General features: G+C 38.4%; 2 protein-coding genes and 1 long non-coding RNA gene across 3 annotated transcripts; all 3 read right to left on the bottom strand.

Annotated features, from left to right (window-relative positions):
* Nucleotides 1–44,588: 44,588 nt before the first annotated feature.
* LOC145057971 (uncharacterized) lies at nt 44,589–45,169 on the bottom strand. The gene is made up of 4 exons (XM_079005885.1): nt 45,069–45,169; nt 44,916–44,988; nt 44,770–44,833; nt 44,589–44,680 (listed from the first exon to the last, which is right to left on the bottom strand). The coding sequence occupies exons 1-4, from the start codon at nt 45,167–45,169 to the stop codon at nt 44,589–44,591; spliced, it is 330 nt and encodes a 109-aa protein (XP_078862011.1).
* Nucleotides 44,915–45,763, bottom strand: LOC145069770 (uncharacterized). Its single transcript, XM_079016718.1, has 3 exons — nt 45,501–45,763; nt 45,069–45,287; nt 44,915–44,988 (listed from the first exon to the last, which is right to left on the bottom strand). Exons 1-2 carry the CDS (start codon nt 45,756–45,758, stop codon nt 45,183–45,185), a joined length of 363 nt encoding a protein of 120 aa, XP_078872844.1. The 5' UTR covers nt 45,759–45,763; the 3' UTR covers nt 44,915–44,988; nt 45,069–45,182.
* On the bottom strand, nt 45,764–46,407 carry LOC145069781 (uncharacterized). The gene is made up of 3 exons (XR_013689679.1): nt 46,288–46,407; nt 46,110–46,185; nt 45,764–45,826 (listed from the first exon to the last, which is right to left on the bottom strand). It is a non-coding gene; the product is annotated as an uncharacterized LOC145069781 (long non-coding RNA).
* Between the last annotated feature and the right edge of the window lie 25,682 nt (nt 46,408–72,089).

Raw genomic sequence — 72,089 nt, 5'->3', positions numbered from 1 at the left:
ATACTGTAACGCCCCATTTCTGATATGTGATTTAAATAAAGTAAGTTTCAATTCTAGAGGGGTACTCGACGAGTCTGTAGCCCAACTCGTCGAGTAGAGACGGGTTTTGTCTGTGTTTTAAGCTGGCTACTCGACGAGTCCATATTTTGGACTCGGTGAGTCTGCCAGTCTGGATGAAACCCTAATTTCAAGGGTTTGCACCCTATTAAACATCATTTTGCACCCCAAACCAGCCTACATAACCCTCAGAACGTCCCTTACTAAAACCTAGCCTCCCTTTAAGCATTCTTGGAGTATTTCTCATTTTGTGGAGGATTTTGGTGCATTTTGAAGTTAGAAGAAGAAGAGAGAAGTGGGGTTCTCAAGAGAAGCAAAGAAGATCTGAGTTTATTGTGTCATTCCAGCTTCCATTAAGGTATAAAGCTCGAATCTTTGCTTGTCATTATGTAGATCTCCTTAAAAGCTTGCTAGGGTTATTTTTGAGCCTTTTCTAGACTTTGAGGTCGATTTATGTGTGGTAAAGATGAATGGGTTTCAGATCTAAGCATTTCAGGACTCGTTAAGCTCAAGGTTGCTACCTTTATTGAGCTAAGCACCCATTCCAAATCTAGATCTCATCTTTTAGCTCCTTATTGGGCATTTTAGCTTATTATGAGCATGCATGAACGTAAAGTTAGAAACTTTACGTTTGAAATCAGTCCTAGGAACCCAGATCTATGAGTTGGATGCATTGGAATCGAGAAAGATCGACTGTATAGTAATGGCATGCTTCAGACTCGGCGAGTCGAGTCGCGAGTCCTCGGTTTTTCCCCGATTTGAGAGTTTAGGGTGAATCAGTAAGTAGAGTAAGGATTCAGTGAGTTAAGACTTGGATCTGGAAGCAGTCAAACTCGACTATTTGTTCATACGATTCGGCGAGTCAAAGACTGGGTGTGTTCTTCTGCTGAAAGGGAACTTGACAAGTTGTTCATACAACTCGGCGCGTCGGATGAAGATTAGACTTGATGATAGTGTCGAAGAAGAACCCGTCAAGTCCTTGCCAAACTCGATGAGTAGAAGCGAGTAGAGGATTAGAATGGATTATGGGGACTCGGCGAGTTTACGGTCCAACTCGACGAGTCTGGTCAACTGAAAGTTGACTTTGACCTGGAAGTTGACTTTTCTGGGGGTAAATAGTCATTTTACCCTGAGATTAGTTATCGGTATTTGATTTAGTGTTTATGGGATTTGTAGTCGGGGAGTTCCAGAGCAGCAGTCAGACAGTTTCAGATCTTGCATCTCAGCAGCCAGAGTTGCGAGGTGAGTTTTTCCTTCCAATAGGAATGGGTCTACGGCCACAATGCCGGCCCGTCTAGTTGGCAGTAGTTCGGTGTGCTTGACATCTTTGTGATTCAAGCATGTCCTTTGTGTTATGGGTTCCGGACTTCAGTCCGATGCAGTATGTAGCATGTGTATTCATGTTAGTTGATATGTTTATGCTATACTATGTTCAGTAAGTTTCTGGACTTCGGTCCGATGCAGGGGACGGGGTCCTAGTAAGTTCCGGAATTCGGTCCAATGCAGTTTCCGGACTTCGGTCCGATGCAGAGGGCAAGGACCTGGGTAGTTCTGGACTTCGGTCCGATGTAGTTTCCGGACTTTGGTCCAATGCAGTGGGCAAGGCCCAATAGTTGTTTATATGTTATTGCATGGTATGTGGTAGTTTGGGGGAGCTTACTTAGCTTCGTGCTTACAATTTCAGTTTTGGTTTCAAGTACTTCCGCTAGCAAAGGGAAGAGCTCGGGTTGATGGCATCGCACACACCACAACTTCAGTTTTATCATGGGAGTTTTATTCAGATATTTTGATATGATTGATACAGTTTTGTTGTGACACAGTTACTGTGACTTTTGAGTTACTCATTCCATGGTTCTTATTATATATGACACTCGATGTTGTGATTTTTAGTAATATTAAAAACGAAAATTTTTTGGGTCGTATTTTTGGGATGTTACAGATACAAATAAGCTTGAGTGGGTTAGGTTGGAAAACCTGGTGAACACATAGGGATTTTAATCCCACAATGTTATATCATATATATATATATATATATATATATATATATATATATATATATATATATATATAATTTAGAACTCACAAAATATACAATTTCCTCATATTTATAATCAACTCTTACCCCACCCCGTCAATCCTCACAACGAGACTATCCATACTCTCGTACCTTAAATTTTACCTCTTACTCCTAGATCTAATCCATGTTCTCAGATCAATAATTGTGCACATTCCATACTCTCGGATTAGGTACAAGTGTCTACGTCTAAATCCATACTCTCGGATTAATGACAGATAACTATGTCCTGTCCATACTCCCAGACTAAGGACAACTGACTATCTCTTAATCCATACTCCCGGATTAATGAAATTTGACTATCTCCAATCCATACTCTCGGACTAGGGACAATGATTATGTCTAATCCATGCTCCCGAATCAATGACATATATTAAAGTTCTATGCTGTGAGTATAACTCACTCGTACTCATAAGAAGATACAACCCAATATTCCTCATAATTAATTTAGGTTTATCTTTATCCTAAATCATCATATATAATCAGGTATGTTCTTTAACACATATTTCAGGCAACATCAAATAACTCGCACATAAACATATATTTAATACTTCAATCAATACTTGTATTAAAATCATGTTCATGAAAGGGAGTATGCGTTCACTTGATAAGGCGGTGACTCGACACTTGGACAGTACTTCGTTACAGTTAAAACAATTTCCCTCAGACAAAACCTAGTATCATTACCACTAGAGTTTAGTCTAATGTTAATACTATTATATAAGCGTTAAACAATACTCTTCACCCACTATGTATAGACAGGGGCCAAGCATGGAACAATGGAGGGCAAGATCATTATGGTATATAGCACTTCTGAATCTAGCAACCCAAGCGGCCCTCCAAACTAGATCCCTCGTACCGCGAGTGGTTAAAAATATATTATAACGACACTTATATAACTCATAATAATAGCCCGAATACTAATTATAAGGTCCTACTAACATTACTATATTGAAACATAAGATATACTAACGATAGGGTCGGCGTAGCTTACTTACAGCGGGTTTTCTCGAAAACTGGCCTTCACTGGAGTAGCGTTTCCAAGCCGAAAGGCTAGAGCCTCAGGGCTTCCTTCGGGTTCTAGGGGGTTTACCTATACTTTAGGGGGGCTTAAGGGGAGCTAGAGAGAGGCTCTAGTGAGAGAAAGTGAAGTTGGAATGTTATGAAGAATGAGGAAACCCGACACTTCTATTTATAGGCTGGAAATCTGATGGACTTGCCGATTTGGGTCCCTGACTCACCGAGTCAGTTCCATGTGTCATCATTTGATGGCTTTCCTTGGAGAGAAAGCAATGGCTGTGATCGTGCCACGTCACCTAAACTCGTACAACACCCTCCCGACTTAGAAACATCGTAACTCTCGCATACGAGCTTTGTTTTCGACGTTCTTTATATCCACGCATAGGTGAAAACAAGATCTACAACTTTCATTTAGACTCCGTCAGCTAATTCTCGACCGTCTTAAATTTAACAGTAGGAGGAGATTATACTGTTAAATGTCCGTGTAAAATTCATAACTCCTACATACAGATTGCGTTTTCGTCTGTCTTTTTATCGTTGAGTTCCTATTAATGAGATCTTCAACTATCATTTAGGTCGCGTAGGCCAAAAAATGCTCGAACTACAATCCAAGTTTTGGGTCGTATACTGCAATGCCAAATCTTAGAAAATTCATAACTTCCTCATACGCAGGGTCGGCCTTATTGTTTTAGTAGTTAAGATAGGGCTTAGGGCCCCCAATTGTAAGGGCCCTAATTTCTTTCGATCCAAGCTTGTTAGTTTCCAAAAAATCACACGTATCGCATTCTTCAAGTGACGACTAGCGATTAAACTTCCAAAAAATCACGCGCTGTTCTTCACGATCTTCTTCCTTCTTCAATCTTCATTCTTAGTTAAGGTTTCTCAATTGCTAAAAAATTACTGATCTTGATGATCTGATGCAGTAATGTTATTCTGCTGTCATTGAAAAGGTATGCTTGTATTTTCACTTTTCAATTTTGATTCTTCTGTTATCTCTAATTATCTAGTTGGGGTTAATAGCCAATTGAATGAATTGATTAGGGTTAATGATACAATCACGGATGTCATTTGTTAAAGGACTGATTCATATATAATGGATAATATCTTCTGGTTCATGGACTGGTTTATGTTTGAAAATACTGGTTCATGGATTGTTATGCTATTTGATTTCGAGTATCTCATATCAATTAAATTGCCTTGTAAAATTAGGTATTCATCTTTAAGTCAACATAGTAAAGTTTGGAACCATATAATTAAAACACATACTTGTATTAGTTTTTTTTGTTACAACGCTTTTACCCAATAGAAAGAACGAAACAAAAGGGTGCATGATAATTCTCCATGACGTCCCCGTAGTTTGAAGAGAAACTCTTTTAAACCCTTCAACTTCTAGTAAGCTTCACAAACTAACTCCCATCAGCTTTATTAACTTTTTTTGAATGATTTTTTTTCATAATAAATTAACTTTTTTTACAATCTAATGAATGATTTTTTTCATAATAAACTAACATTTGAAAGTATTGGTCTATTTGACAATGTTTTGTTCGCTATTAATGACAGAATAATGTGGAATTGCATGTGAAATTTCAATTAGACTGTATATAATTGGTTTTATTAGAAATATAGCATCTAAAATAGAAAAAGTTTTTAATTTATATTTTTGGTGTCACATAACGGTTTACTTGATTACCTAAAAAAGGCTAGAAAAATTAACTTTATGTCATAAAATATATTCACAAAAAACATAAACATAAAAAAAAAAAATTAACTCCGCCATTTGTAAACTTTTCGGTTTATTATTGTCGGTCTCAAGCCCGGATAAAGGAGCAGGGTTTATAATATTAAGTATAGTAAATGTCAAAGGCCCCCAAATTTTTTGGTTCGCTTAGAGCCCTCAAACTGGTTGAGCCGGCCCTGCTCATACGAAGTCAAATTTGGGCGTTCTTTTTATGGACGCTCTCGGTTTAACGTATACTACAAATTTTGTTTAGATTACTAAGGATAAAAAGTACTTTATCAAAAATTCACTATTTACGTCTCCCGGTGCCGTGCTGGTTTTGCCGTAAAACTTCGACGGGCCATAACTTCTTCGTTATAACTTGGATCTCGGCATTCTTTATATATACGAAACCCTTGAGACATATTCTACAACTTGGTTAAGATTATTTCTTCTAAATAATCTTTTGTCGAAGATTCATTTTCGACCCCTATTATCTCTAAATTGACTAGCCCGGATCTACGAGCGTTACAACGTTGGGCATACCAGAGGGTATGTTGGGCGTACTAGGCACAGGATGAAAAACCTAAATGAAGGGTGTTCCTTTTTTAAACAGCATGATGGCCTCATTTTTGGCCACCATTTCCAGCCTTCAACCCTCTCAAAACCCTAATTTTCGTTCCTTTAGCGTGAGTGTCTATTTGTGAGCTTCTAAGTGTTCTTTTGGTACCCTTGGAGTGAAGAAGGAGCATTGAATAGAATGGAGCTGGAGTCCAGGCGTTGGATATGAGCTTTTCTGTGGTTGGAGCATCATTTGAAGGTATAAAGCTCAAAGCTTTCTCATCCTTTTTTATTTGAGCATATTATGGTCTATTTTAGGGTTTTTGGTCCCAAAGCTTGAAGCTTTATGAGTTCTTGAACTCCAAAGCCTAATATTTGTCCTTTTAAGTGTTTCTAGTGGAGAGGATTCATAAAAATGAGGTCTTGGACGTTAAAACCACCCCATGCATGAGATATAAGCATTTTTTGGAGTAAAGAGTGAGTGTATTTGGGTTTGGGACTTTATCAGCCATGCTAAGGCTTAAATTCATGAACTTTTTGGAGTATGAGCATTTAAGGAGTCCATATCTGAGAGTATAGCTATGGTCTTAACGAGTTAAGACCAAGAGAGTGGGAAAAAGCAAGTCTGGACGTACGCCGAGCGTAAATCTAGTACGCCCTACGTACTGATCAAGTGTCCCCGATCAAGGTTCGTGTGTACGCTGAGCGTACCAAGGGAGGTACGCCTCGCGTAATCTCGTTGTGGTCTTTTGGGCTAAATCTCATATTGGGCTTTAAGTAATGGGCCTGAATTTTTGGGCTTGTTGTACTGGAGTTTTTGATTAGAGAAATATTGTATATGTCTTGGGCTTTTGTGTTGGGCTTGCCATTTAGACTTAGGTTTAAGAGTTAGGCCTTGGGAGAGCCCATTTAGTATTGGGCCTTGGTGGGTCCAATGGGCTTGAGTTATTTGTGGGCCGGGTAGTGGACTATCTTTAGACCTAATGAGCGAGGTTTGGTCTTAGATCATAATTGGGTTAATTATGGGTTTTGGTTAAGTGTTGGAGGCCGGTGTGCAGCAGCAACATCGATAGGAGTTGTTCATCATCTGAGGTGAGTCTTCTCACTATACTTACCTTGAGTGGTAACTTTGTGTGACCGGAGGGTATTGTATGTTATATTGAGTATTGTGATATCCAGCATTATGCCTTTGTGATTTATGATGTGTATTATTCTGAGCTTTATTGAGTTAGGACCGGAGGGTCCACCCGAGTTGTGGGACCGGAGGGTTCCACTGAGACACATTGACCGAAGGGTCATATTTGAGATATAGCCATGAGAGGATAGTGAGATATGTGTGGTATTTTGGGGAACTCAGTAAGCTTCGTGCTTACTGTGTTATATGATATGTGTTTCAGGTACTTCTCAGGATCGCGGGAAGGCACCGACGTGATTGTACACACGAGATGGAGTTATGTTTGAGGATCCTGGATTTTTATTCAACCATTATGGATATGTGTTTTGATAAATTAATACTTTGGGGTTTTTGTGAAATGTGTTAATGAGAATTATGTGATTTAAAAATTAAAACAAATTTGTTTGAAAATTTACGGTGTTACAAGTTGGTATCAGAGCCTTGGTTTGAGGGATTCTGATGTATCTTCAGGTGTGTCTGGACTCAAACTGAGGATTTGAGAAAAAATTGCAAAAGAAATGGTTTTTTTAAATGAGAAAGAGTTTTAAGAGAAAAGCGAGTTGGAGCAGCGTGTACAGTCAGCCAGAGCCCGAACATTGACTTCCCAAAATACCCTTACTTAGTTGTGTTATGATATATTCATGAGATATTAGGGATGCATGCTAGAGGATAGGCTAAGTATTTCATATCTTAGGGCCAGAGTTGCATGTTTTCTGATGCCTTAGCCTAGGGAATGCTATTGATTGATATTATCTGCTATTGCTCTGTGTATGTGCTGAGTAAGAGTACCTAGCAGTAATCTTTTAGAGAGAGCTTTGAGTAGAGGAGTAATCTAGGAGAGATACCTAGATGTGAATTTGAGGAATCTACTGAGAGAGTAGTGAGATACCCACGAGAGGTAGGGTTGCTTGAGTTCGGTAATGCCTTTTAGAGTTATGGATAGAGTGAGTGGAGTTGTATGCTAGAGTGGTTTTATGTGTTGGTGGAGGTGATTCGATGCCCGAATGTTGCTTGCTTTGTGCTTTGTGCTTTGTGGAACTCTTGATGATGGGAGACAACTACTAAGTGAATATGATGATATTCAGGAGGTAGATGTCTGGCATCATGAGGAGTTCTTCAACAGCTGATGGCAGAGAAGTGTGAGAACCTAGGAAGAGCCTAGGGGTGAATTTAGTCAGATGAGTACGCTGATAGAGGAGAGTATTCGCTAGAGAGAGAACATGTGTAATGGTATTGGTGATCGAGAAGGTTGAGCAGCTACTTAGGAAATCTGTGACGATCCGTGTAGAAAGTATGGGTAGATGTGGCAGGTAGTATGGGTCCGTACTACTGAAAGAAGAGGACCCATACTCGAAACAGGGAGAATTCCATAGGTTCTAAATAGCAGGTTAATAGGAGATAACATGGTTTGGGTACCATGATTCGTAGCAGAGTGTGTTTCCATCTTACCAGTTATCCAGCAATAGGTATTCAGACTGAGAAAGGATATGGTAAACTGTGGGGCCAGAGAGCCATGTCGTTTGAGCTTTGAAAAAGTGTACCTTGCAAGGAAAATTGAATTTAGATTTCAATGAGTTTGACTGGTGAGCTGCCAGTGGAGTCGCAGGACTTGAGGAAAAGTGGATATGATGTGTTGTGGAGGATTGCAATCTGGGTTAAGTGATCGGCCGATGATCGAAATGTCACTTTCTGTGATGAGAATTTCACTAGTTCTGCTTCTTGTGTGGAGTGAAAGTGATAACGAGCTTCGGGTTCCATAGTTTGGAGGTAACCCCGAGGAGTACCATATGATTGCGATATTTTCACCAAGATATATTGTTGCAAGTTATTTCTAATACCGTGAGAGAGTCATCATTGGGGACTGAGATGGATAAGCACAAGGAGATGCCTTAGTTGAGTAAGGCATACTTTTAGCAGTAGTTCCAGGTGATCAAGAGGAGTACACCGAGGCGGCGACCCTCATTGCCTACGTTGTGTATCAACTGTGAGAGTAAGGTCTCTTGCTCTTATGATAATTTCCGCAATGGAATATTGGTTGAGGAATCAGAGACCAAGTGTGTGATAGTGCATTATTTCCAGATTGAGAGTCATGACTAATTCAGGACGATTGGGATATATGGCGGTGTGTCGGTATGGGATTTCGTGATGACTAGAGGTAGTCACGTTGGGAGGATTCCGAGGTTTGCATTTGAGATATGGGATACTTAGACTTATGTGGTCACTATCTGGAAGATCATCGAGTGATGCGTAGTATATTCCATGATTCGGAAATGGTACATCTGGCGAGCGAGTTTGTAGTGTGGTCTGTTTGGTATGTCAATGGGCGATGGTTCGAACCCTAAGTGGGGGACAACTGGGTATTCTATGGGGGAGGATCCTCACTCTAATGTTGAACAAAAGTTTAGGTTATGAGGATTTGCAGTGCGAGTATGTAAGAGGAGATTTATGTGGTAGTCAAGGCAGTGTACAACGCAAGATGATGCATGTCACATATTGTCAGGAGAAAATGAGTGACTTCATGGCAGGTGGCTGATAGATAGGAATCTGATTATGGTTTGTGTTCTTTGGGTGTACCAATGTATGAGTTTCAAGATGGTTGGGTTGCCAAGGTCAAGATTCAATTTCGGAGAGACTAATAGTTTGATGTATGAGTTATTATTTGTACTTCGGGAGGGACAACAGTTGATTTGTCAATCAACTATAGGGTCGATATGAGTAGTCCGCATGGGCTTGATCAGTAGCAGATGGGGCTTTGGATTGTTGTCAACATGTTCTCAGTCATGACGATTCCTACGTGCTTCCAATTGTGAGTTGGATTACTTCAAGGTTTCGAGTTGTGTGAGTGGAAGACTAGTGGTCGTGGCAAGACATTGTGAGATTATGTAAGGGTGTATCGAGGTATCCGAGTATGATGCCCTAGGTTGTTGGATTATTATGAGACTTGGGTGTGTCCGATGGCAGGTGGACCATCAAGCGGCTATATTTTCAAATTTGAGATCATCAGCTAATGGTCGCCAGGCGGGAATTATTCAAGAGTGTGACTGTACTGAGGGAAGTGCCCTGTCTATGAGAACTTAAGCCAAGTGTAGTGATGCATAAACTGGGTAGGTGTGAGCACCTAACTATGTTGTACCGTGGAGTATTCGATAGTGAATTCATGGGGTGATTAGAGAGTGAACATGATGGGTTATGAGCAATACCTCAATTCCATGGTGTACATGCAAACCCTAAAGCTTTGGATCTAGGTTTATCTATTGTACATGAAAATTATCCAAAGCTTAAAAACCCTAGATCTAGCATACAAAATCCGAAAATAACAAATAAAACAAGTTTATATGATTACCTTGATTGTTGCTTGAAGATCTTTAGCTTATGAGAACCTAGCACCTCAAATGTGATGCCTCTAATGGATCATAAACACCAAAGCAAGTTGAATGATCTAGCAGAGAGAGGATGAGAGGCTCAAAATCGGCTCTAAGACTTCTTAGGGTTTCTGGGTGCCGATTTCTGAAGCCCTAGGGGTCCTTATATAGTGGAGCTGTTAGGGTTTCAGTCAAAACCCTAATTGGATAGCTTAGGCCTTAAGCAGTCCAATGGAACCTTCTAGAATAAGGCCCTGGATGATTTCAAGGTAGGCTTCCACCTTAATTTCGTCCACCCCTTTATCCATATGATCCACCGCCCAAAATCCAATTATCTTATAATTGCAATTCCAGTCCCCTAACTTTAATTAATATCTTTTTATCACAAAATTAATTCTTGACCAATATTAATTAATCAATATGATTTCTCTTTTAATAAATTATTCATATAATATATTAATAAACCATAATATCCTCTTTCTCCACTAATCATCCAGTCAAATTCCTTCAGTGAAGGCAACTCAAAAGGACCATGATACAATCGGGTTAAGTACATACCAAATATAGTTATGGACTTAGACACTAATGCAACAGTCTCCCACTTGGATAAGTCTGATAACTATAGATGTATGTATGACTTCAAAATCCGATTAGCAATCGTAGCTCTTAAAAGCCGCTGTTGAACTCTGACTTATCCTTTAGATAAGGGATCGTATAGTCCTCCGTTCTCAAGATATCATGCGAACAATTACATGGAATATAATCATACTTGTTGTCCAACAGTTTGTTTCTCGATCTCTAATTTGTCTGACATAGAACTTAATTGAACACATCAACTCAGTCCTGACCGGGACCGACACATAAGTCAAACCAAATCATCAAGGGGCCCAAGATATCACTTTTACCCTCTTAGGATAAAAGGAATGGATAAACTTCGAATTATGCATTTACTATTCACTCATCAAATCATACACAACAATGCATTTTATAACATCAAGTTACTGATGTGTTTACGCATTATCAATGCTCAACCAAATCGCAAAAAATAGACCATATATCTAGGCTTAAAGACTATATGATATTATCTTCTTACGAGTACTCGTGATAAATTCCATGAAGTGATACCAGTGAGCGTGGGTTTAATCCAATACTCAAATATTATTTCATAAGTACTCATGAACGTTGCAACAAACTTTTTATATGTCTAATACACTTTAAACAATCTACAAGCCAATTCATGACAGTCTTCTTTCATACCTACTTCCAAAGTATGAACGACTGTGGATTGTTCGAATAATCTTATTTTTTAGGAAGTGAAAACATGCAAAGTGAAACAATAGGTAAATAATTAACACAAGACAATAACTTCATTTATAAATAATACTCATTTATTTAATCATCAAATGTTAATTACCATTTATCTATTACACGTTTCAAAACTATCTAATCACTAAAACTTATATCGTCCTTCAACCCATTGCTCCTAGCGTGCTGCCAGTGCTTAACCCTACTCAGTCCCTTCGTAAGCGGATGTGTTGGGTTATCCTATGACGATACCCTCTTTACTATGAGGAGTCCCTCTTCTACCCGATGTCTAATAAAGTGATATTTCCTGTCGATATGCCTAGATCTGCCATGATCCCTCGATTCCTTGGTTAAGGCAACCGCACCTTCATTGTCGCAGAAAATCTCCATAGGCTCCTTTATGGCTGGCACAACTCCAAGGTCTCCGATGAAGTTCTTCAACCATATTGCCTCCTTTGACACGTCGCTCGCCACTATGTACTCTGATTCGCACGTTGAATCAGCTACGGTCTCTTGCTTGGAACTTTTCCAAGTCACTGCTCCTCCTATTAAGGTAAAGACCCAACCCGACTGAGAGCGGAAGTTGTCTCTGTCGGTCTGAAAAGTGGCGTCACTATACCCTCATACCCTTAAGTCATCACTCCCACCGAGGATAAGAAACCATTCCTTGGTCCTCCGAAGGTACTTAAGAATATTCTTGACTGCGGTCCAACATGCTCTACCATGGTTCCCTTTATATCTGCTAACCATGCTTAAAGCGAAGGCCACATCAGGGAGAGTACAAGTCATAGCATACATGATTAAGCCAACTGCAGAAGCATAAGGTACTCAACTCATCTCTTCTATCTCGGCTTTGGTACTCGGGCTTTGAGTCTTACTCAATTTGGCATTGATTTGGATCGATAACTCCCCTTTCTTGGAATTCTCCATACTAAACGTTTTAGTACCGTATCCAAGTAAGTATTTTGACTAAGTCCTGTTAGCCTTTTACTCCTGTTTCTCACTATCCTTATTCTCAGAATATAGGCAGCTTCTCCGAGGTCCTTCATAGCGAAGCACTTCCCAAGCCAGGACTTAACTTCCTGCATGGTTGGGATGCCGTTTCCTATGAGCAGTATGCCATCGACATATTATACAAGGAAGCTAACTATACTCCCACTGGCGTTGACATATACATAGGACTCATCCTCGCTACGTGGGAAGCCAAACTCTTTGACTTTCTCATCGAAACAAAGATTCCATCTGCGAGATGCTTGTTTCAATCCATAAATGGATTTCTCAAGCTTATACACTATATTAGGATGCTTTGCATCGACAAAACCCTCTGGCTGACTCATGTAAACATCCTCAGCCAACTTCCCATTAAGGAAAGCGGTTTTGACATCCATCTGCCATATTTTATAATCATGAAACACAACTATGGCTAGCATGATAATCCTAATAGAATTTATCTTCGCAACTGGCAAGAAAGGTCTCATCATAGTCAACTCTGGGAGTTTGAGTAAAGCCCTTCGCAACCAGTCATGCCTTATAAGTGTGTACCTTCCCATCCATGTCGGTCTTCTTCTTGAAGATCCATTTGCACCCAACTATCTTACGACCTGGCACATTGTCAACCAAATTAAAAACTTGGTTGTCATACATGGACTGAATCTCGCTATCCATAGCCTCTTTCCATTTCGCTGATTCCAGGCCTGTCATGGCTTCCTTGTAGTTGTTAGGTTCATCCAAATTTACTAGTGTCCTATCACTAATAAACGTATCACCTTCAGTAGTAATATGAAAAACCATAGAACTCCAGTGGAACACTAACTCTACTAGAACTTCTATGAGTTGGGGACTCATCAACAGGTTCAACATGAGTTTCCTCCTCAAGTTGAACGTCAGTTTAGAGGTTCCTTCATCGTTCGATTCTTGAAGCTCTTCAAGATCGATTTGCCTCCCACTGTCCCCTTGGCTTATGAGTTCTCGTTCTCAGAAAACCCCTCTCCTTGTAACGAATACAACATTGTCACTCGGTCTATAGAAGATATATCCAAAGGACTTTTGCGGGTAGCCGATGAAAATGCACCGCTCACTATGAGGTTCGAGCGTTTCGTGAGTCTGTCATTTTACAAAAGCCTCGCAACCCCAAACCTTGATGTGTGGCAACGAGGGAGCTTTACCTATCCACATCTCGTGAGGTGTTTTGGCAACCTTCTTTGTAGGGACTAGGTTAAGGATATGGGCGAAAGTCTCTAAGGTATACCCCAGAATGAGATAGGTAACGAAGCACAACTCATCATAGAACGAACCATGTCCAACAAGGTTTGATTAAGCCTCTCAGCCACACCATTCAACTGTGGTGTCCTAGGTGGCGTCAATTGCGAAATGATTCCGCATTCCTTGAGGTAGTTGTGGAAGTCAAGACTAAGGTACTCACCAACTCGATCGGATCAGAGCATCTTAATTTTCCTGCCCAGCTGATTCTCCACTTCCTGCTTAAACTCTTTGAATTTTTCAAAGGTTTCTAACTTGTGCTTGACTAAGTAGATATACCCGTATCTGCTATAATCATCGGTGAAAGTCACATAGAAGCAGCTTGCATCCCTGTGGTGGATCTAAAGGGCCCACACACATCGGTGTGTATGAGATCCAATAAACCCTCACCCCTTTCACAAGTACTAGTGAAGGGTGACTTGGTCATCTTTCGATGTAAACAAGACTCGCACACATCATTGTGCCTAAGGTCGAATGAATCCAACACTCCATCCTTTTGGAGTTGGGCTATGCGTTTCTTATTGACGTGTCCAAGACGACAATGCCACAAACATGCTTTATCCAAATCATTGGAAGAATCGACATACAACACATCATTTCCTAAGTTGTTTACAACCATCACAGTTTCATATATGCCATTACAAGGCAATGCTTCAAAATAGAAAACACCATTAAAGAAAGCATTAATAGAACCCTTTTCATTATCAAACGAAAATATAAAACCTTGTTTATATAAACCATGAAAAGAAATGATGTTTCTTGCCATTTCTGATGAATAGCAACAATTATTCAAATCTAGTCCTAACCTACTACTAAGCACTAAAGAGTAAACTCCAATCTTGGTGACAGGCAACGCTCTTCTGTTCCGCATGATCAAGTTTATCTTCCCATGCTCCACATCCATACTTCTTCTTAGGCCCTGCAAATCAGATGAAATGTGAAAACCACATCCTGTATCGAGAACCCAAGAAATAGCATGTGATGAGTTATTATATTAAATTTTATAAGTATCTGCGAAGGATGGTTTTATCTTTCCATCCTTGATATCCTGTAAATACTTCGGGCAGCTTCGTTTCCAATGCCCTTTCTCATGGCAGTTGCAGCACTCTGCATCCTTCGGGTTGGAGGAGGGTGCAGCGGGACCAACCTTGGTTCCACTAGAAGAGGTGCCATCTTGGGACTTTCCCTTATGGTAGCTCTTGGAAGGAGTCTTCCTCTCCTTACCATTCCCCTGCCCAATAGCCAAGACGGGGGTAGCAGTAGGAGTTAATGCAACAGATTTGCCCTTGAGGTTGCTCTCAGCAGGCCTTGTAGCTTGCTCAAAGTGACCTCCTCCTTGTTCATGTGGTAGGTCATGTGGAACCGGTTGTAACAAGGAGGTAAGGAGTGAAGAATGATATTAATCGTCAGCTCTTCATCGACGTTAACATTTAACTTCAGCAAGCGTTCGACATATCTCTACATTTTCTGCAGATGGGCCGTGATGGACTCTCCATCCTTCATTTTGGTAGTGATCATCGAGGTGATGATCTTGTACCTCTCCTGCCTGACACTTTGGTGGTACCTGTCCAGTAAATCCTGATGCATCTCATAGGGTTAGTAGTCATCGTAGGACTTTTGGTGTTCGGCAGTCATAGTCACGAGCATGATGCAATGGACTTTCGTAGCATCGCGCTCATGAGCCTCAAAGGCAACGATCTCCTTGGGAGTGGCAATGTTGACGTTTACTTCTTTCAGCTCCTTGTCGAGGACATAATCCTTGTCCTCGTAGTGGGTAACCATTCGAATGTTGCGGATCCAATCATTGAAATTGGACCCATCGAAAATCACCCTCCCATGAGTGAGAATGAGCTGGAAGAGTTCGAGCCAAACGCGTTGTTTTTGTTTGAGGTAGACATCTGAAAAAGAAGAGAGACAAAGTTTGATTAGATAAGAATCCCCGATTAAACACCCAAATGAGAAATTATGGTTAGGATCCAAGAACATTATTCACAATTTAGAAGAGGGATGCCATAATCTAAATCGAAAATAATTTGAAGGTAAGTAAATGACGATTCACTAATTTCCACCATGAAAAACAAAAAAAAATTAAGTTTTAAATGTATCGAAACTCCTAGATCTTTTGAGATTCATTGAACTTTTTGTTAGAACAATGTTCTATCAGGATTGATAGATTCTAAGCAATCTAATGATTAAGAACGTAATAAAGAACACGAGTATGGCTTTGAATATGTTGTATGATTAATGCTTCAACACCTCAGAAGAGCTCAATTAAGAACTTCAACTGTAGAGGTGTTTTAGGGTTACAAAATAATGAATCTGATAATCAACTCCATATAATGCATACATGCATGCATATATGTATAGAATAACCCTACTAGCTAATCTAGATAATCATGGATGGACATGCCCAATCCGGATGCAAAACGTAAGGCCCAAGACGCAACACAAACAGACTCAACAATCTCCCCCTTTGCGTCTTTGGAGCCGAAACCTCAATTCTGTTTAGCAATAGAAGACTTCTTCACTATCTTAAACACCCTCGATATGATGGCCAAAAGATGATAGCGAAATGTAATGTACCACCGAAGCATGAATTTAAAATTCTTCTTGTCCACCTCTGAATTCTGCTTGCACCGATGTATTATGTTGATGATGTGCTTCAAGCAATCAGTAGAAAATAAGTGCTTATCTACCAGAGCAAACAAAAATCTGTGAGCTTCACCTTTAGTAAACATCACAATGAGATGTGTTGAATCTATTTGGCCCATCTTCATCTTGTTCACATCCCTAGCTTTGGTGTAGGCTTGACTGTTGGCTTCTTGTTCATAACCTTTGCTATCTCCTGATCCATAGTTGCAACTTCATAGATGTAGGAGGCTAACATTCTCTTTAAGTGTTCTAGAATCGGCTCATATTCCATCAGATTAGTGAACAGAATGTTGTATAGAAAAATCCAATCATGGGGATTGAGATTAGGAAGGTCTGCAAGAGAGATAGTCGACACTGTGTTTGTTGTACCGCGAGTGATCTTGAAATTGACATTGATAAATCTCCCAGTAGGTGAGGGTTTGAGAACCTTGACTGTAATGATCTTCTGTGCACTCCAAGTCAAGTACTGCGGTTGGCCATACTTCAGATAGAAGTCAATCAGCTCTCGGTCAACCTTTGGATGAGGAAAAGGAACCTCAGCAGTTGAATCAAAACAATGGAATGTGAACGCCTTCCTTGTAACTGGCATGTCAAACTGCGAGTCCTTTGAATTATCACAGTCAAACGAAGCAACAGGTTCCAACCAATAGACTGATGGAAACTCTATAGCTTGATTGATAAGTGCTTCTTTCGTCCATAAGGGAAACAAGGCCTTTTTACAGTTCAAGGCTTCTTCTTCTTCATTGTTTCTCCGTTCCCTCTCCTCTGCTTCCTTCACAACTTTCAAATTTTCATTCTGCTCTCGTTCTCTCCTCTTTCTTTGGAGAGCCTCAACAATTGTTTCACCAACATCACTATCACTATCATCAGCAGTCTCCTTTTTCATTTCATGTAGACCAGAACCTGAAGCTACATTATCCTTCAGTTCGGTTGTGACTTGGACTTCTGGGTGTATAGTTTTTGTTTTTGTTTTCACAGTCACTCTTGGTTGAGCACTTTCGGTGGATCAACACAAGCACCTTCTCCCCCTTTGTTTCGGAGGCATGAACCTCTCAGAAACACCCTTCATTTCATGGAGCATTGCAAGGGCAGGAAGCAGTTTGGTGGTAAGATGATTTATGATGGTGAGAGTTAGGATGGGATCATGAGCACCAACGAGATTGGTCATCATGTCCTTTACATCGCCTGCATAGCTTCAAAATAAATCCCGTTCTATCTTTAATAAAGAAATTTCTTTCTCTGCTTGGGCTAACTGCACCTTCTGGACTTCAATAGTAGATGCTTGTTTGGTAAGATCTGCCTTCAGAGCACTTTCGGTTTCCAGGTTAGCTTGAAGAGAGGCAAAACGAGAATTCACTTAACTTAAAAAGGAAGTGTTCTCGGTTTGGATAGATGAACGCATAGCTTTAAACATGGTGCTTTCTTCCTAAAGGGACTTAGAAAATGATCCACAGAGGCTTTTACTTTCGTTGCACTTGTATCAGCATGACTTTTTAATGAGCCAAGAAAAATCTGAGTTGTATGAACAATCTCAGTACAAGAAGAAGTAGACTCATCAATAGCTTTAGTAGATTTTTCAATTGATGTTGTCTATTGTTCTATGGCAGTCTCCATAAAAGCTTTAAGAACCACACCATTATAAGCCTTGCTGTCTTCAAGCAAATGATCCAGCTTTTCATGAATGCTCTGTAAATGTTGGCTGTTGACAGGAGCACCATTGTCTTCATCAGATGGAAGCCGATATGGACCGAAGTATCTAGAGTCATACTCATCATTCTCTCCACCAAGAGTGGCACCGGAATCGGTTGAGTTGGCAGGTGAAAGAGGTTTAGTGATTACTGGAGTTTCGGTTGTAGTAGTTGCCCCCGTATCAGATACGTTGACTTCCACTGTTGGGTCAGGAATAGTAGTGATGGTTGATTGCACTACTAGAAAAATAGCCTTTTACGACGCGCGAACCATGACACGCAGTGATTTATGATACGCAAAGGTGAGTATCTAAAAAATAATGTCATCTCTTCCAAAATTTAAAGGATTTCAGACGCGCATTTTTGCGTGCCCTAAAATTAGTGTCTAAACAAAAAAAAAAAAAAAACACGGAAGGCACCTGCGTGTCGTCTACGACTGTCGCTTTATAAATTTTAATAGAACGCGCGCGTTCCATCCGGGGAAAATGAAATCCCAAAAACTTAAAATCCCCGCCTTACTAATTTTTTTCTCCCTCCACTTTAATTTCCCTAGTAGCTAGGGCTTTTTTCAAGAACTTGCCCCGATTATGCCCTCCTGTACTGCTCGTTCTCTCTTCAACTTCCCTTTCTCTCCTTCTCACTTTGACAAACCCTTTCTCTTCTTCTCAGTTCTCGACGTCGACAGCTTCTCCCACCTCCGACGTTTCTCTTGGTGTTGGCGCCTCGCACCTCTAACCTCCGTCTAGCCCCGCCCCACCGTCCATGATCCAACATCCTCCGCTTCATAACCTCCTCCAGAAGATTCCAATCTTCCAATGAGATCTGAACGCGTTGAATCTTTCCACTGTTTTTCAATCGAGATGGATCTACGACAACGCCATTTTTACTCGTTAGAGGTGGAGATCGAGCAGGAACTTATTTCAGAACCTTGTCTCTGAATCTCACGAGGCTTATTAAACGATGAAGCCAGATGATTAACTCAAGTATGTATCGATCCATCTTCTATTTACCAGCGTGATAAAGTGTTTGAAGTCGAATAACATTATTGCTCTGTGTTGTCTTCTTCCCAAACTCATTGTTGTTGAAAAAACGAGTCTAATTAGGTCAATTATCAATGAACCACTATATCTACAAGTGACGTATCACAGGCATCAGAATCTTAATTAGGTTTTAATTCTTATGTTTATACCCCTTTTTTATTTGCCTGTTTCAATTCCGTTTGTCATAGTATGTTACAAGGTATTTTTATTCTCTAATCTTGGTGATTTTTATTTAAAATATAAAAGGAAATTTTACCAAATCATTTTGTTGCATTAGGTTGAAAGAAGAAAATTTTCTTTCTTCTCCAAAGTTGGTCAGTACATGTTAGAAATGCTGAGTCATGCTGTTTCAGTGATTGAAAAACGTTCCAGTGATATTTTTATTTAAAATATAAAAGGAAATTTTACCAAATCATTTACTTTATATTCTTTATTATTGCTTGCAGTGAATGTGTTGGAATTGGAATTGGCTAGCATATTTGGCGGATTGTTGGTGATTAGTCATAATGTAAGTAATTAGTTGCATAGTAGTGTATATGTATGTATTTTGCTTTGTTGTTGTTTGTTTACAATTACAGCTTTGGGACCTGAGTAACCTTAACCTCCATCCATTCCTCATACATGTTTGAATTAAAATCTTCCCAAATATTGGCCTTGTTATCTTTCTCAGTTGACAAAATCAAGTGACAGTGCTTCACAGAGAACCAAATTGTAGAAACCCCCTTTGTATGCCCCTTTCCAGTGAGTTGTATCGGATTCACAGCAGATGAACATTCACCACCACTTGCAATCAGATCAAAATTCCTGTTTACATAAACACATTCTATCATTCCAACCCCTCTCCTTGAAGGAGGAAAATAGCTTTCTAGATCCTCAGTAACCACAATTAGTCTATCCACTATATCCTTCACACGATTCAGAACTTGAGGACTTGAACCAACCCAAATACACCCTTGAGCCTGCAAATAAGTCATGTATGGATTCCCAATTCTCAGCTCTCTATAATTCTCAATTGGATCTGCAATTATCCGTCTTTCAAACCGTTGACATAAAACTATCTAGGAATTACCACATGTAAGAATGTTTTCTTTTGCTCGGTGTACAGCTCTATATTCTTTAGTTGTCAGGTCTGATTGGTCAAGGAGAGCTCCCAACTGATGGATGCTTAATTCCTCAAACCCATGACATAAGTTTGGAGGGTCAACTATTAACATTACACAATTTCCACTTGATTCAATGTAATAAGTTCCAAAAAAATATATATATGCAAGAACCTTGCCATCAATCTTGAATGGTGTTCCCGGGATCTCAAAATTCATCACGAATTCTCTATATTTTTCGGTTAATTCATCCCCTGATCTGGTATCTTCGACCTTGTAGCTTACACAAATGAGTTTATCCAAAACACAACTTACCTCAAAGGCACCAATCCATTCTGGTGACCCTATAAATGAAGTGTTTTTATCTTCTATCTCCATCACAAGTGATGCTTGTTTTTTCCGGCTGGTTGTGAGCTTTTCTTTGAGTTTTGCTATTTTAAGATTCAATGGTAACAGTAGAACCTTTTCGTGTGGGGTAAACTGATCAGCAAGGTTTGTTTCGATCTGACTAGCAATTCCCTTCCGCTTGTTCCCAACCATTGCTAATATCACTTGATCAAAATGATCACAAGGATGAACCCTGGTAGTATAACCCATTTTCACCATGTGAGCACTAGTCACGAGTGGTGGAGTGGTCCATTTAGCTAACTTGTTAACATTATTCTTTATGTCTGTGAAAACTGCGCCCCTTTGAGTGTTTATCTTCCTTGTTCTCAGGTTCAGAAATTTTGAGAAATCGATGGTTCCATTACCTGCTGCTTTGAATTCATTGATCATATCCTGAAGTTCAACTTCAGTTCTATTTTTCCCAAGTAATCTCATAAGTGTTCCCAGTTCAATTGCTGTGATGCAACCGTATCCATCCTTGAATAGGTTGAAGGCTTCCTTGATACCTCCCAGCTTGTAGCTCAAGTGATCGGTGGTTGTAGACTTGCTGGAGTCGACATGTCCGATAATGTCAATGCTAGTGTGAATAATTTCCTTACCCTTCTTTAATGCATTATCTGTAGATGAGCTTTCTCGATAGAGTGAGGAAGATGAAGAATTGTGACACGACGGTAAGGACGAGGCGATGGTATGATTAGGTGATATCAATGCTGACTCGGTTGCTAGGCTCCCCCTTAATGGTTTTCTTCTCATTGTTGATTGTTGGTCGACTTTTGGCTATGGCACTCAAAATCTCCTCAAACTTTTGATCCATCTCCTCAAACTTTGGATCCATCTTCAACTAAAGAGAGGCTATGGATTCAGCGTTCTGTTGTATCTGATGTCCTTGATTCTCCATTCGAGCATACAAATGTCCTAATTCTGTCTCAAGCAACTCAACCCTCTTGAGTTGAGCTCCTCCAGCATCCTTGCCTCCTTTATCTCCAACCCTTATCCCAGATGAATGCTCTGATACCATTTGTTATAGACTGGACTTATAAGAACAGATTCAATAACATAAAACAATCAAAAGATTCTAATAACGATTGAGAAACACTCTATAATACCAAATGATTACAAGTTTGAAGATAGGATAGCTGATTCGAGATAGCTACTCTCCAAGGAATAATTTCCAGTTTTCACTCCAAAGATAGATGCCTCACTCCCTGCCCACTACCCTCTACTTATACTATCTGACATAACAAACTAAATAATATAAAATACCTAAACTGCCCCTAATGTCCTTTTATTTGTTGAATTTCTCATATTGCCCTTATCTATCATATATTGCAGAAGTTGATGCATAACATAGGTATTCCATATTAATTTTTTTTAACAATCAACCTAGAATAAGACATCACTGCCCTTTTGAGTCTCAAGAAAATGCAAAACCCTGCAGTGACACTGTTACCTTTTGGTTTACCAATCCAATCTACATGTCACATTTCTTAGTAACTGATTCACTAGGATCCATCAAAGGCTCTATCTTTCTGCTGAAGAGAACCGTCCCCTTTGATTACTGATAAATTGATGGTCATTCATATTTTCTTTATCTATCCCCTCAAAATGAAATGTATCTCAATTATTGCAGTTTCAAACTGAGAAGAAGCATTCAGATTGTCTGGATGTCTTAAGCGAGACACATAACAGAGCCTCAGATCAAAAGATCCAGATTGGTGCTGATCCGGGTGATGGTTACACAAAGCACATTTTTAGAGGCTACATGCAAGTAGTCTCTCTCTTTCTCTATCTCCTTTTTTTTAAATAAATTTGGTTCTCATTGTTGGCTTCCGAATAGCTTTTATTAATCCTTGTAATTATATTTTTATCTTTTTTCTATCAGATGTGTATCCTCAGTTCAGTCGTTGATAAGTGCCTAAGGCTGCTTGGTTTTGAGTTGGCAGCACCTTGTGATACCTCTTGCAAACTCAGGTATGTAGCTTTATTATTCCGAATAGCTCTTGTTTTCTAGTATTAGAAGATCATATGTCTTGATTTCATGCATAACAATAGAGAGATATTGTAGCATCTTTAATAGAGCTATGTAGCATTATAATCCTTCAAATGTGATGGAAACATATGAGGTGCAACGAATAAGCAAAGAAAACTCTTAATCCCAATGATGTCAATAATCTTCCAGAAACTAAAAATCTTCATTGTTTGTACGATGCATGATATATTTGCATCCCATGCTATATTATTTAGATGCTTTAACTTTCATTAATTGGTTTGAATGTTGGTGTCTAGTAATTAAACTCAATCTATTCCTCTTTTTATTAACAAATTTTATTTATTCATGATCTTCAGCTATCTTCTGCTTGTGGGCGGCTTGTAATTGCAACTTGTTATGAGATGGTATTACCACATTTTTCATACTAATACTAATTACTAAGGCAGATTTCATTTGAAGTGTCTCTTGGATTAATAATAGCACAATGTTTATCAGGCCAAAACCATTGCATTTTGCAATAGTTGATGAACTTGATTATGTCCTAATTGATGAGGGAAGAAACCCATTGCTGATAAGGGGTGAGGTATGTCTTCTTAGTTTGAGTGCTGTACGGATAAATGATGTTTAAAAAATATTTGGGAAAGTAAACAAAAGGAACTAGTTACTTAACAACTTTGATATTTTGATCCGCATCTCATTCTCAGGCTAGCAAGGATGGTGCACGTAACACAGTTGCTGCTAAAGTAGCTGAGCTTCTCATGCGTGGCCTCGTATTTTACTTTTTTGCCCTTCTTTTTCCTTTTTTATGTCTTGTTATCCATCTCCATTGTATGCGTATCTCATTGTTTGTTCCACTACACATCATGTAAATTTATATATTGTAACAAATAGAATTGTAAGACATTAAATTTTATGAAATGAATTATATTTTTTGTATATGATATTTTATTTTATATTGTGAGGCATTAAATGCAAATTTAATTTGAAAATTAGTAAATCTATAAAAAAATATATTTTTTTTAACATTTAAAATTATGATACGCAAACATGCGTGTCATCTTCATTTATGACATGGCCTTTCTTGACAGAGGCTTTCTTGATACGCATTGCGTGTCATTAACACGCGCGTCGTAAGGTTACGACACGCGAATGCGTATCGTCTTCCTTTATGACAGGGCCTTCCTTGATACGCATTGCGTGTCGTAACCGCGTGTCGTAAATGCGCGTCGTAAATGCGCGTCGTTTATAGACGACACGCAAAAGCGCGTCGTCTCTCTTTATGACAGGGCCTTCCTTGACACGCATTTGCGCGTCGTCTGAGCGTTTTACGACGCGCAATGAGCGTCGTAAAAGGCCTTTTTTCTAGTAGTGTTGTGAAATTATAGGAGGTGGTAATGGAGATGTAGAAATTGGAATAGTAGTAACTAATGGAGTTGGTGGTAAAGAAGTCGTTGGTTGTGAAGTAGTGGGTGGAGGACCGATAGGAACCGAAACTATAATTGTTTGTTTCGGTGATGGAGGTGGGGTAGGAATTTTGTCATGAATGGGTTCGGTTGGAGTTGGGGATATGGGAGGTGTATTGCCTCTCGGTGATTCATGATGACCCTCCTCTTCTTCATATTCCTTGTCATTTTCTCAGCCAGCAGGAGTGGGACTCTTGGATCTCCTTTCCCTCTCCTCTTCTTCCTTCACAACTTTCAAATTTTCATTTAGCTCTCGTTCTCTCTTCTTTCTTTGGAGAGCCTCAGCAATTGTTTCACCAACATCACTATCACTATCCTCAGCAGTCTCCTTTTGCTTTTCATGTGGACCAGAACCTGAAGCTACATTATCCTTCAGTTCGGTTGTGACTTTGACTTCTGGGTGTATAGTTTTTGTTTCTGTTTTCACAGTCACTCTCGGTTGAGCACTTTCGGTTTTTACAATCACTTTCGATGGAACAACATAAGCACCTTCTCCCCCTTGTTTCGGAGGCATGAACCTCTCAGAAACACCCTTCATTTCATGGAGCATTGCAAGGGAAGAAAGTAGTTTGGTGGTAAGATGATTTATGATGGTGAGAGTTAGGATGGGATCATGAGCACCAAGGAGATTGGTCAACATGTCCTTTACATCGCCTGCACAACTTCAAAATAAAGCCCGTTCTGTCTTTAATAAAGAAATTTCTTTCTTTGCTTGGGCTAATTGTACCTTCTGGACTTCAATAGTAGATGCTTGTTTGGCAAGATCTACCTTCAGAGCACTTTCAGCTTCCAGGTCAGCTTGAAGAGAGGCAAAACGAGAATTTACTAAACTTAAAAAGGACGTGTTCTCGGTTTGGATAGATCAATGCACAACTTCAAACTTGGTGCTTTTTTCCCGAAGGGACTTAGAAAATGAATCCACAGAGGTTTGTACTTTCGCTGCACTTGTATCAGCATGACTTTTTAATGAGTCAAGAAAAATCTGAGTTGTATGAACAATCTCAGTAACATCATTATTTACCTTTTTACAAGAAGAAGTAGACTCATCAATAGATTTAGTAGATTTTTCAATTGATGTTGTGTATTGTTCTATGGCAGTCTCCAGAAAAGCTTTAAGAACCACACCACTATAAGCCTTGTTGTCTTCAAGCAAACGATCCAGCTTTTCATGAATGCTCTGTAAATGTTAGCTGTTGAAAGGAGCATCATTGTCTTCATCAGATGGAAACTGATATGGATTGAAGTATGTAGAGTCATACTCATCATTCTTTCCACCGAGAGTGGCATCGGAATCAGTTGAGTTGGTAGGTGAAAGAGGTTTAGTGATGATTGAAGTTTCGGTTGTAGTAGTTGCCCTCGTATCAGATACGTTGACTTCCACTGTTGGGTCAGGAATAGTAGTGGTGGTTGATTGTGAAATTATAAGAGGTGGTAATGGAGATGTAGAAATGAGAATAGTAGTAACTGGTGGAGCTGGTGTTAAAGAAGTCGTTGGTTGTGAAGTAGTGGGTGGAGGATCGATAGGCACCGAAACTGTAATTGTTTGTTTCGGTGATGGAGGTGGGGTAGGAATTTTTTCATGAATGGGTTCGGTTGGAGTTGGGGATCTGGGAGGTGTATTGCCTCTCGGTGATTCATGATGACCCTCCTCTTCTTCATATTCCTTATCATTTTCTGAGCCAGGAGGAGTGGGACTCTTGGATCTTCTTGCCATTTTCTTAAGCTTCTTGGGCTTGGAAGAATCTCCTTTATGAGACTTTCGTTTTTGAGTCTTAGAAGCTTTAGTCTTATCCTCTTTTGTGGAGTCCTTCTTTGTGGTAGTGCATTTCCCTCGGTTGCCAGGCTTGTCTACAGCTTCCAGGGCAGCCTGCTGTTCTGGAGTAAGGACTCTCGGTCCCTTAGGAGGAAGTGTTCTGTATTCCGCCATGACTTGACTTTCAGCTGAGACACAGCGATACATGGATTTAGGAATGGAGCCCTTGTGATGGAAATTTGTTGGATCAGAGATGATGATCTCCTTAGTGTGAAACGTAGCAATGGACGCGACTAGGGCATCCTTCATCACAGGAATGTCCAAAGTGTTAATCGCCCTTCTTGTAATAAGCGTCCAGAAGCACCCACATGATATCTCTGAATGCCTCGTAGATGTATTGAGACTCTGCACCACTTGAGACCAAATAATTGTCCCATAATCAAGGTTGATGCCATTGTAGAGACTGTATAAAAGGGTAAGAAAATCCTTACTAGAGCCATCTGATCCACCACTCCTTTCTGCCAAACTCTTGATGAGAAGAGTTAACAAACCATTCCATTGAGAAGGTAAACAAGACTTCTTAAATTTTGTGACTGTGGTTAGCACATCTGTATATCCCATCTCGTAAAGCATTGAGAACAACTATGTAGTCGTGATAAAGTCTGGTGAGATTACTGAGGAATCAACAACAAGATTCATCAACGAGCAAAATCTCCCATTTGAAATAGAAGCCTTCTTGTTATGTATTTGAAAGAAAATACGTTCTTTGTTCTTGTCATATGAGGCCGTGGAGTAGACCTGTGATAATAGTGACATCGGAACGGCTTCAACTTGAGTTAGGGCTACAACCAGTGGAGAATACTTCAAACACTCAACAACTTGAAGCATATACGAATCATACAAAAACGGGTTAAGTTCGATGATCATATTCTGATTTGGCTTGATTGAAAGCAATGTAGACGAAGTAGTCTGATCGTGAACGGATGAAGAAGTCGCCATTGGTGAATGAAGAAGGAAGATAAATAGTTGGAACTTGCGTTGTAATCTTGAGAGAATTTGTTGGTGGTAAAAGACAAATAAAGGAAAATCTCTTTATATACCGTTGCCAGGAGAGAGAATGTAGATGATGATAATGACGTGATCACTAAAATGTCGCCTGGAAAAGCGCGATGTGACAGGTTGGGTACTCCCAGGTAAACGTCAGCACGCGTGGGTATAGAGACTGTTCAAACTCACGCGCCCAAATTCTTATCCTCAATCGTCGTTTGAAATTCAGTGTGACTTCAAGAACATGATTGCCCCTGTTTAAACAAAACTCGAACCAACAGCAACTAGAGTTTTGGAAAATAAATTTTTTGTGCAATAGAGTGACAATCGATAAAGAAATAAAGCAAGTGTGTTTGGGATGTGAGTGATGTCTCATTATAAGACAGAAAGCAGGTGATCCCGGGCAAGAATCGCTTCCTTCAGAGTCAAAAGAGACTTGAAGTGTTTGTGTGGTTTCCCGAAAAATACGATCAAGTGTTTGTTGAGAAACAATGAAAAGCTTCTTTTAATTGTTAGGCTTTAGGAAGCTTATCTTCAACCGAACTTCGGGTCTTAACATAAGACTGAACGTTGGAAGAAGTACTTGTGAGACCGATGTAGTATGTTGAACAAGTAGGTGAGATATAAGTTGGAGTGACAAATGAAGTAATAGAAATCTCAAAAAAAAAATAAACTAGATCTTTTTGGGAAGAAATGCCTTGGTTTTAGACAATTTCATAAAGCCCATGCAAAAATAAAAAGAGATTTCATTGGGTAACCAGTAAGTTCTTGAATTTGATAATTCACCATCAATTCATTATAAGTGTTGGATTTTGGGTTTCACTCAGCACGTGGTATATGTATCTAAGATCAAAAACACAGACTTTGTGCAACCATAAACCTCAGTGGTAAGAACCGATAGTCTCAAGGGTTACATTGGTGAACCGAAAGTAGATGGAGAATATAAGGAAGGTGGCTAAAGAACTGAAAGTACCTTCTACTGTAAAGACATGACAAAGCAGACAAACTCTTAACTCATATGAGAAGAGTAAGGTAGCTCTAGACCGAGTTGATGTTAATAGCCTAATTGGGAAGAAACGATAGGTATAGATCGAATCATTAAGGCCTACTCTAAGTCGTAGAGGCTTTGGTCAACATGTAACAACATGCTTCTAGGGACCCTTAACTAGTTGTTATGGAAATAATTGTACCTGCCTTAGCTCCAAATTTTGTTGTACCGGTACTCTTGTGACCTAATTAAAGTAAAAACAAACAAACACACCACACAAACAAAACAAACAAAACGAAAAATATTTTTGAAGATTTGAGTTTTCTGAAAAATAATAAAAATAGAAAGAGAAAATATTTTTGGATTTTTGAAGTTTTCTGAAAAAGAAAAATAATAAAAAAAGAAAAATTAAATAAGCATAAACCATATTAAAGACGAGAGAAAGGAATGTACATAGTATACAACCGAAACCTTATCTTCATTGAGTGAAGCGAAATAGACCGAGCGGTCGGTTCATTTCGGTTCTTAAAATTTTAGAGTCGAAATAGACCGAGCGGTCGGTTCATTTCGGTTCCTTAAAATTTTAGAGCTGAAATAGACCGAGCGGTCGGTTCATTAAAATTCTAGAGCCGAAATAGACCGAGCGTTCTCTCCATTTCGCTTGTCTAATTTTTAGTGAGAGATTTGAGGATTCGGTACCGACTGTACTTCCATCATACCCAAGCCTTGTAAGATTTTGTTAAAGAGTGCTTCAGGTAATGCTTTAGTGAATATGTCAGCCAATTGATCAGTAGATCGAACAAAGCACACTTCCACTTGCTTGATGAATGTCTTCAACTTGGGAGTTGCATCTGATTTCTGCTTAAGAAAGAAAACCCAGATGAAGCGTGAAAAGTCATCTACAATTACAAGAATGTACTTACTACTAGCGAAGCTTTTATAGCAGAAGGTCCACATAAGTCGATGTGCAAGAGTTCAAGAGCTTCAATTATCTTTGTATTGATTCGTGTAGGGTGGCTCTTTCTGCTTTGTTTTCCCATTTCACATGTTGCACACAGATGTTCCTTGTCGAACTTAAGAAGAGGAAGTCCTCTAACGTGATCACCAAGCACAAACTTATTAATGTATTTGAAGTTTAGGTGCAATAATCGTCGATGCCATAACCAGCTTTCATCTGTATTTGCCCTTGACAACAAACATATTGCTAGTTTTCCTCATATAGGGTTGAGATTTAAAGGGTACATCTCTCCCTTACGTTCATATTTCAACAGAACCTTCTTGGATTGTTTCTCAATTATCTCAGAGCCCTCATCATAAAATGATACTTTTAGACCTGTGCCCACGACTAATTGTGGCACTCTAATGAGGTTATGCTGCAATCCTTCCACATATGCCACTTTTTGAATCTATAAATCTCCATTTGTTATCTTATCGTATCCCTTGATTGTTCCATAGGAGTTATTTCCATATTTTACACACCCACCATCTTTCAGGGACCGAAACTCCATTAGCTCTTCCTTCCTTCCTGTCATGTGACGCGAGCAGCCACTGTCTATATACCATTCATCATCGAACTGCTCGTCACTGATTACCTGCAAATTCAAGCAGATTTAGGAACCCAAAGTCACTTGGGTCCTTGTGAGTTTTTCACAGAAAACAGAATTGCAGTGGAAATATCAACCAAACATGTTCTTTTTACTAGAGTAGTTTGATCTTTTCTTTTAATTGTATACACTTTGATTTTAGTTTTATCTTGTTTAAACTTAAGTGCATTGGTTGGTTTGTTAGATGACATTTGCTTTTAATTTTTCTTTTGACTCCTAGTGTTAGTTGATGATTTCTTATTATGGAACTTAGATTCTGAAGTTATCTTTCCCTTTCCTTTGTTGTCCTTCAAAGAATTTGCTTTGCATTGGGACTTGGATGGACCGGAACTGGTTTTAGGACCGAAACTGGGTTTAGGACCGAAACTAGACTGTGGACCGAAAGTTGACTTTCGGTTCTGAGACTTGGAATAGTAGGAACTTGGACTGAAGTTTTCCTTTCCTTTATCCGATGATGCTCTCTTAGGAGGAACATGATTTGGATTTTGAGATTGCCAGTAACTTTTTCGCTCATTCAGATTCTTTGCATATCTTTGATTTCTTAAGCGTTTCTATTCAGCTAGCTCCTTTTGTGATTTGTGGATGTTGAATCTGACCTTTGGCTTCTCCTTTTGAGTTTCGGTTGTTTTAACTAGAACTTTCTGTTCTTCCTTTGGTTCTTCAGGGATTTCTTTAATTCCACTTGTGCTTGGTTTGTCAAAACTCGAAGGTTTGTTTATGGGTTCAGCAACATATCTTCCTTTAACCCTCCAAGAAGTCTGTTCACACAAGCCTACATTTTCGTCTGCATTATCAATAGGAGTTGACCAGAAGTAGTCGTCACACCCTTCAGCATTATCATTGTCGACCATGATTCTTAATTCTGATGTCTGCTTTGGAGTGACCCCTGTAACTGCATAAACCTGATTTGGCATAGTTTGAACATTTTGATAAACCATAGCCTTTTCTTTGAGTTTATTTTCCTTATCTTTTGACAGTCGAGAGAATTCAACTGAATTTTATGAGATTAGGGATTTCTCATTCTTGGTTTTGCTCTTTATAAACTCAAAGCAATCAACCACATCTTCTACTGATATCTCACTCATCTCACTTTCCTCATCAAATTCAGACGTATTTTCTAGGTCCATTTTATTATTAGAAGCTAATTTGGCATTGGATTGGTCAAATGAGTGAATAGTGTCTGACTTAATTTTCAACCTATCATTTTCATCTAAAATATCTTTTAGCATACATTTGTGTTCCTTGGAATCAATGAAGGTTTCTATTTTGTCCAGTCCAATTTTGTAGGACATGGATGTCTCTTCTGATGACACTTCTGATTCACATTCTGCTATGACCTCGTCTTCTTTAAATTCAAGAAATGGCAAAATCATCTTATGAATTTTCTTTCCTATCTCACAACTTAAATGCAATTGAGTTATATTAGTATAAAAACACTTAGCAATTAAACAAAAAACATTCCTTTGTTTTAAAAACTTTAGATTGTCTCTTTGCAAATAAATACTTTCATCCCTAGCCCTAACTAACTCCTGCTCCTTCAGCTCTATCCACATTCTTCTCTCCTCACTCTTCGTTGTCACCATGCTGATTTGGTCAGTTAGGTTAGAATTTTTTAACCGAGTTTGCATGAGACTGCCGCTTAGATTAGAAAATTTAAGTTTTAAATCATTTAAATCTTCTTCAGATTCTGTTATTGGAACATTAAGAGATCCTAGGATAGATTGTACCTTTTTTATCAAATGATCGCAGTAGTTGATCTGCTCACTAACTGGCTTCGCTGCAAAACATTTGTTTTCAGTCAGGTTCGGTCCCTCACTTGCACCCTCAGTTGATGAACTAGCTGTGACAACCAAGCACTTTCCAGCCGAACCTACTTCCTTTGCCACATAAGCCTTTCCATGAATGGGCTTTCTCACCTCTTTGTCTTCAGAGTCGGTTGACCAAACTTCGACGCCACCGAAATCGTCTTCATCAACATTCTCCTGTACAATCAAGGCATTCATAGAACTATTAGTTGCCTTCTTTTTCTTATCTCTTCCAACTTGCGCATATAGTACGCCTCATCATCTTCACCATCTCTTTTCTCAGCCATTTTCCTTAGCATGCAATCCTTGGCAAAGTGATTCTTGCCGCGACAGTAATTGCAGTCGTATCCTGAGTCTCCTGCAAGCTTGCTCTCCTTCTTATCTTCATCCTTTTGCGTGGAGATTTTTGCTTCATCCTTCACTTTCTCAGAGCTATAACTTCCCTGCCAGTTTCGGTTCTTATTGACGAGAAATTTTCTCCTTGCAAACTTCTTTGGATTGGTGACCATCATAGCATACTCCTCACTTGTGAGGTCACACTCAGACATATCAGATTCTTCTTCTTCTTCTGCAATACTTTTTCCTTTAGAGACAAGAGCCAGCAATCCCACACCAGAAACGACTTTCGCTTCTTTGGTTACTACACTTTCATGGAATTAAGTATTCCCACAAGTTTCGCAAGCGAGTAAGACTTCAACTGTTCATGCGCTTTTACAGTAGAAACCACAGCCATCCATTTCGGTCTGAGCCCGCTCACGAAAGTTACTTTCTGCTCAATCAATTTCCTCTCTATTGAATGCTTGATCATCTTACTTACGAGATGATTGCACCGATCAAAAGTTTGTATGAGCTTTTCCTCAGGTTTCTGTTCAAAAACTCCAAATTCTGATAGCAGCAAGGTTTGAATGGAGTGTTCAAGATCTTCATCGGTCGAATAGAGTTCTTTCAATCTATCCCAGATTTCTTTCGCCATCGTGCATGAACCAACCAACCGAAAGGTGTCAGATTGTAAGGCGAATCTAATCATCCTCATGTCCTTCACATTACATAGCAATTTGTCTTTCTCGTCCTGCTGCATCTTGTCTACATCCGCCACCAGCTTGTTATATTCCTTTTGGGACTTGACAGTTGTGTTCGTTCCTGAGTGAGCAAACGGACCAAGTGTGATAGCCTCCCAGATGAGATAGCCATTATCTTCAGATCCATTCACGTAGTCTTCGAAGTGATGTGCCCACACTTCGTAGTCTTAAGTGTAGAGAATGGGTATCCTGGTTGTAGATCCAATGTTGTTTGATATGTTGATGGGGTTTGTTTGCGAATCTTCGTGAGACATGGTGAGTTGCTAGAATCAAACCTGTAAACTTGAGATTAGGGTTTTATCTAAAACTGAGTTGCCATCGAAAGAAAGAAGACGACTTCTTATTTATACGATAAAAGCGGAAACCCTAAGGAATTCTGAATACAGAAGGAATGTGTATTGATCACACAGTCTCCTGCTCTGATACCAATTGTTAGAACAATGTTCTATCAGGATCGATAGATTCTAAGCAAGCTAATGATTAAGAACGTAATAAAGAACACGAATATGGCTTTGAATATGTCGTATGATTAATGCTTCAACACCTCAGAAGAGATCGATTAAGAACTTCAACTGTAGAGGTGTTTTAGGGTTACAAAATAATGAACGTGATAATCAACTCCATATAATGCATACATGCATGCATATATATATATATATATATATATATATATATATATATATATATATATATATATAAAATAACCCTACTAGCTAATCTTGATAATCACGGATGGAGAGGCCCAATCCGGATTCAAAACGTAAGGCCTAAGAGGAAACACAAACGGACTCAACACTTTTCAATGGCATGTTTAAGTCTTGATATGTCGTTCAAGTTTGTGACTGGGATATCGAGGATCACAAACAAGGTGTGAATAACCATGCAAATGTACTTGGTTCCCTCAATGTTATAGTCACCTAATCAATGTGCCAGTTAGCCACACACGCTCCATTGATCTATGACAAAGATCGAGTCACCCTTTGCCACCTTTGCTAGACCCAAATTAGTGTGTCGGTTAACCACACACGCTCCACTAATGGCTTGGCAAGGGTACAAAGCGTAATTTCATGGAATAGCATCATTGTCACATTTTTCCTAAAGTAACTAAGATTGAGAATTTTGTTAAAAAAACTTTAGTTACTTTATTAAACATTATACTTTTAATGAGGAATTAGTTTCCCTATCCTACCCGTTCGGCTAGCGACCGTCCACCAATCAAGGAAGCGGTGGGTGAGAGTGGACACCCATTAAACTATCATTTTAAAGGCATCAACCTTATACCCCCTATTATAGATCGTCTTCGTGAATGAGGCCTACTAACGGTAAGACTAACATTAATCTTATAAATATATATATAATCATTATTCTTATAATATTATAATAGTATAAGGGTTAAATTTTAAACTTGTAAAATTCTAGGGTTTAGAATTTAAACATTTCAAAAATTAAACTTTTTTTTTATCAAAATTTAAATTCCAAAACTTGAGGGAAAGTTTTCAAACTTTTTAAAACTTTCTAGATAAAAATTCAAATAATTTTATTAAACTATTAATTGGCAATTATCTAATTTTGATCTAATCCAATTCCATGGCAAGATAATTCCATCAAATATTTCAAATAATTAAGGTTTATCATATAAGGCAATAATTATTTAATAAATTGGCAATTATCTTCTATTTTGATAAGGATAATCACATCATATTAATAAAATTTGGATTTTATCAATCAAAAACGTTTTTGGTAATTATCCCAAGTAAAAATAGGCCAAAATCCCGAAATATCCTCTGTCTGACTCTCCGACTCGCCGAGTCACCATCTGGAGTCGTTGAGTTCATCTAACTCGTCGAGTTCATCAGGTGACTCGAAGAGTTTGTCAAGCAGAAAGTAAAATTTTTGATTTTAGGCAATGAATAGTCATACAATGCATCAAATACAATAGAAACCAATCAAGGCTCTGATACCACTGATGGGTTATGAGCAATACATCAATTCTATGGTGCACATGCGAACGCTAAAGCTTTGGATCTAGGTTTATCTATTGTACATGAAAATTATCCAAAGCTTACAAACCCTAGATCTAGCATACAAAATCCAAAAATAACAAATAAAACAAGTTTAGATGATTACCTTGATTGTTGCTTGAAGATCTTTAGCTTATGATAACCTAGCACCTCAAATGTGATGCCTCTAATGGATCATAAACACCAAAGCAAGTTGAATGATCTAGGAGACAGAGAGGATGAGAGGCTCAAAATCGGCTGTAAGACTTCTTAGGGATTCTGGGTGCCGATTTCTGAAGCCCTAGGGGTCCTTATATAGTGGAGTTGTTAGGGTTTCAGTCAAAACCCTAATTGGATAGCTTAGGCCTTAAGGAGTCCAATGGAACCTTCTAGAATAAGGCCCTGGATGATTTCAAGGTGGGCTTCCATCTTAATTTCGTCCATCCCATTATCCATATGATCCACAGCCCAAAATCCAATTATCTTATAATTGCAATTCCAGTCCCCCTAAGTTTAATTAATATGTTTTTATTACAAAATTAATTTCTTAATTAATTCTTGACCAATATTAATTAATCAATATGATTTATCTTTTAATATATTATTCATATAATATATTAATAAACCATAATATCCTCTTTCTCCACTAACCATCCAGTCAAATTGCTCCGGTGAAGGCAACCCAAAAGGACCATGCTACAACCGGGTCAAGTACATACCAAATATAGTTATGCAATTAGACACTAATCCAACAGAACGGGTCCGGGTGGGAGGAATCACTGAGGACTGTTAGGGAGACCGTGGAGAGAGCCCATGGAGAGTAAGAGAAGGTGTCGTAATATTACGGGGGTACGAGAGAGAGTATCGTGTGACTGCGGGGGAGTCGTAGCATACGGGAGTCAGAGAGAGAGAGAGAGAGAGTATCATGTGACTATGGGGAGCCTTAGTATAAGCAAGTCAGAGAGAGAGTATCGCGTGACTGTGGGTAGCCGTAGCATACGTGAGTCAGTGAGAGGGTATCGTGTGACTGCGGAGAGTCGTAGCATTCGCGAGGCTAAAAGGAAGTGTCATAGGACTATAAGGAGCCATAGTGCTTGTTAGTCAGCGAGAGAGTGTTGTATAATTGTGGGGAGTCGCATCCTTACTAGCCAGGGTATGATGCAGAAAGGCTCTTAGGCTTGGGCATCCTTGCCAAATGAGATTGTGGGAACCTGGTGGCCGAACCAGGGGTGAGACTGGGGTCTCAGCAATGGTCGGAACCCGTTGTGTTTTGAGTTAGAGAGGGTTTGTCGCAAATCGAAAGGATCAAGGTGTAATGCATGCGTATATTCGTGGAACATGGGTCATAAGTATTGGGTTAGGACGAGTGGTTTCAACTCTGTGTCGGACCAGAATCTGGTGGGTGAGCTTGGCTTTATCTGTGTGGAGGACGACCGGCTTGGGATTTCGGGTGGATTTCATTTTGGGAGGGATGTGTTTCCTATTTGATGTTTTAGAGTTGGGTGAACCTAATAATTGGTTTGAGGAGGACCACGACGCACATGAAGTAACATGTGGTAGATGGCCGAGGTTGTGTGTGGGGTTCGATTTCAAATCGGGTGTAGAAATCGTTTAGGGTAAAGCGAACTTCGTGATTGTAGAGTTCAGTGTGATTGGATAAGACAAATCGGTTGGATAGGACTATTGTGAAGTCGTATAGCCGAATGGGCTAGGACAACCTTGGAGATTCAACTATTGGGTTGGGAGTTGATCTTGTATTCGGATTTGGTGTCAAGCATTCAGAGGCAGCTGGATTTATGTTTCCGGATATCAGTGAAATGATTATGTCTTTCGGATTTATGTTTCCGGATAGTACAGTCAGGTATGCACATTGAATTTGGGGACGGAGTTGAATCATCCTCGGGTCGGCAGTGAAATGATTATGTCTTACGTGAGGTCGAACCAAGTGTAGAGTTCTGGTTCCCATGTGGATTGGTAGGTCTTCATTTAGTGTTAAGGACAGAGTGCTGACGTTCACTCTTCAAATGGGTTCTGATAGCAATATCGGAGGTTGGTCATTGGTGCGAGATGGCCCCCGTTTCTTTGGGGTTTCGGTCGGAGTCGACTGTTGTGTCGGGCATAAATATTCAACAGCTAATTATGGTTGGAGATGTTTTATCGAGTCTGTTATTCGATGAGCGAATGACATGGGCATATACTGTAACGCCCGTAGATACGGGCTAGTCAGTTTAGAGATGATAAGCGTTAAAAATGACTTTTTGATAGAAGAGTGTTTAGAATAAATAATCTTAACCAAGATGTGGTATATGTCAAAAGGTTTCCGTACATATAAAGAACGCTAGAATCCGAGTTATAACGAAGAAATTATGACCTATCGAAGTTTCGCGACAGATTCGGCACGACGATGTAGGACGTAAATAGTGAATTTACGATAGAGCAATATTCAGTCTTAGTGATCTAAACGAAATTTGTAGAATACGTTAAACCGAGAGCATGCATAAAAAGAATATCTAAATCTGACTTCGTATGAGGAAGTTATGATTTTTCGAAATTCCAACTTAGCAGTATGCAGCCCAAAGTTCGAATATGAGATCGAGTGGTTTCTAGCCAAAACAATCTAAACGATAATCGAAGATCTCATTGATAATAATCCAACGGTAAAAAGACAGACGAAAACAGACGTCAGATGAAGAAGTTGTGAATTTCTAATGGAGTTTTCCTGACCCGGCCTACTAAAATAATATAATAAAAAATAAATTCAAAATTAGCCGACAGATTTTAGACGAGAGTTGTAGAACATAATCTCACCTACGCGTGGATATAAAGAACGTTGAAAACGAAACTCGTATGCGAAAGATATGAATTTCTAAATTTCGGGGCACGAACCCCGACACTGTGTTAGAGTTCACGACGTGAACACTGGGGTCACAACGTGAACTCAGTAATAATGTCTCCTGGAACCTGTCAGACCCAAGTTGCGATGACGCACCTGATGATGACTGAACTCATAACGTGAATATTTGAGATTCACGACGTGAATCTAGAAAAATGGCCATATAAATAGAAATCAAAGGGCAGCCGATTTTGGTTGCTAATTCCTTCACTCTCTCACTCCTGATACCCTCTCTAGCTGTCTTGAAGCACCCCCGAAGCCCCTGTATCACCCCAATACCCGAAGCAAGTCCCGAAGCCTCGAAGATCCCGAGAAGAAAAGAGTTTTCGAGCCGAAACTCTGCCCAAGAGAAGCCTGGTGTGTGAAGATATCTTGGTTTCATCGAAGAGTTCTACTCGCTACTAGAAAAATAGTCTTTTACAACGCGCAATGCGTGTCGTAAAACGTTCAGTCGACGTGCAAATCCGTATCAAGGAAGGCCATGTCATAAAGGAAGACGAGACGCATTTGCGCGTCGTAACCTTACGACGCGCAATGCGTGTCAAGGAAGGCCATGTCATAAAGAAGATGACACACATTCACATGTCGTAAAACTACACACATTTACGACTTGCATTGCGTATCATTAAAGCTCGTGTCATAAAGAAAGACGACACACATTTTTGTGTGTCATAATGTTTAAATGTTTTAAATATATATATATATATATATATATATATATATATATATATATATATATATATATTTAAATTTACTATTTTTCAAATTACATCACATATTTATTGTCACATAACATAAAATAAAATTTCATACACAAAAAATAAAATAAATTGCACAAAGTATAATATGTCATACAAATAATCATTCAAATGTTAAACAAAAACAATACATTGCTAACATGGGTTATACATTCCTATAAAACTAACAACCCTCGGTGACCTTGATCTAGATCGACGTCGACTTGCCATGGCGACGATTGGATTTTATATACACGACATGATTACCGACCTAAGACCTTGAGCCAAGTGCATCCCATGCTCTATTTCCAGCAACCACCACATGTTTTAGTGTCTCACAGGCTAGTATACTTCCTCATTCCCATCTAATAGTTTTCATTAACAATGGAACCACCTGTAAGGGTGGGGTGGGGTCGTACCTGTACACAACCACAACCACTTATTCCAGCATGTTTACTATATATATATATATATATATATATATATATATATATATATATATATATATATATATATATATATATCATACAATTACAAACACAAGTAACTCACCTGTTTACTTTCGAGTTAGGAAAGTAGCTCCATAACAAAGTCTAACTAACTATGAATATTATGAAACCAAATCAAACCACAAATTACAAACTGATAAACAAAGTCAACCAAGTTAAGATTAAGATGATGGGATCTAAAATGCCATACCAATTTGGGAAAAGCATCCAGCTCCTAGATAACTGTAAAGGGTAAGAAGGTAAAATCATTTGTAAAAAAAAGAATAATAATGTAAATTCATTGGTAAAAGGGTAAGAAAGTAAACTCACTTGTAGAAGGGGATAAATTCGTACTTGTCCCAATTCCCACTCTAGAATTCGCAGCTTCTTCATGTGCAGTTCCTAATTAGGTGACGTGTCAACCAGAATCCTATGTGGCATCATTTCTTCTCCAGCCTCAACCGTATCCAACATTAACTGTCAATCCAACACACAACCATCAATAAAATAACAGGTACGGATACAGATAAAGGTAAAGGGTTAGTTAATATTGCATGCTTTCTATGCTTTACAACCTTTCGTTGCTTGAATCCAGAGTTCATTGGCCCAATCCTGCAATACACAAACATAAGTTTAGAGATAAAGTGTGTGTGTGTGTGAGAGAGAGAGAGAGAGAGATTGGTGGTTACATTCTGCAACATCCAAGAAAAAGAAGACATGATTCCGAAGGTCCAGGAAATATAAAATGAAAAAAACATATAAATATTGATACACCTGTGGCACTCCCACTAGATATTTCACAAGATTCTTGTAGACACTTGTTGCAAAACCAATCAAGACATAAAAATACATGGATTATGAAAAAAAAAAAGGAATATTATTATTTATTATTTTATTACCTTTCCATTTGTTGATTCCAAAGAAGGGCATATTTGTCACGTATGGTACCACCTAAATTTACCAAAGCATCAACTTCTGATTACTTATTTCTTTCAAACCTTTCTCATTGTTGTCTAATTAATGTTCCTCTAAAATCTTGTGGCATGTAGCTTATAACTGTATCCACATCATCCATATCATCAATCTTTTCTGGTGTAGACTATTTTTGAAGCTGCCAACAACAACAAAAAACACAAAAACTAAAAGGTGAGATGGGATTTACATAAATAAATAAATAAAAGAATTAGTATCTCACAGATTTTAGCCAATTAGAGCTCTAAAGAAAGAAAAGAAAAGAAATAAAAAGACTATTATTGTATGAATTAAGATAAGAATCTTACTTCACACATTTGATGGAGTTATGTGCTTTGTCTTCCAATAACAACAACACAATACCAAACTGTGGTGTCATTTCCAGCATGTGGGTAGCCTTTTAGATCACAACCAAGCTCCATAGATGTAACACTTTTTAATTGGGGAAGCACTAATGAAAAAATAAATAATTAAATATAATATTAGGTGTGAAAAATAACAAAAATGATTTATGTACCTTGATGTTTATTTTGTTCCATGACATCAATAAGTCTTGAATTATTGATTGAGCTATGGTAGACTACAAGTTTGACATTGGGGTCTCTTAGAATAACAATGGCAGGAGCTTCTTCCATGCAAAGTTTGCAATTTTTATTATATATAATTTAAATTAATCACTAATTTAAACAGTTGTTGAGGAGAGAGTTTATGGAAATTACCAAAGCGTCCCTAGAGTAGTAAGAAATGCGAGGTAAGATTAGTATGGTTGTTGCAAACCAATCAGTAACAACATCAATAGACAACTTCAGCCTTCCCCTTTCAGTTCAATATCAAAGAGCATACATAACAGAATAAATGAAGAATTTCAAAATATTGGAAGAACTGGATAAAAGGGTATGATTGAGTTACCTCATGCAATAGTCAAATTTAGCAGGAAAATCAATCTTAGTCATAAATAGCTCAACAAACCCCCCTTCTTTGCATTTACCAGTACATTTGAGTGCCAAAGGAGCCTCCTCTTGAAGCTGAAACTCATAGAAAATGTCTATTTTAAATGGTCAAATAGAATATAATGGTCTAATCAATATGTATATATATATATATATATATATATATATATAGAGAGAGAGAGAGAGAGAGAGACCTTTGTGCCATAGACAATACCACCCCAGAGAAAGGGTGAAAGCAAGCTACATTCACCTCGTCGTCTGCACTGGGAAGCACACTCACCACTTCCATATCTGAAAATCTATATACCTACAACATTCAAAACTTCAACCTTTTTTTTTTCAACATAGCTGTGATTTTACCCTCTTGATGATGAAGTTGTGATTGTACCCCAGAAATTGAATCGCCTTCAAACTGAGGAAGCACACATGCAACACAAGCAGTTAGATATCTCCAACAAGCTGAAAATGAGCACCCATTTCACTGCAATAGCATACAATACAAACATCAACCGCCACCAAGCTCCTTATTTATTTATTTATTTATAAAAATGTTACCTTCTTTGAAGGTATCTTCAACTTACGTTTCTCCCTGGTCTCCATACCCCAACTTTGAAGGTATCTTCAACTTACGTTTCTCCCCAACACACATTGCCAATAGTCCTTGACTTCCATAATATATATAAGAATTAAATTTCACAAGAATCAAATTGGGTCATATCATATGGTTTTATACCTTTTATCACCTGACCAGTACCAAGTTCGAATTCAATTGGGTCACCCCTTTCGAAGCTGGAATTGAAAACAGTTCCATCAGTAAGTTTCCCCTGCAAAACGAGAGCTTAAAAGAATGTTCAAAGATATACATACAAATACAATCATTCATTAAGTGATACAGAAAACTGAGATAATAACTAAGAGAAGAGGGGGGAATGGGATGGGATGGAGAAAGAAAGGAAATAGATATGTAGATGTATCTACTAACTCACCCGATAATGAACTTTCACCCTATCACCTTTGTGTGCTTGGATTTCACAAGATGCTAGTTAGAACTGCAACAACAACAACAACAACAACAACAACAACAACAACAACAACAACAACAACAACAAAATGTAGGTGGTCGATACAGTTCATGTTCATAGCTCTTTTTAAACTCAAAATACATCAAATCAACAGCTTGGCATGCAAGTGAAAACCAAAATCAATAAACTAACTACATTACTCTCTAGATGCATCCTCTATGTAACCAATTATCCATACTATCTTTTTCTAGCAAAATCAAACGCATTGCATATAAAAACACCCCCTAATTGGGAAAGCTAAGACATCTTCAGATCCAAATTTTCCCCAAAAGCATATGATATTGTCTGATATATTTGGGAGGTTGATGAATTTAAGATTTGCAAGTGCTATGAAAACAAGAACAATTCAAGAGCAGGGGATCACAGGGAGAAATTTGGGAATAACTTTGATCGTACAATGCAAATTGGAATCACGAGCTTAAAACAACAAATTTGGGGGAAGTTCAAGAACAAGTGATCATTTGATATCAGCAAAGAACCCTATCTTTGATCGTACAATGCAAATTTGAGAAATGAGTTAGTGAAACTTTGGAATAACTTTTCAGTTAGCCGAGTTGGGCAGCATCAAATGCTTGTTGTCTAGATTAGATTTGGAAGTAATAGAAAAGAACCCGGTCGCATTTGTTTTCTCCGTCATTGACGGCGGTTTGTGAAGACGATGATGTCATTGTGTACTGCGATGTGGAGTTCCGATCCTGAACCGACATCTTCAGATGGCGGAAGTGTTTGCTTAGGAACTTCAAACTCTTAAAGATTTTGAGGTTCAAAGCTGGTGGTGGCGTCTTAGGGCTTGCATAGGGAGAGAAAGAAAGAGAGGAAGACGAAATACTTAAAGGATTATTAGGGCTTTTTGGTAGAGGATTTTAGAAGAAGAAGAAGTAGATGTATCGGTGGGATGTTTAATTTTTTGGTATTTCATTCCCCCCCCCCCCCCTAAGAAAACACGCCTTCCTAAAGAAAAATATAAAGCGACAGTTTTAGACGACACACTTTTTTATGATAGGTGCCCTCCGTGTTTTTAATTTTTTGTTGGAAACTATTTTTAGGGCACGCACAAATGCGTGCCCTCTATGCATCAAATTTTGCAAAACTAACATTATTTTTTACGGCATGCACAAATGTGCGTCCTCTATCAGCGAGTGTCATTGTTTGCGCGTCATTAAAGGGCTGTTTTCTAGTAGTGACTTTAATAGCCGTAGTGCTGTCCGATAATCGTCTTATCATGTGAGTGCATAGTCCATTTCATGAACATGATTTTAATACAAGTATTGGTTGAATGTACTAAATATATGTCTTGTGTGAATTATTTGGTGATGTCTGAATGAAGTGTTAAAGAACATACCTGATTGTTTATGATAACTTAGGTTAAAGAGTAAACCTAAGGTTTGTTATAATGGTTATGGGGTAGTATCTCTTTATGAGTACAAATGAGATATATACGGAGAATAGAAATTTAAAATATGTCATTGATCCGGAAGCATAGATTAGACATAGTTATTCGTCCCTAGTCTGAGAGTATGGATGGGACTTAGTTAATTGTTATTAATCTGGGAGTATGGATTAAGACTTAGTCAGTTATCATTAATCCGGGAGTATGGATTAAGACATAGTCAGTTGTCCTTAGTCCGGGAGTATGGACAGTACATAGAATCTATCATTAGTCCGGGAGTATGGATTTAGACATAGACCAATTGTCCCTTATCCATGAGTACGGAATGGGCACAATCATTGACTCGAGAATATGAATTAGATCTGCGAGTAAGAGTTAAATTTAAGGTCCAACAGTATGGATAATCTCGTTGAGAGGATTGATGGGGTGGGGTAAGAGTTGGTTATATATATAGAGAGAAAATTTTATAGTGTGAATTCTAAATTATATATATGTTATAACATTGTGGGATTGAAATCCCTATCTACTCACCAGGTTTTCCCAACCTGACCCACTCAATATTTTTGTATCACATTTATCGATACAAAGACACATTACACTGAGAGATTGAAGAGACGTATATCATTAGTGTAGATGAATGTAAGTTCGGTTTATGCTTATGTGTTTGTATTGACCAGGACATCCCAAATGTTTTAAACACTACAAGAAAAAAGGCCTTTTACGACGCTCATTGCGCGTCGTAAAAGGCTCAGATGACGCGCAAATGCGTGTCAAGGAAGGCCCTGTCATAAAGAGAGATGACGCGCTTTTGCGCGTCGTCTATAGACGACGCTCATTTACGACGCTCATTTACGACGCGCGTTTACGACACGCAATGCGTATCAAGGAAGGCCCTGTCATAAAGGAAGATGACACGCATTCGCGTGTCGTAACCTTACGACGCGCGTGTTAATGACACGCAATGCGTATCAAGAAAGCCCCAGTCAAGAAAGGTCATGTCATAAATGAAGATGACACACATTTTTGCGTATCGTAAATTTAAATGTTTAAAAAAAAATAAATTTATATATTTATTAATTTTTAATTTAAATTTGCATTTAATTTCTCATAATAGAAATAAAATACCATATACAAAAAATACAATCCATTGCATAATATAAAATAAAATTTCATACTCAAAAAATAAAATAAATTACACAAATTGTAATGTCATACAAAGAATCATTCAAATGTTAAACAAAAATAAAACATTGCTAACATGGGTTATACATTCCTATAAAACTAACAAATAATCATACAACTCTTTTTCTTACTGGAAAGGAATGTCAAACATGATTACAAGTCTCCCTTAATCTTGATTACTCACCTGCTTAAGTAGAATGTTGTTGTTGAGAAGGTTACCTAGCAACAGAGAAAAACACAACACCTCTCCCACAATCACAACATCATTTACAGAGAAAGGTTCTCAATTACTTTCATTAAGACTTTCATTCAATCACAAAAATATTAAATAAAAGGGTGAAACAGTAACTTACTTGTGATAAGTTGATCTCCCTTAGAGCAAACACAACTAAAGCATTGAACACAGAGAAAGGTTGTCAATTGCTGATCTTTTCAATTTTAGTCCCAACTCATTTTACTTGGAACGAAGAGTAAAAACATTACAAAAACCTCAAATAACGATCAAATTTGCAAGAGAATTTTGTAGGACCCAAATTGAACAAAATCAGCCATACTCGAGGACCAAAAATGTAATTTTTGCAAAAATAAGTGAGAGAAAGCACCTCAATTTCCTTCACTTCAAATTCTTGGGTGTGTGACAAACAAGAGTTACCATAAGTTTCTGAGGCCAAACTTGACCCATTCAATATGGGGAAAAAAATATGCAAATTGCCAAATTACCATATTATCCCTCAAAAAGAAAAATAGGAATGATGCAAGTGCAACACTCTTACAAGTCACTATCGAGATACAATGCAAAATGATTTCCCCCACCAAGCGCTAAATACTCAGTTGAACAAAGAGTAAAATACCGATTCACCCCTAATAAATGCACAATTAACATAATAAATCCCAAATAAATATTAAAATTATAAAAGATTTTTTTATATATTATCAAGAAAATGCAGTACCTGTGGGGCGATATATAACAGGACGCCTTGGTGTATTTGTAAACACAAATGTATCATTCGATCCCTGTATAGTATTTACTCATCATAGTGAAAAAGGGTACAAAAGTCTTTTGTCAACATATAGAGAAACGAAGACAAGACATTACCAGTAGACTTAACCCAGGGCAAAGATTGCTTCTTCTATATAAGGTTGAAAGAGATATGACATGCCTCCATGTACTAACATATAAAAAAGATAATGATATATCAAGATTCAAGAATAATGTGAAACTGAAAATATGATGAAGATGAAATTTTACCTGTATAGTAAGACCCATTTCTTTCCTTGACTGAGAACAGGGAGTGCAACATAAAGATCAGAACGTGTATTTTCTGTCATAAGTTGTGAAGGTTCTGACATTTTTGGAAGTTTATCAGAAGGAAAATCTGAGAACAAGAGCCTCAACAAGTGCTCCAGTTCCACCAACAGGGTATTCTAAACTACAACCTGGTTTATACCATTCTGCAAACATATAAATCTGCAAATATGTGGATATATATACAGGCAAAAGATTAGACATTTAGAGAACTATAAAATATGAAGGAATAGAATGGATTCTGTTTGGTTGGAATGGAATGGATGAGGACATGTGGTAATGGAATAGCCCATTCCATTCCTTCCTCAATTCCATCATACCAAAAAGTAAAACTACCTTAAAAGAAACTTTTTAATGTATGATATGATTATGTACCATTTCTGCTGAAAGAACACCATCGGATTTCACTCCAGCAAGTAAGAAAGACAAAAGATCCACCCAATTTCTAATGAAAGGATCTTTGAGTCCCAATGAATCAACTATTTTTGAAAAAGGGCGTAAAAGCTTTGTGGCACCAAGAACACCTTGAGGTCCCATTTTTGCAAATGATTTTAGGAGTGGATATGCATATCTAACTCCAGCAGTAGAAACAACTCCCAAATCACCTCGAATAGATAAAGGTGGCAAAGCCATGGCAGCTGCGTATTGTACTGTGAGGTATTCCTTCTTGATTTTAGATTTCACTTGGATCCATGATCTTCCTGCATATATATATACATGACCATAAATTATTATATGACTTTAAAGTTGAAAAATGATATCAACTTTAAAAAGGTTAAATGCAAGAAAACTTATTTACAGATTATATAGAAAAACTTATTTCTATCATTACTCATGATTTTGTTATTTTTCAAAACAAAATAATAACTTTCAAATCATACATCCAAACACCCCCATTAGCATTAAACCAATTCATAATCGTTTATCTACTAAAATAATTATAGTCAACATATTTATTCAAACAAGGAACCAAAAAGACCTTACCCTCGATAACAAGCCCATAGTAAAGCATAAAAATCAAGTTGTTCCATGGAGAAGATGTCACTTGTTCAAGCAACACCTACAAATATATAGATCAAATCGCGAATTAGGTGTCATATAATTCAGTTGTAAGATTGTAAATTTCCATTGTTATCCTTATTATCAAAGGTTCTTAGGATACCTTTTTGGCAACTGTTGTCGTGTCTTTTTTGCCCTTGAACAACTTATCCAACAATAAGTGGTAGAAATGCCCAAATGGTCCAAGATATGCACACCCAAAAAGCTACAAACACTCCCGCATTAATATTCTATACTGATTCTTATATATATATATATATATATATATATATATATATATATATATATATATTTGACTGGTGCTTTTTCATTTGTTGCAGAGAGAATAAGTTATGTGACTTTCATATCCTGATATTTTATATGTGACACCCCGACCTTACGGATACTGTCATTTATTCTTAGTATTCTTTAATTCATTAGGAATGGTGAAAAGTTTAACAGCAGAACATGGTAACCTGCTATCTGGTAACACCAATGGTTCCTAAGTGCAAATCAAGAAAATAAGAGCAACAAATATCGCAGGTTTCTCTCCCTCCTTGAAATTGAGCACAAGTCTAAAACAAAAGAAATATGATGAAATTGAACACAGGGCCTAAATTCTTTGAGAAATTTTCAGAATTCAATGAAGAACCATACATGTTCAACAGAAAAATCATAAATCAAAACCTATATATTATCAAAAAATCGGACCTGATGAGAAGAGGAAAAAGGAAGAAGCGTACCTGATGAGAAGGGGAAGGAGACTTCAAAAAATTGAAACAGATGAGAAGAGGATCGTCGACGATTGGTTGTTGCGGGAGAAGAAAATTGGCGTTGAAGTAGGAGAAGAAACGATGGAGTCGCTGATTTCTTCCTTTGGTAGGGCAAGGGTATAAATGGAAACCCCTCTCCCTTTCTTCCTCCTTTCTCAGTCAGTCGATTTTTTCCATCTTACCCGATTAGATTAAGCTTTCCGAGTCAGATACACAAATTTAGTTCATCAAACGTCTTTATCTGACCGGGTCATCAAAAAAAGTCGTTGATGTCTGAGATTCGATACCTTGAACCAAGAAATCCCTAAATCTCTATGAGATAGGAGCGCCGACACCTCGATCGATTTTGTTGAGAAGCATCGAGCATAACACTAAATCTTTTAGGAGTCGCAGTCGCATGCCAGGAGAAGTGAATGTGATGTTGCAGTGGTCTGTTAGAGATAGACAGAAAGGAAGGACATGGATGGAGGAAAAGGGTGGCCTGGTGGTTCTAGGGTTTTTATACAAATGGTGGTGTTAGTAACCAACGATGGTGATTGACCATGGAGTTTCGAGACCTTGACTTTAATGGAGCTATTGTTCTACTTGATATGGAAATCACTCTAAATTTGTAGTTGTAATACAGCTCTTCTATTGATTGAGAGGCTAAGAAAGTACTTGAGGAACTGAAGATAGAGGGAAGTAGATGAAGGGTTTTTGAACTGAAACCGTAGTTCCAACAATAGTCATGGTTCCAAAAACTGTACCCCTTTGATCAATTTCATGGCCTGGTGACCAAAAAACCTTCGATTTCACTAAGAACCGGAACCCTAGTTCCAACAATAGTCGATTTTTGGTATTTGATTGAGAGAGAGAGAGAGAGAAGAACGATTGAAAGAAGGTAGAGGAGACCTTGGTGGGGTTTTTAAATTTTCAGAATTTCATTTCCCCCTTTCCCCCACTATTAAAGGATGGAACGCGTGTTCCATTAAAAAATATAAAGCGACATCCTTAGACGACGCGCATTTTATCATAGGTGCCCTCCGTGTTTTTTTAGACACTAATTTAAGGGCGCACAATAATGCGTGTCTTCTATCCTAAATTTTTTTGAAGAGATGACATTTTTCTAATGTCACTCTCCTTTGCGTAACATAGATCAATGAGCGTCGTATTTTGCGCGTCGTAAAAGGCCTTTTTTCTTGTAGTGAAAACGTAAAAAATACATCTCTTCGGAGATGTTTTGATAAAGTATTTATCATGTTTTTTAGGAATAAATTCCGTAGCACTTTTAATCAAAGGATTACTCTGATTTTATTTTAAAAAGCATAAAATAAATCGGAGTTTTCTGGTCGTGAATTTGGGGATGTCACAGTTGGTATCAAAACATTAGTTTAAGCGAACTAGGAATTTGTAGGATTTCTAGACTTAAACTTAGAATGCTAAGTGATGGTTGTGAGATGAGTGTCTACCATATTTTAGACACGAGCAATAGTTTATTTTAGGAAAGATGCCTAAAATGATTTTATGTGCTAAATGCTATATGTTTACAATATATGCTATTATTTGTTTGGATCTATGGTCTGTTGCCGACCGGATCTGGAAACCTTACGTGTTTAGGATTTTAAGCGTACGACTACGATATTAGAACTAGCATGTAAACGTTTCAGAGTGATAAGGAAATTTATACCTCTATCATAAATAAAGATTTCCTATCTTAAAATTGTCTCCTAAGTATACTGAGCGTCTGCTTGGGTGTACAAAATGTTATGGTGAAGACTCGTAGAGAATTGAGTAAATGGAGCAAATTAAGGGCTTATGATAGTGCATGACACCTATCGGAAGATATCGTAAGAGTGGTATCTTGCATTTAGAATATGTCTGATAAAATAACGGAAAGTTTAAAGGAGTACGGTACATCTAAAGTACACCTTCGATTGGCAGGATGATGGAACGATTGGTGTAATTCTTGAAATTGTCCCATCGTCTGAAATTTCCATCACCAACCGAGTTGAAGTAGAATTGATGAGTGAAGATGCATATAGAAGAAGTCCTGGTAGAGTCTAGGAAAATTTGTACGATTAATTGGACACATTCGTATGTGTTAAATTGTTTTGTGATTTTAGGACTTGGGGACTGTAAGACAATACTTGGGACAAGTATGAGTAGGTGTGAATAGTAGTAGAGATCTATACTACTGGAAGCACAGGACTCACGCTTGGATCAGGGAAAGTCACAAGGTTACCAAGAAGCTAGTGATTGGTCTCGTTTTATTCAAGTATGTCGTTACCATTGTTTCGGTAATGACTAAGAAGATGATTGATATTCTGACCCTAGTGGTCATATTAAATTGATTCCGACTACGAGGAGTTTGTTACGTGGTTCGGAGATCCAAGTTCGATGTAACATCAGAATTAAGGCAGAAGATTGAAATCAATGCGATCAATAGAATTGTGCTCGTTGTTAGAGAAATTGGTAGCTAGACGTTGCATCACCCGATGATAGGTCATTAAAATATGACACATCGATCCATGGTAGTAATAAAAGAGCATGCCTTAAGTTTCTTAAAGAAGAAGGAGTCTCTAGTAAGGATCGAGATTGTGACTTGAAGGTCATAATTTGGATTTTAACATAAGATAGAAAGCAGGCGCAAGATTTGAGCACCGCCTACAATCAAGAAGTCCTAGAGTTAGATACTCATTCGAGGAAACATAGAAGTTACAGTTAGTACCTAGGACGAAAAGATAATGTATGGAATCATTATACATGCCCTATTTTCGTTGATGGTTTCGGGACGTAATCATCCTAAGGAGGAGATAATTGTACTGCCCATAGATCCGGGTTAAGTCAATTTAGAGACGATAAGCGTCAAAAATGACTTTTTGATAGAAGAGTGTTTAGAATAAATAATCTTAACCAAGATGTAATATATGTCACAAGGTTTCCGTACATATAATGAACGCTGAAATCCGAGTTATAACGAAGAAATTCTGACATGTCGAAGTTTCACGACAGATTCGGCATGCGTTGTAGGACGTAAATAGTGAATTCAAGATAGAGTGATATTTAGTCTTAGTGATCTAAATGAAAGTCGTAGAATACGTTAAACCGAGAGCATGCATAAAAAGAATGTCTAAATCTGACTTCGTACGAGGAAGTTATGATTTTTTGAAGTTCCAACTTAGCAGTATGCAGCCCAAAGTTCGAATATGAGATCAAGTGGTTTCTAGCCGAAACAATCTAAATCAGAATTGAAGAACTAGTCGATAGTAATGCAACGGTAAAAAGACAGACAAAAACGGACGTCAGATGAAGAAGTTGTGAATTTCTAACGGAGGTTTCCTGTCCCGGCCTACTAAAAATAATATAATAAAATATAAATCAAACTTAGCCGACGGAGTCTGAACGAGAGTTGTAGAGCATAATCTCACCTACGTGTGGATATAAAGAACGTCGAAAACGAAGATCGTATGCGAAAGATATGAATTTATGAAGTTCGGGGCACGAACCCCGACACTGTGTCAGAGTTCACGACGTGAACTCGGTAATAACGTCTCCTGGAGCCTGTCAGACCCAAGTTGCGATGAGCCGATGATGCACCTGATGATGACTGAACTCAGACGTGAATATTTGAGATTGAAGAGGTGAATCCAGAAAAATGGCCCTATAAATAGAAATCGAAGGGCAGCCGATTTTGGTTGCTAATTCCTTCACTCTCTCACTCCCGATACCCTCTCTAGCTGTCTTGAAGCACCCTTGAAGCCCTGGTATCTCCCCGACACCCAAAGCAAGTCCCGAAGCCCCAAAGATCCCGAGAAGAAAGAGTTTTCGAGCCGAAGCTCTGCCCGCGAGAAGCCCGGTGTGTGAAGATATCCTGGTTTCATCGAAGACTTCTACTTTAAGAGCCGAAGTGCTGTCGGATAATCGTCTTATCATATGAGTGCATAGTCCCTTTCATGAACATGATTTAATACGAGTATTGCTTGAATGTATTTAGTATTTGTTTTGTGTGAATTATTTGGTGATGTCTGAATTAAGTGTTAAAGAACATACCTGATTGTTTATGATAAGTGATAACTTAGGTTAAAGAGTAAACCTAAGGTTTGTTATAATGGTTATGGGGTAGTATCTCTTTATGAGTACAAATGAGATATATACGGGGAATAGAACTTTAAAATATGTCATTGATCCGGAAGCATGGATTAGACATAGTTATTCGTCCCTAGTCCGAGAGTATGTATGGGACTTAGTTAATTGTCATTAATTCGGGAGTGTGGATTAAGAATTAGTCAGTTGTCATTAATCCGGGAGTATGGATTAAGACATAGTCAGTTGTCCTTAGTACGGGAGTATGTATTTAGACATAGACCAATTGTCCCTCATCCGGGAGTATGGAATGGGCACAATCATGGACTCAAGAATACGAATTAGATCTGGGAGTAAGAGTTAAAATTTAAGGTCCAAGAGTATGGTTAGTCTCGTTGAGAGGATTGACGGGGTGGGGTAGGAGTTGACTATATATATATATATATATATATATATATATATATATATATATATGAGAGAGAGAGAGAGAGAGAGAGAGAGAAAATAAATTTTATATTGTGTGAATTCTAAATTATATATATTTTATAACATTGTGTGATTGAAATCCCTATGTACTCACCAGGTTTTCCCAACCTGACCCACTCAATATTTATGTATCACCTGTATTGATACAAAGACACATTACATTGAAAGATTGAAGAGACGTATATCATTAGTGTAGATGAATGTAAGTTCGGTTTACGCTTATGTGTCTGAATTGACCAGGACATCCCAAATGTTTTAAAACCAAAAAAAAATACATCTCTTCGGAGATGTTTTGATAAAGTATTTATCATGTTTTTGGGGAACAAATTCCGCAACACTTTTAATCAAAGGATTACACTGATTTATTTTAAAAAGCATAAGCTAAATCGGTGTTTTCTGGTCGTGAATTTTGGGATGTCACAATTGGTATCAAAACATTAGTTTAAGCGAACTAGGAATTTGTAGGATTTCTAGACTTAAACTTAGAATGCTAAGTGATGATTGTGAGATGAGTGTCTACCATATTTTAGACACGAGCAATAGTTTATTTTAGGAAGATGCCTAAAATGATTTTATGTGCTAAATGCTATATGTTTACCATATATGCTATTATTTGTTTAGATCTATGGTCTGTTGCCGACCGGATCTGAAAACCTTACGTGTTTAGGATTTTAAGCGTACGACTACGATATTAGAACTAGCATGTAAACGTTTCAGAGTGATAAGGAAATTTATACCTCTAACGTAAATAAAGCTTTCCTATCTTAAAATTGTCGCCTAAGTACACCGAGCGTCTGCTTGGGTGTACAAAACGTTATGGTGAAGACTCGTAGAGAATTGAGTAAATGGAGGAAATTAAACGCTTATGATAGTGAATGACACCTATCGGAAGATATCGTAAGAGTGGTATCTTGCCTTTAGAATATGTCTGATAAAATAACGGAACGTTTAGAGGAGTACGGTACATCTAAAGTACACCTTCGATTGGCAGGATGATGGAACGATTGGTGTAATTCTTGAAATTGTCCCATTATCTGGAATTTCCATCACCAACCGAGTTGAAGTAGAATTGATGAGTGAAGATGCATATAGAAGAAGTCCTGGTAGAGTCTAGGAAAATTTGTACGATTAATTGGACACATTCGTATGTGTTAAATTGTTTTGTGATTTTAGGACTTGGGGACTGTAAGACAATACTTGGGACGAGTATGAGTAGGTGTGAATAGTAGTAGAGATATATACTACTGGAAGCACATGACTCACGCTTGGATCAGGGAAAGTCACAAGGTTACCAAGAAGCTAGTGATTGGTCTCGCTTTATTCAAGTATGTCGTTACCATTGTTTCAGTAATGACTAAGAAGATGATTGATATTTTGACCCTAGTGGTCATATCAAATTGATTCCGACTACGAGGAGTTTGTTACATGGTTCGGAGAACCAAGTTCGATGTAACATCGGACTTAAGTCAGAAGATTGAAATCAATGCGATCAATAGAATTGTGCTCGTTGTTAGAGAAATTGGTAGCTAGAGATGTTGTAACACCCAAAATAAGAAAGGCCAAGAAATGAAAGAAAACTCTAAGTCAAAGGGTCAACTCGTCAAGTCCAGGGAGGAACTCGATGAGTCGGAGCGGGATACGGATTATCGAGTAAGTGACCGGGTCGACGAGTGGACTCGCGAGTCTGGTCTGAGCAAGGAAAACCCTAAATCCAAGACTTGGAGCCTATTTAAGCATCTCATTCTCTTTCCTAGGGATCCTTTACTGCATCTTTAACCCAGAACACCAAACCCTAGCCGTCATATCCGTTTTTGAGCTAATTATTGCCTTGAAGAGTGCATTAAAGCTTGGAGAAGGAAGAAGGATCTTGGAGGTGCGAGAAGGAGCTATAGATTCGGGATTGGGAAGACATTTCAGAACATTTGGAGGTAATAAACTAGTACTTGGACTCCATTACACCTAGATCTATTCTTATGTGTGAGTTTTGTGCATTTTTGGCATGATAAATAACCATTTCGAGCTAGAAATTCAGATATGAGGTTGCTACCTTAGGTCCATGCTTGTTTTGGTCTAGAATCCCATAAAGTAATAGCTCTTGGTATGTTGGTGAAGCATTTTGTCATAAACCCTAGTTTTGAGTGTTTTGAGCCTAGATCTCCATAGCTACACGTAAGGTTTGCCACTTTACGTGAGGAATAGGCCTTAGAAGTATGGATCTATGTGTTGGATCCCCTGTTTGGCTCGAAAAGCCACTGCATGGATTAAGATTTGGAACGACTCGGCGAGTCAGATGGGTGGACTCGGTGAGTTAGAAGAAGTTGGGCTGGAACTCGACGAGTTGGAAGAACAACTCGGCTAGTCTGTTGAAGATTGCCTTGGACTCGGTGAGTCTGTTCTTAGACTCGACGAGTCAAGTCGCGAAACCCGAAACCCTTCGAGTTAAGACTCGGATCAGTGCGTTGTGTGGGGACTCAGTGAGTTGGACAGGTCAGGACTCGGAAATCGGTAGACTCGGCGAGTCAGGGGCTGACTCGGCGAGTCGAGTCGCGGAGGAAAGGATTCTGAGCTAATGAACTCGGCGAGTCAGTAGGCAGACTCGGCGAGTAGGGTTGACCTAGAAGGTTGACTTTGACCAGGACTTTGACTTTGACCAGAGTTGACCTAGTTGACTTTCGGGGGACAGTTAGACTAAGTGTTGCTTTGATATTGGTAGCTCGGGGAGCTAATGGAGCAGGAGTTCAGAGAGTTGTCGGGCAGCAGCTAGAGGGGCTATCAGCAAGTTCAGCAAGTGCAGGTGAGTTTCCCTTTTGGGTGAATGGGTCTAAGGCCACAATACCAACCCATGTAGTTATGAGTAGAAGACCCAGGGGTTAGCCCTAGGCACAGTATGCTACTATGATATTCAGGACAAGGTCCAATGATACCGGGCGGGTGCCCAAGGAATGGTTTATATGATAGTTTATACTTGTTGTCTGTGTGATACATGTATGTGCCGGGTAAGGAGGTGAGTGTGGGCGAGGTCCCGCACCTCACCAATAGTAGAGTGTGGATGGTGTTCCACATCTCATTAGCAGCAGAACAGGGGTGAGGCCCAAGTTAGGGAAAGAGTGAGTGTGGGATGGGCCCATATCTCACTACCAGTAGGAGTGTGGACGGGGTTCCATGACTAACCAGTTGCAGGACATAGGCGAGGCCCAAGATAGGCGAGGCCTTTAGAACAGGATTTGGTAGTGTACGATAGTGTGTATCTGTTGCAATAAGTTTATGTGTTAGTATTTGTTGGCGGGCAAGGCCCAATGACAGGCAAGGCCTAAGTGAAAATGATCTGTATCCGAGCGGGGCTCGAAGCCAGGAGAGGCCTGGAGCGGCAGGGCCGTTGTAGCGGGCGAGGCCCGAGGTAGGGGGCGTGGCCCAGTATGTGCAGTATGTGGTTATGCATGGTGTGTGGTAGGTTGGGGAACTCACTAAGCTTCGTGCTTACGGTTTTCAGTTTTGCTTTTAGGTACTTCCGGTAGCGGAAGGAAGAGCTCGGGGTGATCGCATGGCACACACCATAGATTAAACCACCTGGGATGTTTACTCTGATAATGAACATATGTTTTGGAAATTAATACTCTGATTATGTTATGGCTTGATAATTATGTTTTAAGTAATGTTTTATAAAAGAAATTTTTAGTCTGAAATTTTGGGACGTTACAAGTTGGTATCAGAGCCTTGGTTTGAGGGATTCGGACATACTCTCGGGTGTGTCTGAAGTCAAACTAAGGGATTGGTCTAAAAGTTTTTAGAATGAGAAGACAGTTTTGTAAAAAGAGTTTTTAGAAATGAAAAACTTTTAGAAAAGCGAAAAGAATTCAGAAATAAAAGAATTTTGATAAGAGAAAAGGGTGTGGTGCATGCAATCAGCTGAGCTTAAGTAAGTACCCCAAAATACCCTTGCAAGTTATGTTATGATTATCAGTTAATAGAACAACATGCTAGATTAGGACTAAGGATCTAGGGAGGATGTCTTATGTGCCTGTTATATGTGCTTTGAGTTGCATGATAGTGCTGATTAGACAGTAGTAGGATAGTCTGTTTAGGTTATGCCTCAGTTTATGAGTTTGTGTTGCATGCTAGTACAGATTCCTGATATGAGATTATGATTGCTTGAGTATGTTATGGTTAGATTTCCCTTGTATGAATGTTGCTTGCTTTGTTCATTGTGGGATTCTGAGTGATGGGAGTTAGCCATTAGGTGAATACGTAACGTCACATGTGAACAGGGTTGAATAATCTCAGAGTGCTGGATTTGGCCCTATTGCGCAGCTCTCATTTGAGTCCAACCGTTGTAGGGACGAGTCTTTTACTCAAAGGATTATCTGAGCCTCATCACATGTGATGGTATCCAGATGATGGCTAATTGGCATCATAAGGAGGCCGTCAGCGGCTGAGGACTGGTTTGGTTTGAGTCAGAGGTTTCCCTGGGGCAAGCCTAGGATGAGGTAGTGCTGGGAGCAGTAGTAGTGGAAAAGGGACCTGGTGGAGTTGAAGCAGTTCTTGAGGAAAGTACGGATAGATGTGGAAGGTAGTATGGGCCCATACTACTGAAAGCAGAGGATCCGTACTCGATTCGGGAAAGGCCAAGACAAGACCGGGAAACAGGTAGTGCGGGTGTTTGGTCTCGTAGCAGTGATAAGTATTCTGATAAGTGGATGTATTATATTTTCAGCATGGTGACATTGTGAGAGACACCAGTGGGCGGATCAGGCGCCGGAGAGGGATCAGGCTCGGGTTCAGGAGCCGAGTAGCTCGAGGAGCGGATGAGGGAGTTGATATCAGCTGAGGTTACGCACAACATACTAGACCAAACTCCTGTGATCTTTGGCACGGTCAAGGAGGGTATACTGGAGATCTTGGATGAGAGGCTGGGAGCCTTCCGTACCGAGATGATGGCTTTGATGGGAGCGCGTACTTTGAAATTCCGAGAGTTCAGGGCTTTCGGGGCACCAGATTATCATGGAGCCAGGGACCCCATTGTTAGCAGCAGGTGGTTGGCTGATGTTGCCAACGCGTTTTGTACGAGCCGGTGTCCCAAGGGGGACAAGATCAGACTCGCTTCCTGTCTTCTGAAGGACAGAGCGAGGGATTGGTGGGAGGAGGTTGGTCATGCCATTGGTGATGATGTCGCGTTGGACGCGATGACATGGAGCGATTTCTCGGCCAGGTTCAGGGTGGAGTTTTCGCCGATTATTAAGGTGCAGCAGTTGGCACGGGAGTTTCAGGATTTGACGCAGACAACTGAGACTGTGGCGGAGATCACTGCCAAATTCAGGGAGAGGATCCTTCTTGTTCCGCAGTATGTCGCGGATGAGGATATGAAGAAGGCCCGATATCACGAGATGTTGAGGGCTGACATCAGGGAGTTCGTGAGCAGGTCCGGCTATAAGACGCTGGAAGATATGATCTCTCAGGCTAGAGAGAGGGAGATTGATTTGGAGCAGATCCGAAAGAGGAAGACGGATGAGGTTCAGGTAGCCGCAGGCTTGGGCAAAAGGCCCAAGGGATCGGATTCGAGATCGAGGGATTATCCGGACCGCAGCCGGTGCGGGAAGTGCGGCAGGGCGCACGGGGGCGCGTGCAGGAGTGGTAGCGGTGGTGAGTCTGGTTGCTTCAAGTGCGGTCAAACTGGTCATTTTAGCAGGGATTGTACTATTACCACCACACAGGGATTAGACTTGATATGTTCTCACTGCAATCAGCGGGGCCACAAGAAGGCCCAGTGCCCCACTTTATTTCCGGCAGGACGGGTGATGGCACCTGCCCCTGCAACCTTGAGGATGACATACGGCCGTTAGGGCCGTGCAGAGGCACCTGCGGTAAGAGGCAGGGCTTTTCAGATAACTACCTTGGATATTTGAATGGTAATTAAGGGATGGGTTCTATTGGAGAAGGTTACTGAGGATGCAGTAACTGTAGCATGCCTGGGAGGGACTTGGTATGTCTCGCTAGTTCGGAGCTGTATGGTTTTAGAAATGGACTAGTTAGATCCCTAGCTATGGTAAGCTTGGGATTCCTCAGCAGATTGATTATGGAATGGTAGCAAGGATTCGGAATTCTTTTCGAACATTAAGCAGCAAGGTGTAAGCAGGATCGAAGTGGGGGAGAATCCTCCGAGTGTACAAGGGTAAGAGCACGCAGATCCAGAATGAGTACGCGATCTTTGAGAAGGAAAAGGAGTAGTACAATGTTTGATAGATTGAGGAGTTCAGGGTTGGGAGTTTGAGGAACTCCCCATTAGTTAGTACATGTAATGGTGATGGTTAGTACATGGTTGGGAATTCAGGGTGGAGGATCGCCTATAGGACTCGAGTGAGTCGGAAGGAGGATCTTGAGAACTGATAGCATGGGGTGCTTTCGTATTAGCGGCCAGTGGTAGAGAGTGTTGTAAGACTACGGGGCAGTCGTAGCATCCACTAGCAGTCAGTGATGGAAGGTGATGTAAGACTGCAGGTAAGCCGTAGCATTCCATAGTAGCTTCGTTGGCGGAGTTGGGGCGATGCCCTCATCTCCTAGTGATCAGATAGGGATCAGGAATGGACGAGAATGGTAGGGAGTTTGCCTATATAGCCCTAGAAAGGTGAGACCTTGGGAGAGGCCGCTCCAAGATATAGTTGGGTGAGACCCGTGGGCGAGGCCTGTATGAGAGTAGCAGTATAGGTAAGACCTGAGAGCAGGGTTGCTCAATAGTATGCTTGGGTGAGACCCGTGGGCGAGGCCCGAGCGAGAGTGGTTAGACAAGTGGGACTAGAAGGATAGAGGCGGGTGAGACCCGTGGGCGAGGCCCGTGAGTTTTAGCAGCACAGGTGGGACCTGGTAGGGACCTTAGTGTCGAGGTAGGGGATCGAGGATCCCAGGATTGTAGTGCCTGAATGGCAGAATAGATTGAGCAATTATAGGTGGTCGAAGTTTCTTCGAAAGTCGCTGGGAGCGACTAGGAGTTGTGTTGGGGCTAGCGACCGGTGGGAGCCGGTAATCCAGATATTGATAGATTGGTAGCGACCAGGGTGGTCTCAGTTCATCCAGAAGGCAGGTAAGGAATAGCAGAAATTTCCAGCCAGTAGAAGTGCTGGTAAGCGGCCTATGGTGGAATTCAGTTAGTTGATCATGGGGTGCTCGACACCCAATCATAGTAGAGAGGAATGTCCAGTGGATACTGGCGGTAATGACCCGTACTGGAAGGAGCGGGGTGATGGAGTGGGTGAAGAATAGAACCTTCACGGTGACAGAGGAAGTAGTTGGTATGGAAGGTTGCCCTGGAAAGGGCGGAAATCGCACAAGGAAAGATGGGTGAACCCCTATGGGTTCAGTTGCAGTACTCGGAGAGTACCAGAAGGATTGTCGGTTGAGTAAATTGTGTTTCCAGGATGTTCAGGGTCAGGGTTGACCCGAGATTATTATCCGCAAGGATTAATGGTCGCCAGGAGGACCGGGCGAAAGGCCAGCAGAGGTAGTCCACAAGGGTTAGGGTGTTAGTTTTCCCAAACAGAGAGTTGGAGGCAGTTCGCAGGATAGTTGGCCATAGCAAACTTCGAGGACGAAGTTTAGTTTAAGTGGGGAAGAGTTGTAACACCCAAAATAAGAAAGGCCAAGAAATGAAAGAAAACTCTAAGTCAAAGGGTCGGCTTGTCGAGTCCAGGGAGGAACTCGACGAGTCGGAGCGGGATCCGGGTTATCGAGTTAGTGACCGAATCGGCGAGTCGACGAGTCTGGTCTGAGCAAGGAAAACCCTAAATTCGGGACTTGGAGCCTATTTAAACGTCTCATTCTCTTCACTAGGGTTCCTTTACTGCCTCTCTAACCCAGAACACCAAACCCTAGCCGCCATATCCGTTTTGAGCTAATTATTGCCTTGAAGAGTGCATTAAAGCTTGGAGAAGGAAGAAGGATCTTGGAGGTGCGAGAAGGAGCTATGGATCCGAGATTGGGAAGACATTTCAGAACATTTGGAGGTAATAAACTAGTACTTTGACTCCTTTACACCTAGATCTATTCTTATGTGTGAGTTTTGTGCATTTTTGGCATGATAAGTAACCATTTCGAGCTAGAAATACAGATCTGAGGTTGCTACCTTAGGTCCATGCTTGTTTTGGTCTAGAATCCCATAAAGTAATAGCTCTTGGTATGTTGGTGAAGCATTTTGTCATAAACCCTAGTTTTGAGTGTTTTGAGCCTAGATCTCCATAGCTACACGTAAGGTTTACCACTTTACGTGAGGAATAGGCCTTAGAAGTATGGATCTATGTGTTGGATCCCCTGTTTGGCTCGAAAAGCCACTGCATGAATTAAGAGTTGGAACGACTCGGCGAGTCAGATGGGTGGACTCGGCGAGTTGGATGAAGTTGGGCTGGAACTCGACGAGTTGGAAGAATAACTCGGCTAGTCTGTTGAAGATTGCCTTGGACTTGGTGAGTCTGTTCTTGGACTCGACGAGTCAAGTCGCGAAACCCGAAACCCTTCGAGTTAAGACTCGGATCAGTGCGTTGTGTGGGGACTCAGTGAGTTGGACAGGTCAGGACTCGGAAATCGGTAGACTCGGCGAGTCGAGTCGCGGATGAAAGGATTCTGAGCTAATGAACTCGGCGAGTCAGTAGGCAGACTTGGCGAGTAGGGTTGACCTGGAAGGTTGACTTTGACCAGGACTTTGACTTTGACCAGAATTGACCTAGTTGACTTTCGAGGGACAGTTAGACTAAGTGTTGCTTTGATATTGGTAGCTCGGGGAGCTAGTGGAGCAGGAGTTCAGAGAGTTGTCGGGCAGCAGCTAGAGGGGCTATTAGCAAGTTCAGCAAGTGCAGGTGAGTATCCCTTTTGGGTGAATGGGTCTAAGGCCACAATACCAACCCATGTAGTTATGAGTAGAAGACCCAGGGGTTAGCCCTAGGCACAGTATGCTACTATGATATTCAGGACGAGGTCCAATGATACCAGGCGGGTGCCCAAGGAATGGTTTATATGATAGTTTATACTTGTTGTCTGTGTGATACATGTATGTGCCGGGTAAGGAGGTGAGTGTCGGTGAGGTCCCGCACCTCACCAATAGTAGAGTGTGGATGGTGTTCCACATCTCATTAGCAGCAGAACAGGGGCGAGCCCCAAGTTAGGGAAAGAGTGAGTGTGGGCTGGGCCCATATCTCACTACCAGTAGGAGTGTGGACGGGGTTCCATGACTAACCAGTTGCAGGACATGGGCGAGGCCCAAGATAGGCGAGGCCTTTAGAACAGGATTCGGTAGTGTATGTTAGTGTGTATCTGTTGCAATATGTTTGTGTGTTAGTATTTGTTGGCGGGCGAGGTTCAATGACAGGCGAAGCCTAAGTGAAACAGATTTGTATCCGAGCGGGGCTCGAAGCCAGGCGAGGCGTGGAGCGGCGGGGCCGTTGTAGCGGGCGAGGCCCGAGGCAGGGGGCGTGGCCCAGTATGTGCAGTATGTGGTTATGCATGGTATGTGGTAGGTTGGGGAACACACTAAGCTTCGTGCTTACGGTTTTCAGTTTTGTTGTCAGGTACTTCCGGTAGCGGAGAGAAGAGCTCGGGGTGATCGCATGGCACACACCTTAGATTAAACCGCCTGGGATGTTTACTCTGATAATGAACATATGTTTTGGAAATTAATACTGTGATTATGTTATGGATTGATAATTATGTTTTAAGTAATGTTTTATAAAAGAAATTTTTAGTTTGAAATTTTGGGACGTTACAGATGCTACATGTTAAAATGTAATTATATCACATCAGAACATAAAGGAAGGTATAGTTTGTTATGGAATTTGACTCTAAGAGACTTGAGTCTAAACATTGCATCACCCGATGATAGGTCATTAAAATATGACACATCGATCCATGGTAGTAATAAAAGAACATGCCTTAAGTTTCTTAAAGAAGAAGATGAGTCTCTAGTAAGGATCGAGATTGTGACTTGAAGGTCATAATTTGGATTTTAACATAAGATAGAAAGCAGGCGCAAGATTTGAGCACCGCCTACAATCAAGAAGTCCTAGAGTTAGATACTAATTCGAGGAAACATAGAAGTTACAGTTAGTACCTAGGACGAAAAGATAACATATGGAATCATTATACAAGCCCTATTTTCGTTGATGGTTCCGGGACGTAATCATCCTAAGGAGGAGATAATTGTACTGCCCGTAGATCCGGGTTAAGTCAATTTAGAGACGATAAGCGTCAAAAATGACTTTTTGATAGAAGAGTGTTTAGAATAAATAATCTTAACCAAGATGTAATATATGTCACAAGGTTTCCGTACATATAAAGAACGCTGAAATCCGAGTTATAACGAAGAAATTCTGACCTGTCGAAGTTTCGCGACAGATTCGGCACGCGTTGTAGGACGTAAATAGTGAATTCACGATAGAGTGATATTTAGTCTTGGTGATCTAAACAAAAGTCGTAGAATACGTTAAACCGAGAGCGTGCATAAAAAGAACGTCTAAATCTGACTTCGTATGAAGAAGTTATGATTTTTCGAAATTCCAACTTAGCAGTATGCAGGACAAAGTTCGAATATGAGATCAAGTGGTTTCTAGCCAAAATAATCTAAACGAGAATTGAAGAGCTCGTGGATAGTAATGCAACGGTAAATAGACAGACAAAAACGGACGTCAAATGAAGAAGTTGTGAATTTCTAACGGAGTTTTCCCGTGCCGGCCTACTAAAAACAATCTAATAAAATATAAAGTCAAAATTAGCCGACGGAGTCTAAACGAGAATTGTAGAGCATAATCTCACCTACGTGTGGATATAAAGAACGCCGGAAACAGAACTCGTATGCGAAAGATATGAATTTCGGAAGTTCGGGGCACGAACCCCGACACTGTGTCAGAGTTAACGACGTGAACTCGGTAATATCGTCTCCTGGAGCCTGTTAGACCCAAGTTGCGATGACTATGGGTGACAATTGTTGACACGACACGACAAAAATAAAAGATATGAAAGGAAATTGGGACGAAAATGAAATTCGAATTCGTGTTCGTGTTACGTGTAATAAACACAATATCGTGTCGTGTCGTATTCGTGTTTAAAATTCGACACGAATTGATACGATTTACCATTTATTTGTCGTGTTTTTCGTGTTATATATGATTAAATATTAATTAAATAAACTAATTTTTTTATTATGTTATCTTTGTCGTGTCGTGTTTGTCGTTTTTTAATCGATTCGTTTTCGTGTTAGTTAAAAAAAACACGACATCGTGTCGTGTCGTTTTTGTGTTACATAAAACATTGTCGTGTCGTGTCGTGTCAGACAAAAACGCGACACGATGGCCCGATTTGCCACCCCTAGCGATGACACACCTGATGATGACTGAACTCAGACGTGAATATTTGAGATTCACGACGTGAATCCAGAAAATGGCCCTATAAATGGAAATCGAACGGCAGACGATTTTGGTTGCTAATTCCTTCACTCTCTCACTCCCGATACCCTCTCTAGCTGTCTTGTAGGACCTCTGATGCCCTGGTATCACCCCAACACCCGAAGCAAGTCCCGAAGCCCCGAAGGTCCCAAGAAGAAAAGAGTTTTCACGCCGAAGCTCTGCCCACGAGAAGCCCGGTGTGTGAAGATGTCCCGGTTTCATCGAAGAGTTCTACTTTAAGAGCCGTAGTGTTGTCTGATAATCGTCTTATCCTGTGAGTGCATAGTCCCTTTCACGAACATGATTTTAATACGAGTATTGTTTGAATGTATTAAGTATTTGTTTTGTGTGAATTATTTGGTGATGTCTGAATTAAGTGTTAAAGAACATACCTGATTGTTTATGATAAGTGATAACTTAGGTTAAAGAGTAAACCTAAGGTTTGTTATAATGGTTATAGGGTAGTATCTCTTTATGAGTACAAATGAGATATATATGGGGAATAGAACTTTAAAATATGTCATTGATCTGGAAGCATGGATTAGACATAGTTATTCGTCCCTAGTCCGAGAGTATGGATGGGACTTAGTTAATTGTCATTAATTCGGGAGTGTGGATTAAGACTTAGTTAGTTGTCATTAATCCGGAAGTATGGATTAAGACATACTCAGTTATCCTTAGTCAGGGAGTATGGACAAGATATAGAATATGTCATTAGTCCGGGAGTATGGATTTAGACATAGACCAATTTTCCTTTATCCGGGAGTATGGAATGGGTACAATCATGGACTCGAGAATATGAATTAGATTCGGGAGTAAGAGTTAAAATTTAAGGTCCAAGAGTATGGATAGTCTCGTTGAGAGGATTGACAGGGTGGGGTAGGAGTTATATATATATATATATATATATATATATATATATATACACACACACACACACACACACAGAGAGAGAGAGAGAGAGAAAAATTTATATCGTGTGAATTCTAAATTATATATATTTTATAACATTGTGGGATTGAAATCCAAATGTACTCACCAGGTTTTCCCAACCTAACCCACTCAATATTTTTTTATCACATGTATCGATACAAAGACACATTACACTGAGAGATTGAAGAGACGTATATCATTAGTGTAAATGAATGTAAGTTCGGTTTATGCTTATGTGTCTGTATTGACCAAGACATCCCTAATGTTTTAAAACAAAAAAATACATATCTTCATGGATGTTTTGATAAAGTATTTATCATGTTTTCTAGTAACAAATTCCGCAACACTTTTAATCAAAGGATTACTCTGATTTTATTTTAAAAAGCATAAACTAAATCGGTCTTTTCTGGTCGTGAATTTGGGGATGTCACAGTTGGTATCAAAGCATTAGTTTAAGCGAACTAGGAATTTGTAGGATTTCTAGACTTAAACTTAGAATGCTAAGTGATGATTTTGAGATGAGTGTCTACCATATGAAAGATGCCTAAAATGCTTTTATGTGCTAAATGTTGTTTGTTTGTGGGTCGGGTAGTGGGCTATCTTTAGACCTAATGAGTGAGGTTTAGTCTTAGATCTTAATTGGGTTAATTATGGGTTTTGGTTTAGTGTTAGAGGTTCGTGTGCAACAGTAGCATCTATAGGAGTTGTTCATCATCCGAGGTGATTCTTCTCACTATACTTATCTCGAGTGGTAACTTTGTGTGACCGTAGGGTATTGTATGTTATATTGAGTATTGTGATTTCCTGCATTATATCTTTGTGATTTATGTTGTGTATTATTCTGAGCTTTACTGAGTTAGGACCGGAGGGTCCACCCGAGTGGTGGGACCGGAGGGTTCCACTGAGACTATTTCACTGGAGGATCATATTCAACATATAGCCATGAGAGGATAATGAGATATGTGTGGTATTTTAGAGAACCCATTAAGCTTCGTGCTTACCGTGTTATGTGATATGAGTTTCAGGTATTTCTCAGGATCGCGGGAAGGTGCCGGCTTGATTATACACACGAGATGGAGTTATGTTTGAGGATCCTGAATTTTTATTCAACCATTATGGATGTGTGTCTTGATAAATTCATACTTTGGGGTTTTTGTGAAATGTGTTAATCAGAAATATGTGATTTAAAAATGAAAAAAAATTGTTTGAAAATTTACAGTGTTATAAATAATCAAAAGGTATGTAACCCTAATTTTTTATGAATTTTGATTTCATTGCTTATCTCTTAGGGTTTCTTGATATTCATAGTTAGTTGTTATCCATAGAGAAAACATAGATCCTTTCTAGGTTGCATGTCTACTTAAGGGTTTAAGTGTTTTTCCGCCACATGTAATTTTTGTTTTTAACCTAGAAAACACATCAGTAGTATCAGAACCATAGTTTTTTGTTGATTGTGCATAAAATGAATATATCAAAGAATTAGGGTTTATCGAAAATAAACCTTAGTCCATGAGATTTTTGCCTTTGCTAGGGTTTCTTGAAACCCTAGCCTCTCTAACCCTATTTTCAAAAATATGGGGGTTCCTTTAGGGTTTATGTTTTCGAGTCTAATCACATATGCATTATCCAATATTATAGCATGTAAAATTCAGCTTTTTCAAATGTTTCCAAGTTATTTTTACTTATTTACGCTCTCTAATTCAACTGGTTTGTTTCAAGTTATTTCTTACATATACAATCGTTGATACAATGCCATGGAATGGGTCGGTTAGTACAAAGACTATGACGATGCTTCCTTCATCTTTACTATTCTTAGTTATTTAACACGACACAAGGTAATAATTTTTTTACTTTAAACTTATCTTTATGTGGATTCAATTTATTCATTTTTATTTCCCAAACATTCACTAAGTTATAATTGTTGAAAGATCTATTTACTTTAAAATCATTTAGGGCTAAATATCCTTTCAAAGTTCTATTTTTTTTCTCTTGTAGATTTACTCTTGGAGTGTTTTTTAGCAGTTTGAATAGTTTGAATGACCTGAAGAATGTTGTGTATAATTTAGCTAAAGCCCGGAAAAGGAATTGGATTTAAAGTATGCTTCTGGTCATTAATTTTGCTAATTATCGACTTAGTTTCAAGATCTCAGAAGGGTATTAATGTCTAAACACTAACTTATTATTTTTTATTTATTTTTTGTTAAATTTTGTTTCATGCATTAGTTAGTGACACAGTGATGACTAAGCTATACCAGTACGACAACACTAGATCTTGGTCTAGTTCTCTTCTTTTTTCATAGCATTTGATTTTTTTCTTTTACTATCAAACATATTCATTTTAGTGATTTAGATGAATATTTGGAAAAAGAAATTTAAGGCAGTGGGTCGAAGCACAATTTTTTGTGTGATTTTTGGTTCTATGGATGAATTTTACAATTGCTTAAACTTTGGAAATGGGTCAGGAAAAGTCAAAGCACACCTAAATCCTATCTTGCCTATATCCCCCCCCCCCCCCCCCCCCAATCTTGTTGACAATAAGACACATAATCATTGATGATTTTGTAGTGTAAAGACAATGCAAAAAATCCAAATAACAATCTAAATACAGCATCAGGTTTGATCTTTTTCTTGTATTTGTCATTTTTTCTATTACGCCAGTTAGAGTAGGTTACATTACAAAAAAATGGTGTAGGTACTGCTACAACAAAGACCCATCGTAGGATGTGACAGCCACAACCACTAAAAAATCACCATTCATTTCAATTGGTATCAATGTGCATGTAACTGTATCTGTGTGTGCTTGTGGTAGGTGAGGGGCATATTTGTCGTAAATTATAAATCAAAATTCAGGGGAGTGTGAGCCATCCACCATAAATACAAACGAAAAATAAAAATTCTATGTTAGGAGTGGTAGGTAAATACAAACTAAGAGATAAAGATGAAGAATTCTGTAAAGCAAAGATTTACCGAAATAATTTTAACCTTTTCCGATCCACTCTCCCATGTGGATTAACCTCCATGTTCTTTAGAATTTATGCCTTTGATCCAAATAAAGTTGGTTTCTTTTTATTATTTTGGTTAAAACATTTAAATAGTGAAGAGTCATTAGAGATGTATTTGTTTTTTAAACTTGTGTTTACCTTCTTTTTATTGATTTGGTTATGTTTTTGAGTTACAAGCCCATTATATTTACAAGCCCATTCAGTTGATTGATAGGAAAAGTTTGTTTTAAATATGCTTAAAAACATTACTTATGCTTGAAGTTGATCATTGATCTTTCTATTTAGAAACCTTTAGTATACCCCTTTCAAGATAAAAAAGCCAAGCTTACTATTCTCAATTTAATGTATTCATCATAGTTCCACCATTTTCACATCAAAAAATGAACGTCTTGCTGGACATTTTTTTTACTAAATCAACAACAAAAAATTACCATTTTTACAGCAAAAAATGACATTTTTGACAGCAAAAAATGATCCTTTTAACAGCTAAAACTAACCATTTTGACAACAAAAACTAAAGATTTTATTGGAACATTTTTTTGTCTAATCTAACTACAAAAAACTTACCATTTATTGGACCACGAGAGCCAAAATTGTCCATATTGGACCACTTTTAAATCAAAAAAATGTCCATTTCAACGAAAGTACATTAATATGACAAACCAAATTTAAGTATATTGCTAAAGTAAACAACTTAAATTAAAGTAGGTTGCTATAATAAGCCACTTAAATTATCTTATGTATTTTTATTGTTTTTCACCGAAAGTGAAGAGACTACTTAAGATTAACCAAAATCTATTTAATTTTCTTAAAATCCAAACTATTTTCTAACAATGAAAATTTAATATGACATTATGTAGGTTAGCGCCTATATTTATTTTGAATCAAAATATTCAACGACCCTTAATAATTGATAATTTCATTCACTGTATCCTAACTATATCCACTATTCATGATAAAACAAAATTTGAAAGCAATAAGTTAGAAAAAGGATAATTACTATCTAAAAGGATAAATGATGATTAAAAATGATGCATGTTAAATAGAATATGTAATTTATAATAAATAATAACATAGCAAATATTTGGATTTTATAATAAATACCAGTTTATAATAAGTAATAATTTAAATGGAATAGGTAATCTATAATAAATAATATGTGAACAAATATTTCGGTTTTCAGTTAACTATGTTTAAGGAAAAATGTGACTTATAGCCTAATTAAAAAACCAAAGAGTTTAGGTTGATGAGTATGGGTCGGAAACGGAGTTGAGGAGAGACGACGCAAGGCTACACATAAGAAAACCAATTGGAAGGGTCGAATATGAAAATTGAGTAACAAATATCTCAACCCATTAACAACATACCATTACCAATCTGAAACATGTTTGAGTGAACATTTGATCAATTTTTAATCTGGTTCGACTTTGTCAAATCCAATTGGATTTAGCAAGATTATAGTCTAGATTAACTATTGGAATTTATGTATGAAATGACATAATTACCATTCCTAAAAACTAAAATAATCTTTTGAACATACGTATAAGACGCCCCATTTACGGCGACACCACTAACAACTATGTGAATAATATTGGTCACACCCTAAACTCTAAATCCCAAATTCTAAAACATAAACCTTAAACCTTAGATACTAAAATATATATGAAAATATTTTTCAAAATGTCATACAATTATTTACTTACATTAATGATATATTTAACTGATGAATGATATTTCGCCACCCGTCGCATTGCTCGAGTGACGACTAATATGTATGTGTGTGTGTGTCTATATATATATATATATATATATATATATATATATATATATATATATATATATATATATAGGGTTAGGTTAAAGTGTTTTTTACATTTATTGTGTGCTAGAATGCACCAATAGGAATTTAGTAAAATTATATTATTATTTAATTAAATAATGATAGATATTAAATGGTTTCCATAATTGTATGTATATTAAATGATATCCATAATTATAATATTTTCTTTATGAAAATTAATTAAATTCGTCATTAATGTCAGCAATAACATTCTTTCAGAATGAATTCATATCTAGGTTTTTATGTCAGCAATAACATTATTTCAGGACTCACTCACTTAAAATACAATAAAGTTGTTTGGAATATGAAGAATGAGGGTGTATTCTAGTAGAATATATACTCGTTCTCCTAGAATACACTCTTATTATTTTATATATGAATTCATTCTGAAAGAATATTATTATTGACATTAATGACGAATTAAATTAGTTTCCACAAAAAGGAATTATAAATATGGATATCATTTAATATAGATTTAATGTTTACTCAATTCTTATTGGTGCATTCTAGCACACAATAGATGTGAGAAACATTTGAACCTACCTACCTACCTATATATATATATATATATATATATATATATATATATATATATATATATATATATATATATATATATATAAGGTTAAATGAGAACCACTAAAGGTTAAGAACTATTTCATTAAGGGTATTTTTGTCTATCTAACATAAACAATACAAAAACACACAAAAGCTTCATTTTAAAATCATATCTATCTTTTCAAATGATAAATCCTTTCACACTCCCACCATTTTTGAAGAACATGTATTCCCTATTACCACCACCACCTACCATTGTCGGCACCGCCGACACCACCGTTGTCGGCACCACCGTCGCCGACACCACCGTTTTTTGACTGCTTAACCTTTGTCAGAACGTCGATTCAATCATGTTTTTTTTCTTCAGATCTGGAACCACTACAAAAAAACTCCATCACCAAGGTGTTTCTACTTCAAATCTACCGTCCACCGCCACACCACTGCCTGTCATCTCCGACGGCATAATTCTGATGACATTTTTTTGTGTTTTTTGCTCAGATCTAACAAGATCTGAATGATTCTAGTGATTTTTTCTCACCTTTGGTCGTGTTCCTAGACTAGATCTTTCAAGATGTGGTCGGATCTAGAACCTCCAATTTCTGATATGCGATCAGTTTTGCCTCCACCTTCAAATCTAACACCTTTTGTCACCTGAACACTAGATCTACCACCAGATCTTCCGTACCGTTGTCTAGATCTATAAGCTCCGGTCCAAATTAACGATTTCTGCCACCATCGATGTCCAGATCTATGAGCTTCCACAATATTAAAAGAGTTCCGACGAGATTTAGTGCCACGTTCTTCAGGTTGCATATTTGGTTTTGTGTTCTTCATCACATACCTCTGAAATTTGGTTGTTTCTTTTTCCTCTGAAGATCTGGATCTGTTCTTGCCGTCAAACCTCTTCGGAGAATCAAACAACATCACCTGACTTTAGAGATGATGAAAATCTTGTTTTATGGTAATTATGGATCTGATGTATCTGGTGCACACAAAGTGTTTGATGAAATGCCTCAACGAAATGTGGTAAGTCAAGTCATTAAGTTGTGAATATGTATTTTCTATGTATTAATTTGTCTAAGTTATTAAGCTGTGAATGTGTATTTTTTTTTCTATGTATTAATTATTGAATTAGTGTCTAAAATGTTGAATTAAGTTGTGAATTAGTGTTTGAAATGTTGTATTAAAATTGTGAATTCTAATTTTTTTTATTTTTTTTATCGAGATCTGATTTTAAAGGGAATGATATTGGCGATGTTGGCACCGGTGGTTCGTGGTGGTGATGGTTGATAAGAGTGTACGATAGTTGACGGTGTTGATATTGGTGGTGGTGATAAAGTAAGCATCTTCTTCGATGATTTCAAATAAGTTATTATCTTTTATGATTCATGTATATTTTTTTATGTTTGCTTCTGAAATATAATATAATTTATTTATGTATTAAACTGTGAATGAGTTTTTTAATACACTGAAATATGAGATTATACTTGTAAATGAGTTGTGAGTGTATTGTATAAAACTATGAATTTTATATATTACGTTGTGAATTTCATTTATGACTTAATATATTAAATTCACAATTTAATACATAGAAATGCCTACATGTATTAACGTATAAATATAAGTTTTAATTTGAAAATATGGTTGTAAATATAATTTTTTTTTGTCTTAAATTGTGAATTTATTATATTAAGTTGTGAATTTTGTATACTAAACTGTGAATTGTGTATTATATTGTGAATTTTATTCACGACTTCATATATTAAATTCACAATCTAATACATAGAAATGTCTTCATATATTAACGTATAAATATAAGTTTTAATTTGAAAATATGGCTATGATTATAAATTTTTTTGTCTTAAATTGTGAATTTTTATTATATTAAATTGTGAATTTGGTATACTAAACTGTGAATTATCTGTATTAAGAGTTTCAAATTGATATTATGGTTATGAATTTATATTTTTGTATTAAATTGTAAATTTATTGTAATAAGCTGTGATTTTTATGTATTAAATTGTGATTTTTTGTATTTTAAACTTTGAATTAACTGCATTAAGTTGTGAATATTTATTTAAATTGTGAAATTGACCATATTAAACTGTGAATATTTATATTAAACTGTGATTTTTATGTTTAAAAATGTGAACAGACTGCATTAAACTACGGATTTTCTGTTTAATTTGTGAATTGACTCGATTTTGCAGTGAATTTTTTATAATTTGTGTTAAAATATGAATGATTTATGTAACGCCCGCAGATCCGAGCTAGTCAAATTAGAGACAATAAGCATCAAAAATGAGTTTTTGATGGAAGATTATATAGAAGGATTAATATTTTCCAAGTGTTAGTATATGCTACAAGGGTTCCATACATATAAACAACGCCGAAATCCGAGTTATAACGAAGAAGTTATGACCTGTCGAAGTTTATTGGCAAAACCGACACGGCACCGGGAGACGTAAATAGTGAATTTACAATGGAGGAATTTTTAGCCTTAGAAATCTAAACAAAAGTTTTAGTATTCGTTAAACCGATAACATACAAAAAAAAAGAACCCCTAAATTTGACGTCGTATGAGGAAATTATGAATTTTCTAAGATTTGGCGTATCAATGCACGACCCGAAACTCGAATTTTAGATCGAGCGGTTTTTGGCCTACGCGACCTAAATGAGAGTTGAAGATCTCATTCATAGGAACTAAACGGTAAATAGACAGACGAAAACGGAGTCCACATGTAGAAGTTACGAATTTTACGCGGACATTTAACAGTATAATCTCCTCGTACTGTTAAATTTAAGATCAGTAGAGAATTCGCTGAAGGTGTCAAAATGAAAATTATAGATCTTATTTT

The sequence above is a fragment of the Lactuca serriola genome, chromosome 1 (genome assembly GCF_051521515.1).
Source record: "Lactuca serriola cultivar US96UC23 chromosome 1, Lser_US96UC23_V15, whole genome shotgun sequence".
In the NCBI taxonomy this organism is placed as follows: Eukaryota; Viridiplantae; Streptophyta; class Magnoliopsida; order Asterales; family Asteraceae; genus Lactuca; species Lactuca serriola.
The sequence above is the reverse complement of the archived record's forward strand: the minus strand, read 5'-3'. Positions and strand labels throughout refer to the sequence as shown.

Excerpts from the sequence above, each read along its gene's own strand:
- LOC145057971 (XM_079005885.1), bottom strand. The coding sequence starts at position 45,169 with ATGTCAGAACCTTCACAACTTATGACAGAAAATACACGTTCTGATCTT. Across the intron at positions 44,834-44,915 it reads GCCCTGGGTTAAGTCTACTG|GGATCGAATGATACATTTGT; the intron begins GTAATGTCTTGT and ends AATACTATACAG. Across the intron at positions 44,681-44,769 it reads TGTTATATATCGCCCCACAG|GGGTGAATCGGTATTTTACT; the intron begins GTACTGCATTTT and ends TGCATTTATTAG.
- LOC145069770 (XM_079016718.1), bottom strand. The coding sequence starts at position 45,758 with ATGGCTTTGCCACCTTTATCTATTCGAGGTGATTTGGGAGTTGTTTCT. Across the intron at positions 45,288-45,500 it reads GTGTTCTTTCAGCAGAAATG|ATTTATATGTTTGCAGAATG; the intron begins GTACATAATCAT and ends ACATATTTGCAG.